The sequence below is a fragment of the Eumetopias jubatus genome, unplaced genomic scaffold (genome assembly GCF_037043125.1).
Source record: "Eumetopias jubatus isolate StellerSeaLion01/CBP00866 unplaced genomic scaffold, mEumJub1_p1.0 scaffold_5, whole genome shotgun sequence".
Lineage (NCBI taxonomy): Eukaryota > Metazoa > Chordata > Mammalia > Carnivora > Otariidae > Eumetopias > Eumetopias jubatus.
Window position 1 is genome coordinate 112251517 of NW_028274811.1, and position 59647 is coordinate 112311163.

At 54.7% G+C, this 59647-nt stretch overlaps 1 protein-coding gene and 1 long non-coding RNA gene across 6 annotated transcripts; one reads left to right on the forward strand and one right to left on the reverse strand.

Moving 5' to 3' along the window:
* Positions 1-2146: 2146 nt before the first annotated feature.
* Positions 2147-11551, reverse strand: LOC148164400 (uncharacterized). The gene is made up of 4 exons (XR_015768212.1): positions 11422-11551; positions 10092-10333; positions 5799-5905; positions 2147-2192 (listed from the first exon to the last, which is right to left on the reverse strand). It is a non-coding gene; the product is annotated as an uncharacterized LOC148164400 (long non-coding RNA).
* A 5241-nt stretch (positions 11552-16792) lies between these two features.
* CAMK2A (calcium/calmodulin dependent protein kinase II alpha) lies at positions 16793-57023 on the forward strand. 5 transcript variants are annotated; one of them, XM_088023503.1, is made up of 16 exons: positions 16793-16982; positions 22738-22792; positions 23643-23708; positions 23835-23907; positions 26909-27011; positions 28259-28342; positions 28473-28567; positions 29525-29647; positions 30027-30110; positions 31556-31598; positions 34038-34078; positions 38746-38778; positions 39760-39808; positions 46231-46306; positions 48829-48923; positions 53231-53463. In XM_088023503.1, exons 4-16 carry the CDS (start codon positions 23881-23883, stop codon positions 53461-53463), a joined length of 1086 nt encoding a protein of 361 aa, XP_087879629.1. In that variant the 5' UTR covers positions 16793-16982; positions 22738-22792; positions 23643-23708; positions 23835-23880. The 5 variants fall into 5 exon arrangements, with proteins under 5 accessions (XP_087879629.1, XP_087879630.1, XP_087879628.1 ...); XM_088023504.1 differs by lacking the exon at positions 38746-38778; XM_088023502.1 differs by lacking the exon at positions 53231-53463 and having other exon boundaries at positions 48829-52315.
* The last annotated feature ends 2624 nt before the right edge of the window (positions 57024-59647 follow it).

The window sequence follows — 59647 nt, forward strand, 5'->3', positions numbered from 1 at the left end:
GGGGACAGACTTTCCTTCCTCCCCCTCCAAGCCATCCGAGCGGCAGGCACGCACATGTTCTGGTGCATGCCGCAGCCCTCCGCCCCCGCACAGCCACCCCCACACAGGCTGAGACACACTGACACTCTGCCGAGCCTCCCTCCTGCCCGCCCGCCTCCCCACACAAGCACGCAGTGACACTGCTTCCAGCACCCCTGCAGTCTGGGTGCCCGGCCTTCTCCGGGCGGTGAGGGCCCAGAGCCTCGGAATGCAAAGCCTGCATCCCATTGCACACACGCGTGTGTGCACACTCCCGCGCACACACAGGCTCCAACAGAGCATCCAGCACAAAGGTACCTACCTCCCAGTGCAGGGAGAGCGAGATGATGCTGGCTGGGCTTCTGAGTGTCCCTCAGGGTGGGAACAGCACAGAACCTGCTCCCCAACCCTGCCCTTCCCCCTTTTTGCACAGGTCCCCGTGCCACAGTCCACCCTCTCGTGCACGCATGCTGCCCATGTTGCCTTCTCTACGGAGCTTCTCTGGGGCACAGTGGGAAGCCTGCACCCCAGGCCAGGCCGGCTCAGTCCCCAGAGCAGGTCCCCACTGGCTGAGGCCAGCCCGGGCCCTCCAGGTCCTTGCAGGGTTTGACTGCCCCCGAGGCGCCTGTGCTGGAGAAGGTGGGGGGCCTTGGGGTCACATAAAAGGAGGAGCATGTCTGTGCCTCTTGCATCCATGCAACAAGGATTTCCTGAGCACACGCTCTGTTCCCAGCCCTGGGCTGAACCCAGGAGGTACCACAGGCAAGACTTACGTAGTCTCCGCCCCTTAGGCCTCACAGCCTAGTGGGAAGTGGACATGAGCTGAGAGGAAGGGTCGGACGCTTAACTGACTGAGCCACCCAGGCACCTCCAGAAGTTATTATTTAAATGCAACTGGATAAGGACTATGAGCACAAGCATGGAGCTGTGAGATGTAGAGACCATAACTAGTTGGGATGAGGAAGGTATCAGGGAAGGCTACCCCGAGGAGGTGACACTGGGGAGCTGGAGGTTGAATCAGAGTTAATCAGAAGGAAGAGGATGGAACAGTGTGCCTCAGAGTGGGAACAGCACAGGCAAAGGCTCTGAGGTGTGTACTTTGGTGGAGCATGTCAGCCCCAGGGAAGATGGGGGTCTCACTCTTAGCCCTCTCAACCTGCCCGCAGCTTGTGGATGCTTAGGACCTAGAAGGACTTGTAAAAGCCTTTTCTAGATTATCTAGAAGAGGGAGCCGGGCAGGGCAGTGCTGTTCTGAAAGCCAAGTCAAGTGAGAGAAAGCTGAGGAGCTGGAGGACTTGAGCAGGAAGAAGGGACGCCTCGGAGTGAGGGTGGGTTGGTGTCCTCTCCTCTCCTCTCCTCTCAGCAAGGGCATCCTGAGCGGAGCCAAAGTATAGAGGAACACGGAGGTGGATTCAGCTCAGCATAGGCAGGACTTCTGAATTATCAGAACCGCTCCTCTCCCACCGCACCCCCCCCCTCGATGGACACAGCCTCAGGAGGTAGGGAGCCCTCTGGCCCCAGACATGTGCACACTCACAGCCCTCCTTCACCCCTTGCCTCCGTCTTCCTCCTGCCCTTGCTGGTGAGATGCCACAAGCATGAAGTGGGAGATGGTTTAGGGGCCAGAAGATCCTCACGCTCACTCAGACTACTGGAGCAAGGAGTGCTCCTTTGTTTGCAGATGGAGAACTCAGGCCCAGAGAGGGCCCGGGCCTGGGCCAAAGTCACACAAGCCAATGACACATAAGAGTAGGGATTCCAACCTCTTTCCAGTCTGGTGCTTGACACTCTTACCCCTTGGAACTTCTCTCTCTGAACCTCTGAAAGCCTTCAAGGTGTGCACGTGGATGGACCCGGGGAGAAAGCGGACCCTCCGCATCCCCCCTGCTCTGTCTGCTCTGGTCCTGTCTCCAAGGTCTGCGAATATTTTTTGATTTCCCTTTTTGTAACCCATTCAAGAAAACCCATGCACAGCCAAAACAAGAAATATGTTGGGACTTCTGTTGATTCAATGTTCCCTGCAGCAAACAGAATCTTCTGGTTCCCAGGCCTTCTGTGTCCCCCACGAGACTTCTGCTGGGTTGGCATTGGGGCAGACCTGTGCGGTGGGGAACAGCTCGAAGACACTGAGTCCCTGCCGCATTTTCTGGAGCCTGGCCGTGGGTGGCTGCAGCCTGGGATGTGAGGAGGGAGATGTATGGTTTCAGTAATAAGGTCCTAGAATTTTCTGGCTGTAAACTGCTATAGTTTGTGGAGTTCTGGGCAGAGCTGCCATGGTGAACTGGGGAGAAGAGAGAGAAAACCATACAAATGGGGTCTCCAGCCCTCACAGTCCCTATCTCCTCTGATCCATTTGCCATTTGGGGACCTGCATAGTTGTGTGTTGTTTGTTATTTTAAAAGGGCATCACTGCTTGAAAAGAAATAAATAAGAGAGAGCAGGTTTAAAAATGACCCATAGTTGATTTCACAGACAGGCAAACTGAGGCCCAAAAAGGTGAAGGGATTTGCCTAAAGCACTTGCAAGTTGGTGTTGTGGAAACAGTGTCTCCCTTTCATTTCTCAGCAAATCTGACCCCAGCTTTTTAACTCTTCTGGAAATCCAGGAGCCCTCAGAGAATCTCATATGGCCCATAGGCACTTTTCCTAGAAAAACGCATACTCATGACAACCTACAGAATGTGTGTATTATTTCCCACAGAGCCCTTTGCCCTAAAGCCCAGAGACCCCGGGTGAGGGCCCCCTCTGACCTGAGAGGATGGGGTATTGGAGAGAGCAATGGACGATGAGTCAGGAGTCCTGAGTTCAAGGTCCTGGCCTCAGTTTCTCCATCTGTGAAATGGGGAAAATTTGGACCTCACTGGGAAGTTATTACTGGGCATGGCAGCTCCTCAGGCAGCCACACGTGGCCCACACCCTGGCCCCTTGGGGGAGCTGCTCTGGCGGCCAGCCCCAGCTCTGTCCCTTCCCCCAGAAGTTCTGACTCCATCTGCTCTGGCTTCCACACCCCTAGGCCTTGCTCTCTGCTGAGCGATCAGATCAACTAACCTGGGCTCTGAGTTACTGACCACCAAGAGGTGCTAATCATCTCACGGATAATAGGTCTGACTGCATTGGACCAGGAACTTTCTGGAATCACCCCAGCTCATCTCAGAGAGACAGAATGCTTAGGTATCTTAATTGAGAGTGGGGAGACTTTCCCAGGGAGACCAGATTTTGATTATGAGCCTCCTGTCACATAGCATCCAGGCAAGATGCTGAGTGGCTAGAAATTCGGGACTGGACTTCTGGAGAGAGGAGGGGCTGTAGAGACGCGGGTTTCAATCCTGCATGATGGTCAGTGGCTTTTACCATCTGCAGGGGTGGTGGGGTCACAGAATGCTTTGTGAAGCTGATGGAAACTATGCATCTTCTGCCCAGAATAATGCACAGACACAGAATCATTTTATTGAAATTTTAGGTGCATTCATGACCACCCAGGGCCTCCCCAGGGCCTCCAAGCTAAGGCCCAGGTGGAGGGATGGAAGGAAGTGGTAAGAGGGCAGTGGAGAGAGAACAGGGGGTAGTGATTTGCGGGGAGAGGCCGGGGGCCAGGGAGAGTGCAGCCACCTAGAAACGAAAGGGAGGACGGGCCTCAAAGTCTGGGGTCAGCGGGGCCAGAAGCCGCCTGGCGGGGGGCAGGCAGAGCGGATCAGGACTGTTGGGGCTGTAGGGGCTGGGGGAGGGCATTGGGTGGGCGGGTCTGGCATGGCTTCCTTCCAGGGAGCCCGGGGGTGGGCACCAGATTGTGGTGGGTTCATGGAGTGTGGGAGGTGGAAAGAGGAGGCAGCGGATGTCGGACATTTGTTCTGGAAGTTTGGCAGCAAAGAGGGAGGAAGGAAGTGGCCCAAGCTGTTGGGTCGAGAGAAAGGTTCTTGGTTTTTAATTTTAAAAATTCGGGGGAGCAGGATGGTTATTTATTTTTCCAGTATAAGGGAGACCTGTGTGTGTTTGAGGAAGCAGCCAGTGAAGAGAAGACCCTAATAATGGTCAGGACGCCTGACCCTTAAGGAGTCCAGAGTGGGGAGAGGGTGGTTTTGGTTACTGTGCTGTCTCCAGAAGGCCCCCATAAACAGTCTTCTGCCTGCTGAGACCCAGGGGCCTGCCTTGGGCTCTGGGCAGCTCAGAGTAAAGGTGGGGAGGTTTACGTCAGAAGAAACGGGCAGGAAACAGTCTTGGGTAGTAGGAACCTCTTCCCATCCCCGTGTAGGAGAGACTTCTCACAAATGGCCCAGGAAGAAATGTGGCTGGGGGTCCTCATCCCCATCTTTCAAATGTGACCCCACCACCCCTGCAAGAGGATAAGCAAGCTAGTAGCCAAGCTGGGTGAGGACCCAGCCCTTTCAACTCCCCATCGAATGCTCCCATGGCTTCCATGTCAGCATTTTGGGCTGTATCAGGCCAGAGAGAGTGGTGAGGCCCCTGCGGGCTGACAGCCAGCAACTCCCAGGACACAGAGCCTGCCAGGCAGCCAGAAAGCAATTTCCCAGCGTGAATCTTGCTTTTCACGGCCCATTAGCACGTTCCCTATGTTCTCAGCCATGCTGGACCCAGTCGTACCGCGCCCTCTCCATCTGTGTGTTGGAGAACAGGGCGGGGCCTCCCTGCCTGCTTGTGCCCACACACATAGGGGCAGGGTGCTCTGCCCTGCGGAGCAGCCCCTTCGCCTCCTCACCGAGGCCCCCACAACCTCCTCTCTTGGATTTCCTCTTCCCCGAGCTTGGCAAACAAGGTCCATTTTGTTTCTGATGATGCTGGCTGTTCTCATCACTTTGTAGATAATGATGCCTATAAAAGGCGTTGTTTTCCTGAGCATTTACTAGACACCAGGGACTGTGCTAAACCCATCGCATATCTTATTATATCTCATTGAATCCTCGAAACAACTGCACAGGGCAGGTCCTATTCTGATCTACATTTTACAGGGGAGGAAACAGGCTTGCAGAGGTTAAGTAGCTTGTGAGTAAGTGGCTGCACCATGACTTGAACTCTGGTTGGCTTGGCTCAGGAGTTCTTATCCTCATAGAACTTCACTCTCCAGTGTGGTGGTCACTAGCCGCGTATAGCTGCTCAAATGAAATAAAATTAAAAGTTGAGTTCTTCAGTCCTACTAGCCATATTTCAAGTGCTCCATAACCATATGAAGCTAGTGGCCGCCACATTGGACAACACAGAATATTTCCACTATCACAGGATATTCTGGTATAGAATATTGCAGCTGGAAAGTGCTGTGTACTACTCAGCCTCATTCCCATCCGAACCCCCATGTTGCAGATGAAAGAAAGTGAAGCCTGTGTTGGGGCAGACCCCTGCCCAAGACCTCCCAGCAGGGCTGAGAGCTGAGATTCTGTCCCTCCAGTGTCTGTCTGTCTCACACACACGCTTCCCGGCCCACATTCTGTGCTTGCTGACGTGGATACGTTTTTCATACCCAGGGTGACGCACGCGTGCCTTTGTCATACCCAGAGCCTCATGGAAGCTCACGCACAGGGCACTGACTGGGCTGCCTGCACACAGCTGTGGGCAGACATGCCCCCTTGACCCTTTAACATCCAGGAACACCATTGCAGACCCTCCCAGGACCCGTCCATGGACACTCACACTGGGTTCTCACACGCGGGCTTCACCCCTTCCTCTCAGGACACCCGGTCACTCCCCTCCAGCCTGAGCTGCCCACCTTGGCCTCCTCCCCTCTCTGCCCCGTGCTATTTCCAGGCTCCTGCCCCTCCACCTGCTGCCCACCTGCTCGGTTCAGGGCCATGGGAGGACTGGGCTGGCTTTTTTGTTGTTTGCCAAGGCTGCTGGGCTGTAGCCACTTGCTCGTGCAGGACGGGAATGCAGAAATAGGCCTTTTGAAAGCAAAAGATACAAAAGAGAGGAAGTTAGTCTCATTTCTGCTGTAGATTCTCGTCTGCCCCTCGTCCCCTTGACCCCCAGCCCTGTGGTGAGCAGGGTGGATGGAAACCCGAGGCTGCATCGGTAGGAGTGAAGTGCCAAATTCAATATCACAGTTGAGGATAAGTCACGATCAGACCACAGAGCTTTGTGAGCCCAGAGCCCCTGCTCTTGAGGGTCACACTTTCCTGCCTTTGGTGGAGTCAGAAGAGCAAGTGCAGGTGACCTGGATCCTCTTCACAGACCCACTAGGAATATGCCTGGTCACTTGAGGCCTCAGTTTCTCCATCTGTTAAATGGGGATCATAATTCCAACTCCGCAGTGCTGCTGTGGTCAAGAAGGAGCTTAGCGGTGCACATGCATTTAAAAGGAGGATACCTTCTGGGCGCCTGAGAGGCTGGTACCCTCTGGATCAGTAGCTCTGAACTGGTTTTGATAAACTCCTCCCTCTGAGCAGCTGCTAAAAGCTATGCATCCTTGCCCCAGAAAAAAATGCACATACCTACTCTCAGAGGCACAGGATGTCCTTCAGTGGGTACATGGCCCCTGCGGCTGCCCTCCCCATGTTGGAACCTAGTTAGGACCCCCCCAGTTAGGGGCGCCTGGGTGGCTCAGTCGGTTAAGCGGCTGCCTTCTGCTTGGGTCATGATCTCGGGGTCCTGGGATCGAACCCAAATCGGGCTCCCCACTCAGCGGGGAGTCTGCTTCTCCCTTTCCTTCTGTGCTCTCTCTCAAGTAAATAAATAAATCTTAAAAAAAAAAAAGGACCCCTAGTTAGAAGCTGGGATTTACACAAAAGCTTGGCACTGTGTTCCGAGAAGGAAGTTTAACAAATGTACCTTCTCTTGTTTCATAGATGTGGCTCTTAGGTCCTCAGCTCCTAGGGCAGAGCCCAGGTTCACGGGGCTGCGAAGCTGCCCTGCAGAGTTGCATGTGACCGCCCCGTCAGGGCTGACGTGAGGGCATCTAGCAGGACTCCCCCAGAGGGCGGGCAGGAAACAATCCCCTGGACCGCATGTTAAATGAAAATACAGATCCCCTGTACCCCTGCCCAGAGGTTCTGGTTTGGTTAAGTCTGGATAAGGCCTTGGTATATGTATTTTTAAAATATCCCCAGGGCATTCCAGAGCAGCCCGTTTGATAACCATCGGTCTAAGATCTTTTTGGAATGGAATTTTTTACTTAGTTTTTTACTTAGAATTTGTTTCTTTAGTGGAGAAATTATATCCATCCCTCCTTCCCTGCCTCCCTCCCTCTACCCCTCCCTCCCTTCATCCCTCCATCCCTCCATCCCACATTAACTGAACTCTAGCTCTGGACCAAACACAGGCTAAATGCTGGTGAGTGAGGCAGGATCCAGCCCCTGCACTCAGGACCTTATAGCCCCTCTCCTTCCATGCCCCTGCTCTCGATGGAGCTCTCCAACTTTCCCAGAAGGGGCCACTTTAAACACTCTCCCCCAGGGCCTTTGGGAATTGTGGCCTCCAGCTGGGCAGGGACCTGAAGGTCTTTGGGTCCATCCCCCTGTCTGGGTAGGGTGGGCCCCTTTGAGAGACCAGTCGTGCCCTACCTTCTTCGGATGCCTGTTCCTATTCCTAACACCCTGACGTAAAAGCCACTCCCCTGTCTCATTCAATCTCCCTCACTGTGAATTCAATCCACTTCTCGTTTCTGCAAGTAACATTTATGGAGGCCCTAACTGGTAGCAGACATTGGATACTGGGGCACAGGGACGTGGAAAGGAAAGTTAAAGTCCTGGTCCTCAGGAACTCACCATCAGGTGGGAGGCACAAACAGGACGGGCAACCGAGCAAGAGTCACGGTGAGCTTGGGCTAGATGGGGAGGGGTGGAGTGCTCTGGGAGCACAGGTGAGGGAGCCCTTAACAGGGAGGCTTCTCTGGGAAGGAGACTCTGGTCTTGCTGCTTTCCTGGGGCGGGAGGGGTGGGGGAAGGGCAGCAAGGGTGCACACCCCAGGGAAGGTCCACTGCTGCGTGAGACGATCCACTTGCCCAGGAATTCCAGTGCAAGTGGATAGTCTAGTGCTTTCTAGTGCTTTCCTACAAGGTCACATTTCCTGGTCTCATGCCCCCTTCTGGCTCTTTCTTCTTCATCCCTCTCCAGTTTTCCACTCGCTCCATTCATGCGGCTCAGAAACCAGAGACACCGTGCCCAGGGTGTGTACAGAGAGGGCGTACGGAGAGGAGCCAGCGTGCAGGCTTCCTGGGCTTGGACCCGCCCTTATGCTGAGGATAGGGCATCAAAGTTTGGAGGATGTGATGAGGTGTGGCCTTGTCAGGAACCTGGGTGTGGCAGGCTCCCTTGGTGGTGGTGGGGGGTACGAAGACCTGAATTCTAGTCCCGGCCCTGCCTACAGCTAGCTATGTGAGCCATCTACACCGTCTACACTGGGGCTCAGAGTCTTCTGTTCCACTGCTGACGTGAGGAATCAGAATCTGCATTTTAACAAGACACGCTGGTGACTCATATGCACATTAGAATTGGGGAAACCTGCCCACAGACTTGCTTCTTGCCATTAGTCTGTGGTTGGGGTGCTAATGGCGGTAACTCCGGTCAGTGTCCAGCTGCTTAGGGGCCTCTCCTGGGATATGAAGGCGTTGCACCAGATGACTTTTGTGGTAGGGGTATGATATCATTCCCAGATCCGAGATCGAACCCTCACACTAGGTTTGTTGGGCCAGATACTCTGTTTACATTTTTTTTTTTTAGAATAAGGTGCCAGTATTTAAGAATTGGGAAATTTCACATAAATATCTAGACTTCAGGCTTTTATTGAAAAATTGAATAATTTGGGAAACGGGCCACATTCCACCTGGCAATAATCAGTGTCCCCATGCAAAGCACTGGCACAACCCTCGCTCCAAATGTTTCCCAACCACTGATACTCTGTGGATCAAGTCCCAGGCGCCTCTTAGAACATGAAAAGTGGGGCGCCTGGGTGGCTCAGTCGGTTAAGCAGCTGCCTTCTGCTCAGGTCATGATGTCAGGGTCCTGGGATCAAGTCCTGCATCAGGCTCTCTGCTCAGTCAGCGGCAAGTCTGCTTCTCCCTCTCTCTCTGTGATCTCTCTCGCTTTCTCTCTCTCAAATAAATAAATAGAATCTTTAAAAAAATAAAATAAAACATGAAAAGATGCTCAGCCTCACTCAATATGAGAATTACAAATCAAACCTACACTGAGTCGCCATTTCCCACTTGTCTCATTAGCAAAGATAAGAAAGTTTGATAACACACTGTGGACAAGGGTGGAGGGAAATGGTCCCCTCACATACTAGGGAAAGTAAATTGGTACGATCGCTAAAATGGATAATCTCCCATCATCCTTCAAAATTACCAATAACACCTACCCTTTGACCAAATAATACCAGTTCTTGAAGTTGATCCACAGACACTTGCACACATGGGAAACGTTAATTCTAATGCACACATAGAAGGTTAGTCATTGCAGTGCTGTTTGTAAAATGCATGGAACTATGGATTGAACTAACCTAATTGCCTACTGATAGGGCACTGGCTAGGTAAATTATAGGACAGCCATATGATTAAGTAATGAGGATCTCTTTATGTTACAATATGGAAGGAGTATTTCCAAAATATTAATTGAAAAAGGAAGGGTGCAGAACAGGATGTGAGGTCCAAAACCCTTGTATGGCAGAGAGTATTTGTGAAAAGATGCTCAAGGACCTGGTAACATTGGCTGTCCCTGGGGACGGGACCTTGGAGACTGGGGTACAGGGGTGGGAGGGAGTCTTCTTATTATCTACTCTTCCATATCATTTGAACTTTGAGCCATGTTGATGTGTTACCTACTCAAAGAATGAAAACTACAATCTTTCAGAGACCTAGATTCTGTGATTCTGACACTACATGATTCTAATGTTTTACAACTCGGTGAGTCCAACTTATTACAACTCTGGAAGGCTCATCTCTTATGAGGCCAAGGCCCTCATAATCTGCTGGCAGGGGTTCTCCTGGGTCGCCATCCCTGCCCTGTCCCTGAGTCAGGCCATGCAGCCCCCGTGAGCTTGAGCAGCCCTGCAGGAGGGCTCCCTAGCCAACACGGTACAGATGCATGAATTTTGGCATGTCCTAGCGATGCATCCCTTGGGCCCTTGCTTACCTCCTTCACCTTCTCTGTCCTCCTAGGGGAGCCTTCTCAGTGGTGCGCAGGTGTGTGAAGGTGCTGGCTGGCCAGGAGTATGCTGCTAAGATCATCAACACCAAGAAGCTCTCGGCCAGAGGTAGGTGGCAGATCCATGCCTTACCCGCCCTCTGGGGCTCTTCTTCCCTCAGCGCCTTGGGTTAGAAGCCAGACCTGGGTCTGTCCCCCTGGGTGATGTTGCAGGGGGGAGATTCTTCTTCCTGTGGGTATTATGAGAACAGATCCCCCCATTTTCCTTCCCTAGGGGATCTAGACTGGAGGCCACAGCCTCTCAGATAGGCCAGGCTCTCTGCCTCCCACCCAGGTGAAGGCTAAGGTACCAGGTGGGACTTCCTTTCCCTACCCTTCTGTCACTTGCTTCCTTTCTCATCTCCAGACCTTGCAACCACCCTTCCTTTACCTGGCTCCTTACAAGGCTGGCCCTTTTTCAAACTTCAGGCCTCAGCTCAATGCCACATCCTTTGAGAGACTTCCCTGACCCCTACATCTGAGGGTGTCTCCCCCATTTTATTTCTGTTGTTACTGTTTACCTTCTTTTCGGCTTTCCCCCAGTCTGCACTTATCCCATTTACTGGCTTGGTCCCTTATTAAGCATGCATCTTGACCATAAGCTCCAAGAGGACAGGGATGGCTTTCATTCCCTGCTATACCCAGTACCTGGGACAGCACCCAGCACATCCCAGCGCTCCACCAGTGTCCAGTAAACTCCAGGTGCATTCTACTTCAGCCACACCGGTCTGCTCTCTCAACCCTAAATATTCCCTAGAACAGTAGCTCCCAAACCTGTCCTCACCCTGGAACCCCTGGAGAGCCTCAAAAACTCCTGATGCCTGGGCCCTGCCTCCAGAGGTTGTGACTTTATTCATGTGGGGGTGTGACCTGGGTTTGGAAAAAAAAAAATCCCCAGGTAATTCTGGTTTGGAAGTGGTCCTAGACCAGCAGCGTCAACATCACCAGGAGATTGCTAGAAATGGACATTCTTGTTTCCAGACTTAAGGAATCAGGATCTGCATTTAAAAAAAAAGGATCTGCATTTTACCAAGATATCCCGGTGATCGTGTGGGTATTGGAACTTGGAAAGCCTGCCCAGGAGCCTTGCTTCTTGCCCTTAGCATGTGGTTAGAATGGTAGTGGTAGTAACCGTGGTCAGTGTGTTGGGGAAGGTTATCTTCAAAAATCCAATGCCTGCTCTGAATGCTGTCTAAGCTGCCCTGGGGACCTCCGGGTGAGGCGGGTACAGGTGCAGCATGGGAGATGTCATGGGGTGGTCAGGTGGTCAGGTGTTTACCTGGCATAGCGGCAGCTGTGTTGGGGCCAGGGCCCAGCAGGGGTGGGGTTCACGGAGGCTGGTACAGGATGTTCACATGGTCCCCCGAAGGCCTCCCTGCAGGCCCTGTGTTGGACCACGTGTTGCTGCCTTTCATCTCTCTGGCTCAGTGCTGCTGGGAGCCCAGCACCTTCTCCCAGTTACTGAACTCCCCCGTAGGCAGCCAGTGTCCTGCGGTGAGAAGAGGCTGGGCGTGTGGAGGGTGGTTCTCTGAGGGCCGGGGCCCAAGACGGCACACATTCAGCATGGAAGCTGGTGTGGAAGGACGACACCCGCGGAAAGTCTGGGGCCGGAGCCAGGGGAGGGGAGCCAGGGCGGCTGGGGCAGCCGCGTGTCCAGAGGGTGGGATCTGCCTTGCTTCCCGTGGCACGAGTGGCAGTCCGGCGCCCTTTCTGTGCTTTGATCAAAGGAGATGTCCCAATCCCTGAGATACAGTGGGGGCAAGATTAGGGCCACAACTTGGTGACAGGTTGAGGTTGCTTCAAAATGAGGGAGGGTCAGGAGTCAGGATCCTCCCTGGATGCTGGAGCGCTTGGGTCAGTTCACTCAGAGCGACACCTCTCCCCGCCGTCTGGTTCTCGCTCTCTCTCTCTCTCCCTCCCTCCCTCCCTCCCTCTCTCTCTCTCTCTCTCTCTCTCTCTCTCACACACACACACACACACACACACACACTCTGACAGGAAGAGACAGATGTGTATGAGGGACAATGGAAGGGGCACTGCCTCTTTTCTGGAAGGTAGTGACTAAGCATTCCTTGGGCAGTGTGGACTCTGGGCTGTGCCAGGACGAAATCAGCAAGTCCCCTGTTTTTGGCAATTTTTTGAGGCTTTGCCATCCTTACAGGAAGGTGGCCCGGGGCCTAGGTGAGTGTGGAGGGTGGAGTGGGGAGGTTCTCAGGGGAGCCTTCTCAAACAAGTCCGCCAACTGCCAACTCTTCGGAAGAGCGGAGCTGCTTCTAGCAGGTTCCTTTGTTTTCCACCCATGGTGCCTGGGGAGAGGAGCAGTTTGATGCTGACTATTTGGCAACATATCCTAAACCGCTCCTGCTGGCACTCCCTGGGGACTTTGGCAGCTCCCGGCAGGGGCCTGGCCCACCCGGGGCGTCCATCCTCCCCGCCCCCCCCTCCCCGCCCCAGCTGCAGCTCCCCCTTCCCCACCAGGGTCCTCCTCTTCTTCTGTTGAGTGGCTGCCCAACCCAGGAGATATTTTTTCCTATGTATTTTAAAGCTACTCATTTAAGATAAAATGCTCAAAGTGTCAACAATTTCAAGAAGTCATAAAGACATGGAATGGGAAGTGAAAATTTTGCCTGTCTCAGGCCCTGCCAGGTCCCCTCGGGGGCCTTTAAAAAAACGCGGCTGCCTTAGTTCTACCCTGGAGGGCTGAAGTCAGTAGGTGAGGCTCAAGCTCCTGCACTGAAAAACTCCCATCCACAGTGACGATAGCCAGTATGCTCAGGGATAACTCCCTGCCAGGGCCTCCAGAGGCTTCCCAGCCCCAGCCTCACCCAGCGCACAGAAGACACTCATTAGCATTTTAGGGGACGCTGGGCACATGGATGTGGCTGGTGCAGCCAGGGGTGACTGACAGGGGTACAGAGACCTCCACAGTAACCACTGTCCACCCAAGTGCTGAGGGCTCACTTCCTCAGCTCCCTGGCAACCAGTCCCAGGACATGGGGTGAGAAGCACGGCGTGAGCTCATTCAGGCTGCCCCTGAGCCTCAGGCCCATGCTGTGAAGGAGGCAGTGAGACAGATCCTTCCCGTTTTCCTTATCTTACTCCCCACTCCTGCCTGGCATTCTTGGCCCTTGGAATTATTCCTCTAACCTCCCAGGATCAGGAGCCCTGTTGAGGCCCTCTAGAGGGTGGGGGCATTTCCTCTTCCAAGACTTGGAAGCCTATTTTCTTCCCTGGTTCCTGTGCCTCTGGCGGGAGTCCCACCCCTACCCCCTACCCCTGCCCACTTTGCAGGCAGAGCCTTCCAGGCTGCCTGATTGTACTTCCCCCATGCTCTGCTCTGTCTTGCCCTGCCCTGCTGGCACTATCTGGCCCCAGGAACCTTACCCTGAACTTTACTTGCACTCGTCCCTGCCTGCCAAGCTCTTGGGCAGGGCAGGGGCCCTCAACCCCAATGCCCTGGAGGCCTGCCCCTAGGGAGGGAGGGAGAAGGTTCACAAGGTATCATAGTGAGCATTAGGGGGCAATCCTTCCAGGTACCTGGACAGGAGGCTTCCCTCAGGCCTTTCACCATGTGGGACTGTATCAAGCTGAAAGGATTGATTTAGCAATTAATTGTTTATAAGAATGGGAGGCAATGTAGTATAGTAATTTTGAACATGGGTTGAAATCCCAGCTCTGCCATTTCTTAGCTATGGAACCTTGGACAAGCTGCTTAGTGACTCTGGGCCCCTTAGTGACTCTGGGGCATGGCCATGACTGACAGACAAGGTCTTGCTCTCATTGCACCTGTTCTCTAGTGAGGAAGACTGGAAAGAACATTAAACACACAAATAAGCTTTAGGTAAACTTTAGGTAGCAACGAGTTATAAAGAAAATGAGACAGGATAGTGGGGAAGTGATGGGGGTCAGGAGGGACCCTCAGAAAAGGCAGCCAGGGAAGCTCTCTGAGGAGGTGATACTGTGCTGGACCTGCCTGAGGAGGAGGAGGCAGCCATGAGAAGACCCAGGGGAAGAGCATTCTAGGCAAAAGGCCCAGCAAGTGCAAAGGCCCTGAGGTGGGAAGGTGCATGGAATGCCTGAGGCCAGAAAGGTGGCCACTGTGGCTGAAGCTCCAAGGCCAAGGTGAGGCAGGACCAGTGGTGTCTGGATGGCCGTGGTGAGGAGTTTGGATTGCAAGTACAATGCAGAGTTTGAAGAGTTGTTGGAGAGTTTGAAGCCAGGGAGAGACAGCATCTAATTCATGTTTTAATAAGAGGTCCTTGGCTGAAAAAGATGATTGGCTGGAGTGGGGAGAACATCCAGGAGTGGTTCCTCAGAGCTGTGGGTTCTAAGGAGGCTTGACTACCTTATTAAGTGACTTTGATAACGGGACTGCTCCTTATCACTGGGCCTCAGTTTCCTTACCTACAGAACAGAGCAAGGCCTCAGAGGTCAAGAGAAACACAATCCCTACTTTCTCTGAGGAATGTTAGAAAATAAAAACATGTCAGAGTTACAAAAACTGTTGGATAACATATATGTTTACATAAATTCGACAAATTAATGCTTTTAGCCCAGAAATTTGCAATGCGGTGTGGTTGGACTTTGCACAAGATGATAGCCAGATTTATAAAAACAGTCAGCTCCTGGCATTTCTGGCTGTGAGGGCTGGACATCAGGTCCAAGTGTGAGGCTGTGTGACCTGCCTGTCCTTTCAGTGCTGCTCACGTGGTGGAGAAACATCAGAATTCTGCATTTGGGTCCCTCGTCCCCTGAATGTATAGGCTGGACCAGCCTTGTCCTCTGAATGTATAGCCTCCAGCCCCCTCTGATAGGCCCCACTTGACCAGCCTGCTCTCTGGTTCTTCTGCTGGGGATGGGTGGAGTGGGGGACAGGGTTGTAGGGCTAGGGGAGCGTTCAGCCGTCCTCAGTCCACTGAGGGCCCTCAGCAGCTCTGGATGCAGATGCCCCTCCTTTGTGTGGGAATTGGCCTCCTGCTATCCTGGAGGATGTGGAAGGAGGATGTGCCAGGGGGAGTGTCCTCCAGTGTAGACAACCTCCCCTCCCCTAGCCCGTGGTCCACCTTCTGCTGGGGAGTTGAGCTTACCCTCTGTGGAAAGGGGAGTGGACTCAATTGCTTTGCTGACGAAAAGGCCCCATTTCAGTATTGTTCTTGGCTTCTGCAGCCCCTGGAGGAAGGCCAGTGATTGCTCTACTAAAGGGGCAGGGGAAAGGGGAGCTGGCTGCCTGGGGACAAGGGCTGGGACTTTCTCCCTCCTTATTGCCCTCCTTGGTGGCTGCCTGCTCTGAAGGCGCTAGACAGAGACTGGAATTCTAACCTGGGCTTCTGCCACTGAGAGTCTGCGTGAGGTCCCTCCTATGTGCCCCGATTTTCCCATTCAGAAATTGGGGGCAGATGGAGGCGGTGGCGCTGAGTCAGGGCGTGGAGAGCAATATAGCATGGTAAAGCTCACCCTGGATTCTGACTGCCTGGTACAAAGTGTGGCGCCACTCATCACCGCGGGTGCAACTCTGAGCCGGGTACTTGGCTTCTACGCACCTCTGTAAGGTCGGATGTGATATGACCTCCCTCAAAGCGTTGTTGTGAGAACTTGAGATGGATAGAAAGGTGCTCTGCACAGTGCCTGGCACATGGTAAATATTCTGCTGGCTCCCTTTGTATTGTTCTGGTTTTTTAAATTAAGGCATTAACTATGGAATTGTGAGAAAAGCACCGGAAAGGAAATTGAGAAGTGCATAAAATGGGGACAGTGATGCCCACAGCACAGGGTGGTTGGGAGGATTGAAAAGAGTCATGGGAAGGATTGTTCCCAGCAGCCTCAGAGCGGGAGACCACGGGGGCAGATCCTGAACAAGGCCTCTCTCCCCGGGGGTCTGGACGAAAGTCCTGGAAAGCAGGTACGAGAGCTCCGGGTAAAGCCCCTGCAGATTATTTGGGGCTGTCTGTGTCCCTGGCCCGGGGTCCCCTGTAAGGGAGGCGGCCTCTGTGAATGAATACAGCTCTTTTCCTGCAGAGAAATATATACTCCCTTAGAAAGGTTCATCATTCAATGGTTTATTCTTTAATTCAATTATTTCTTGAGCACCTACTATGTGCCAGGCATTTGGGTAGATGCCAGGCCAGGGGTACAACAGAGACCAAGCTCTTGCCCTTAAGGGTAAAGGTATCCATGAGACAAAGTGAGATGTGTTGTCCCGGGACACTGACCACACAGAGGAGGGGCCCCTACCAGGCTGCCAGGAGAGGGTATATCTAAGGATAGGTGGCAGTGAAGGAGTGGTGGCCAGTGAAGGACAGGTGGGAGGTTGAGAGGGAAAGTTCCAAGCTGAGAGAACCACATGGGTGGTTCTGAGAGGACTGAGCAGGGTGGGTCTGGAGAAGTGCCATTTAGCAGTTCAGTCTGGCTGGAGTGCCGTGCGTGCAAGGGGCAAGGCTGGAGGCGGGGCAGCAGAAGCCTGCTGGGTGGGCGTCGCAGGCTCTGCAGATGGGGCTCAGGGATGCACCTCATTTGAGAGCCCCGGAAACCAAGGCCCAGAGAGAGGAAGGAACTTCTGAGGCCCTGCAACCCTGCCCCCCACCACCCCGCCTCTGCTGCATCCCACCGCCTTCCTGGAGAACCCAGGGGCCCTGCCAGAAAGGCCAGCTTAATTGGGAGGTGGGACGGGGGCCCAGGGGCTGCCCTGGGAGGTGCAGAGCATAAGAGGCCATGAAGAGGCAGAGACGGAGTGGGTGAAGTTTCCTCCCTCATGTGGGACTCACCTGGGCATCTGGGTTTCAGACCATCAGAAGCTGGAGCGCGAAGCCCGCATCTGCCGCCTGCTGAAGCACCCCAACATCGGTGAGCTGTGGGGGGTGCATGAGGGGCGTGGGTGGAGCCTGGCCCTGCGCCCCTGCCTGAGCTGGTGGGCCTTCTGGGCAGGTGGGGGGGTAGCTGCTCTCTTCTCTGGGGATGGTGGCAGTAGTGATGGGAAAGGGGGTGCCTTTAATGGTCTCCACATTTCTCAGAGACCAGCTTGGTTGGGGAGAAGGTGAAGAAGGGGCCCTTCCTCCTATAGCCCACGCTGCCAGCAGCCTCCTTCAGAAAAGCTGTTTCAGGAAAACTCCCGAAGCTCTGAGAGAGACAAAAATAGGCCAGGCGTGGCCTTGACCATAACAGCCCACTCCCCAAACCTACCCCAGGCTGAGTCAGCCTGGCACTGTGGCCTGCCCACCTACCTAGACCAGCAGCCTGCCTGCCCCTCAGAGGCAGGCTCCGACGTGGCCCCTGCCCCAGGGGTAGACTGAGCACCCGCTGCCGGGGAGAGGCTGGGCCTAGACCACACATCACTGCCTGACCTCCCCTCCTCCCCCATGCATGACTGGGGGTCTGCAGCCCCGCCCATCAGGGTTCTGAGTTGGGGCGGTGTGGCCAGGGGCGGGTGGGGGGAGGGGCGGAAGAGCAGATTCTAGATATAGTTCTGTCAGGGAATGGCTGTGTGACCTTGGGTGGGAGCCCTGCCCTCTCTGAGCCACTTTCCCCCATCTGCAAAAGGAGACACCCTCTGCATCATCTGGGCATCCTGTTAAAAGGTAGTTTCTGGTTCAGTGGGTTTGGGTGGTTTCCAAGATTTTGCATTTCTGACATGCTCCAAGGCGATGCCAAGGCTGCAGGTTCGGACCCCACTTTGAGGAACAAGGCCTAGGTGCTCTTCTAAGGAATATTCCAACTCTGACAGCCACCAAGGCTTTGCCCTTGGGAAGGAAGCATCTCTCTGTGCCCAGAGACCCAAGGGTTAACTTTCCTGCTGGAGAGAAGCATCTCCATCCGCTATTTATACCCAAAAGGCACCTCCCCTTCCCTGGGCCCCAGGAAGGGGAGCAGAACTGTGCAGACAGCAGCCAGAGTCTCCAGGATCAGAATCAGAGGGGGGGCAGCAAGGCGGCAGGGGGCGGGGAGCAGCCCTGCTTGTACCCTGGTCCCTGGCCTGCTGGCAGGCTCACTGTGTGGCCTTGGGCGGCTCCTGCCCTCTCGGGGCCTCTAGCTGCCCAGCCCTGTGAAGGAGGGGTTGGGAGGGAGCTCCGACCACGAAGTCCCATGGTCCTTAGAAAGCCTGGCGGCCACAGAGGAAGGAAACAGGGAGAGAGAGAGAGAGAGAGAGAGAGAGAGAGAGAGAGAGAGTGTGTGTGTGTGTGTGTGTGTGTGTGTGTGTGTGTGTCTGTGCGTGTGTTGCTGCCCCCTGCGGCGGTCTCAGGTCAACTCTGCGTCCTCCACCCTCCCCCGCCCCCCATACATGGGGAGCAGTACCTTATGGGCTCTGGGGCTGACAGACTGCAGCTCAAATCCTGGGTTTGCTGCTTAATTGCTGTGTGACCATGGACATGTTGCTGAACCACTCTGAAGCCCAGTTTTCTCCTCTGGAAAATGGCAATGATACCCTCCTCATAGGGTTGTGATGATTAATTAAAGCATAGCACCATGACAGTCCCGAGGTAAGTGCCACTCCCCTTTTTCCTCAGTCCACCCCTTCCCACAAAACAACCTTACCTGAAAACGTAACCTCCATACACTTCTCATTCCTCCGAGCCCTCACCTTGTTTGGTCACCAGTTTGGGGCGCTGTATTTAACGGGTGGTTAAGAGAATGGGGTTTGCACCTGGGGTCCAATCCCAGCTCTGCAGTTCACAGGTGTTGGAGCATGCGCGGGCTATGAGGGTAATCATGGTGGCCACCCTTTACAATTGGGCGGGCTAAATGAGAAATTGCAAGGGAAGCACTTAGCACAAGCCTGGCCCGTGGTAAAGTCTCAGAAATGGCACTTCATCATCATCATCATCATTGAGGCCTTTACTCCTTCCTTCCTTCCTTCCTTCCTTCCTTCCTTCCTTCCTTCCTTCCTTCCTGCACCTGACGGCAAGGGTATCTGGGGCCCCACCATGCACCAAGACCTCTGCTGGGGGCTGAGGATGTGCAGAAGAAGTGGGGATGGGGTTGGGGTGGGAGTGGCTGATGTACAGAGATGTGGAGAGCAGAGCTGAGCCCCAGACCAGGAGGATTTGGGGAAGAACCCTGAAGCTATCTCAGGGCTGGAAAGGCCCTGGAGGGTGCTGCTTCCTGAGCCTCTAAGCATCTCACTTCTCAGTCGATTATAATCTGCCCGAAGAAGTGCAGAGAGGTGCAGCTGTGGATGTAGAACCCAAGAGGCGAATCTGGGCCTGGAGGTGCTAGACTGAGTCCTAGTCATGCGGCTCGGTGACTCTAGCCAGGCTTACTCCCTGCTCCCCATGTGTGGCTGGTGTGCAGCCCCGGCGGGACCAGGTCAGGGAGGCCCTGGCTCAGCACAGGGGCGTCCAACTGTGCTGTGCACTCGGGACAGGGACAGTGCCCCACACCTGCTGATGGGGCCGACTCCGAAGGCCACCCCAGGGAGTTTAGCAGGGGATTTGGGGTGGGCAAGAGAAGTGAGGCTGGTCAATGAGGAAGATGACAGTGTCTTCATTTGTCAAGTTCTTGCCGGTGCCGGGCACTGTGTTTAAGGCTTTGTAAGCATCATCGATTAACCCCCCGCAGCAGGCCAGTGGTGTTACCACTATGGGTAGGAAAGGAGGCTCAGAGAGGCTACCTGATTTGCCCAAAGTTAACACAGCTTATAGGAGGCAGATCTGGGAGGTGAGCCCAGCAAGACTGACTACAGAGCCCATCTTCCCAGCCATTCCACTGAGCTTCCTAAGTGGACGTCAGGAGTGTGCTGTCAGGGGGCAGAGGGTAGGGCAGCAAGCACTACCTTTCAATTTCCAAGAAAAAAACCTAATCACTGTTGGAAATATGAAAGGAAGGTCAGAAATTCATGAGCCCAGCTATATAAATGAAAACTAGGTTACAGATCTGTTGGATCTCTGGCAATATTTTAAAAAGTCACAAACTGGCAGCTTAGCTCAATGACCACAGATGTGTCAAGCTCTACGAGGTGGTGAGACCCTTTCATACCCTGTGGTGGCTCTTGAATCTTTCTTTTCCTCTTCGGCTTTGGACTGTTCTTTCTCAGGGCAGCCTTCACTGATGGGAGGGGAGGTTTTATGTGTCCTGTCTCCTGGGTTCTGAGCTGTGATGGTGCCACCTCTCAGGGACTAAAGCCCACCCCAGTGCCCTTATGCAGGTGGGGGCTGGAATCCAGCCTGTGCTCCCCTTGTCTGGCCGTTTAGAGGGGCAGCCCTTTTTTTTTTTTTTTAAGATTTATTTATTTATTTATTTGAGAGAGAGAGAGAGAGAGAGAGAGAGATCACGAGCAGGGGGGAGGAGTAGAGGGAGAGGGAGAAATGGGCTCCCTGCTCAGCAGGGAGCCGGATGTGGGACTTGATCCCCTTAAGGACCCTGGGATCATGACCTGAGTGAAAGGCAGATGCTTAACCGACTGAGCCACCCAGGCGCCCAGAAAGGGTTTGTTTTTTTTTTTTAAACTTTATCTTGATAGACTAATAATGCAAGCTTATGGTAGATCAATGAGAAGACCATTTTTAAAGTTTTGGGGTTGTCCCTCCCTAAGACAAGGAGAGTGGCCCTTTGCACTGACCCTGACTTCCTGAGTTAGTCCGTCATTGGCTGCAGGCTGCAGGTAACCTTGTACACAAGGTGGCTCCACCAGTAGTGGGCAATTCTCCAGCGAAGGGCAGTAAATGTGAGCTGTTAGCAGCCACCTCTCCCAGAGGCTGCAGGATGGCTGTCCCATCTTACAGAAGGAGAGCCGGCCAGGGCACCGATCCGGGGTTGTCAGATTCGGCATACAGAATATACAGGATGCTCATTTCAGTACACATGTACACGTCAAAAACCAAGCATACCTTTGCTTTGAAATGCATTAAAAAACTGAAATAGATGAATAGATAGAGGGATGATTAGAAATGTAGTAAAACAAGTATAAGAAAGGATTAATGATAGAATCTAAGTGGTAGGTATATGGGTGTTCACTTGAGTGTACGTGTGAATTTTTTTATAATGAAATGTTGTTTAAAAAATTAAAGCAGGATTATATAATATGTACTCTGATTTTTAGTTTTGCTTTGCAATATATTAAAACAGGGGTGCCCGGCTGGCTCAGCGGGTAGAGCATGTGACTTTTGGTCTCAGGGTCAAAAGTTCCAGCCCCACACTGAGTGTAGAGCTTACTTAAGAATAAAATAAAACATATTTAAAATATCAGTCATTTAGAAATACATATCATCATTCCAGAATCAAAAACATTTTAATTTAAATTTGTGTTCTCGAGGTGCCTGGTTGTTTCAGTCGGTGAAGCGTGTGACTCTTGATCTCAGGGTTGTGAGTTCTAGGCCTGTGTTCAGTGTAGAGATCACTTAAATAAATAAATCTTTTAAAAAACTTTATGTTCCTGTCCTCCTCCATCTCTGGCTCTCTCTCCTCTGTCCAGTAGCAGATATACTCTGGTACATTTAACGCCTGCCTCTCCAAACTTTATGTGCAGATAGGAGAGCCATAAGCCACTGAAGGGACTCAATACTGAGTCAGAAATATATGCACATGGCCAGGATTCAAATGGCACCAGGGCTCGCAGTGAAAACATCGTCTCACCCACCCACCACCCCTGCTCTCTCGATTCCTCTCCCCAAGGTCCCCCAATGCCCACTTTTTGTACCCTTCCAGAGAGGCTTATGCCATAAACAGGCTTAAATACATCTTTTTTAAGAAGTACCATGCACACTGTTTTGCACTTGCTTTTTTGCCAAACAACATAATTCAGAGACGATTCTGAACCAGGGGCTACGTAACTGCCGTATTATTTTAACAGCTGTGTGATCTTCCGTTGTACGACGTATCCTGACTCTCCGAGCATGCACCCCACTCTGTGGCCATTTTTAGGCTGCGGCTCAGGGAAGGATGTGAAGCTGTCCGGGGAGAAAATGTCGTTGGCTGGCAGGGTACAGCCCCCCAGAGGCAGCCCCGGGCCTTGGGCCCTTCCTTCCAGAATCTCAGGGGGGTAATTTTGGGAGCTCTGGGCTCCTGGGAGTCTTGCCCCTGTTCTCGGTAAGTGAGGTAGGAAGAGATGACGGTTTCCCAGCATGCCTAACTCAGGGACCGCGCACCGACCCCGGCTCTCTTATCCACACCTGGGTGCACAGCAGGGTTCTTCCCCAGGGCCAGCACTGGGTGAACACCGACCGTGTGCCTCATGGAATTCTCACAACGAGCCTGCAGGTGCAGGAGTTTCATTCTCATTGTCCGGGCCAGAAAAGAGAGGCCCCGAAAGGTGTAGCACCCAACTTGCCTGAAATCACACAGCTAGCATGTGGTGGAGATCCGAGCCACGGGTTATTTCCGCGAGGCCAGCCTACCCAGCAAGGAAGCTGAGGGTTGGAGAAAGGAGGAGGTCAAACTTTGACCAAAGCAGGGAGGGGTCTTCCATCTTTAAACCTGGGCCTCTTTTGATGATGCCCGAGGTCAGTGAGCCATTGTTCACTTGCGTTTGTCAAAGCACCTGTTACCTGGCTTGTGCTCAGTGCCTGAGAAATTGGCATGTTGGCCGTTGGAGGGGTGAGGTGAGAGGGCAGGAGGGGGTGGGAGACAGTGCTTCCGGGTTAACTGGCTGCCTGGGCCCCTCCCACAGTCCGGCTCCACGACAGCATCTCTGAGGAGGGACACCATTACCTGATCTTCGACCTGTGAGTTTGGGCCCACCCCGGGACGTACAAGGGCTCTAGGGGCAGCCTGAGCAGGGATGACCTAGCTGGGTCCCTTGGCCTGATTCCCAAATGCCCCCAGGCTGGGCTGAATTCCCTTGTTCGAGATAGAAGTTTCCTGAATGTTGTAGGCCTGCCACCCAAACAGTGCAGGTGGGTCTCCCTGAAACGCCAACACACACTTGTTACTTTCGTTGTCTTACTGTTTTGTTTCTATTTGTGGCCAGCGATGCTGGCTTTCCACGTCTAGTGGCAATATAAAGTTTCCTTTTGGAGTAATTTTAAAGTTTTGAAAGCCAGTCAATTGAATGAAAAACAATAATGCAATGATAAGTTCTTGGGTTGGCAAAGAAACTCAGTGAAGACCCTGGTCCCATCTGCAAAAGACAGTTAATCATGGGGAGGACTCTGCCTGTGTGGGTACATGGGAAATCTCTGTGCCTTCTGCTCAGTTTTGCCATGTGCCTCGAGTTACTCTAAAATATAAAGTTTATGAAACAAGCAAACAACAACAACAACAAAAACCCCAGCCCTTGGGCTTCCTAATGAACCTCAGTGATATGCTCTGAGTGTCCCACCCTGTGTCCTAACTCCAGCCTGGACCCAGTGGGAGAGAAGGGCAAATGATGGAGGGAGGGAAGTCAGGGGAAGGGCGGGCTGGAAGCCAGGAAGAGGGCTGTGGCAGGAGGCACCCTCGGGGCCCCTGGTGTTCCTCCCTTTGGGCTGAGATGATGAGGTCCCTGGGTCCTGCCCTTAGCTTCCTGGAGACTCTTCCAGAAGAGGTAACACTGGGGGCCTCTGTAGGAGGGTGACTCTGTGCCCGTCTCGCCAGGGTTACCGGTGGGGAGCTGTTTGAGGACATCGTGGCCCGGGAGTATTACAGTGAGGCCGATGCCAGGTGAGTGCCAGGTGCAGCCTGCCAATGGTGCCTGGGGAGGGGGGGCAGGGCGTCTCCCCCACTGGCTTCCCAGCACCCCAGGGGACGCCCGCCTTCACACGGGGACCCTCTCCTCTCTCTCCCCAGTCACTGTATCCAGCAGATCCTGGAAGCCGTGCTGCACTGCCATCAGATGGGTGTGGTGCACCGGGACCTGAAGGTGAGTGACCCATCCCAGGGTGCGGCTCCCCCGGGAGCCAGGGGGGTTATCAGAATCCCTCTAATTCCCCTGAGTTGGGCTGGGTGGGTGGGGAATAATCACCCCACTGTTCAGATGAGGAAACTGGGCACATGGAGAAGTATCTAGGCTTAGGATCCAGTCTCCTGATACCCAGGCCCATGTGCTTTGGGCCAGACCAGGTAAGCTGTCGTTAGGCCACCCAGGCTGGCCCTGGCGGGGTCCAGGTCCCGGCCAGGCCACTCTCTAGCTGCAGGGCCTCAGCTTCCTCACGGTGGGTTGCCATGGCAACCTCTGCTCGGGGTTGCTGATTCTGTCAAAGGAGACAGCACAGCACCTGGTGCACAGAAACATTGTGTTTCTTGTTTCTGGGTCCCTGGCAGATGCGGGGAGAAGAAACACAGGCCTTGGGGCTCCTGGAGTCCCTCCTCTTCAGGTCTAGGCAGATGTGTGATCTAGGGTTGGTGCCAGCCACGTAGCCTGATCAGCACAGACTCCTAGCTCCCCTCTGCCGAGCCTCAAGGCATCGAGGCCAGTAGCTCATAACATTACCCCCGATTTTCAGAGCAGCAAACAGAGGCCTACAGAGTCCAAGGGACTCGCCCAAGACTATGCCGTTCAGTTGTACCTGAGCTAGGATGGAACCCTGGCTTCTGACCCCAGCCCCTGGGCCTGCGGGGATCTGGGCCAAAAAGCCACTCGGCGCAGTTCCTGCTCTTGCAGGAGCCCCTCTTAGGTGCCTTTGAACCTCTGCTTTTTGGCCTTCAGTGACTCTGAACTCACCTCTTACGGGGAAGCCCCTTGAACCACTGGGAAAGTCTCCTTCCATCTTTCCTGCTGTGGTTGTGAGCCCCAGTTCTGCCCTTTGGGGCCACATAGATCAAGCCTCCAGCCCTAGGCCCCAGAGGCACTTGTGGTACCTCCCTAGGCTTCCGCAGGCTGTTCCCCTCCATCCGCACCTGGGACAGACCCTCTAAGCCCTCCTCAGCCTGGACAGCCTCTCTCTGGGCATGCTCCCTGGGCATCGTCCAGGAGGTCCGGGTCCCTCTCTGGGATGCAGTGCTCTGCCCAGAAGCCCTGTCTACCTCCGACTCTCACAGGGGAGCTCCCTAAGGCTCAGTCTAGACCCACAGGCAAGTGTGCACTCGCAGAGGGTCCTGGCCAGACGGCAGGGCAGTTCTCCCAGAGGGCCTGTTCCTATTACAGCTACGGCCCCTGCATTCGAGGGGACAGGAAGACAGGCAGCACAAATTTAGGCCACTCTGGATAGATTAATTAGCGGCACATTCGTCAAATCAGGGCAGGACGGCTACCAAGACCCAGGACACGTTGGGAACGCAGTCCCCAGAGGATAAAAGAGGCCTTCGAGAGGGGCAGAAGAAGCTATATTTGTTTGGGTCCCGCCTAGCTTTGGGCAGTGAAAGGTCAGAGGTAGGACCCTCTCAGAAGTCCCGGTGGGGAAGGGGGTCAGAGGAAACCAGCCCTCTCCAGGGACACAGAGCTCATGCCCCCACCCCACCCCAAGCAGAGAATGTGAGTGCTAACCCTCATCACGCATGTGCCGTGGGCCACTGCCAAGTGCTCTACATGGATTATCACGACTGATCCATATGCTACCCCATGAGGTGGGCTCTATCCATTTTTCTGAGAGGAGACTAAAGCTCGGAGAAGTGAAATGGCTTGGGGCGCCTGGGTGGCTCAGTCATTCAACGTCTGCCTTTGGCTCGGGTCATGATCCCAAGGTCCTGGGATCGAGCCCCACATCTGGCTCCCTGCTCAGCGGGAAGCCTGCTTCTTCCTCTCCCACTCCCCCTGCTTGTGTTCCCTCTCTCGCTGTCTCTCTCTCTGTCAAATAAATAAGTAAAATCTTCAAAAAAAAAAAAAAGAAGTAAAATGGCTTGCCCAAGTTCCATAGCATAGAAGTGGCAGAGCTGGGTCAGAGGAGAGGGCTATCCAATTGCAGAATTCATTTCAACCCTCCTCTGGCCTGTGTGGGGGGATTTCCTGTTCTCCACACCCAGCAAAAGACAGCAGCCTCGGGGAGCCAGAGAGAGATTCTGGTTCTGTGTCTCATCAGCTGTGTGACCTTGGTCAAGTCACTTAACTTCTCTGAGCCTTGGTTTCCTCAACTTTATCTGTATGACAAATACTTACGAAGTGCCTGCTATGTGCTGCCCCCTGCCTTAGGTGCTGGCAATATAGTGGTGGACAGACAGCTAAGGAGCTCACTGTCTATAGAGGGAACAGATAATGAACAAGCACATAGACAGATGGGGGAAAAATGACAAATTATGGTGATATCTATGAAGGTAACAACAAGTTGCTAAGACAGAGGATACCTGGGGGCCCCTCCTTTAGATAGTCATGGAGGGATTCTTTGAGGGGGCGACATGAAGGTGAGAGCAGATGAAGAGAAGAGGCCAGCTCTGTGAAGCTTGGAGAAGGAGCAAATCAGACAAGGGGAACAGGGAGTGCAAAGGCCCTGAGGTACAAACAAGCGTGACTGTTTCAGGGAACGTAAGAAGGCCGCTGTGGAGAAAGGGAATAATAATGCCTGCCCCAAAGGTTGTTGAGGTGATAAGCGAGATGACATTTGCACAACACTCAGCCCGGTGGCTGGCACATAGTAGGGGCACAATGAATATCTCTCCTTTTTCCTTATGTGGTGGTGGCTGTCTCCCCAACTCCCTGCGCTCACGTCAGCCTCAGCCCCAAACCCTGAGGAGAAGCAAAGGAGGGGACGGGTGGTGGAGAAAGGGTCTTTCTGTTGCCAAAGACAGAGGTCTTGCCCTAGGGTAGTCCCCTCTCTGGGGGCTGGAACTGAGGGTCCTATGGCTGGGACTGGAAGTGGGGACAGGCACCTCTGGATTGCCCAGCTGCTCCTTGTGTAGGCTCAGGCTCCCCAGAGGTGAGGCTCTGAATCTGCTCACTGTCCCCTGGCTCTTTCTTCCTCCATTTCACTCTTCCCTCTGGTCCTGGGAAGCCGGAGAATCTGTTGTTGGCCTCCAAGCTCAAGGGCGCCGCGGTGAAGCTGGCGGACTTTGGTCTGGCCATAGAGGTGGAAGGGGAGCAGCAAGCATGGTTCGGTGAGTGGGGGCAGGGGGTGGCAGGGGTGTGGAGGGCCAGCCTTGTGTGGACACACTGGCCTCTAGGAGCCCCCTGCCCAAGCAGGGGCAGGCGGGAGATTGCCGTTGCACCAGCCGGAGCTCCGGGAGCAGAGGTCCCACCACACAGCCTCTGATCAGTGGGTGTTGCCCATCCTGTCCCCATAGAAGTCAGGTGCAGGGACGTAGTTATCCTTAAAACAGTACATGGCTTCTCCACATGCACACACACCGCCACTGTTGGCTGGGGGCTTCCGTGGCTTCCAGAGCTGATTATCCTGACTTTATGAACGAGGAACAGAGACCGAGAAACTGAAAGAGTTCATGGGGAGGTAAAAGGGGCAGAGTCTGGATTTAAGCTCAGATGATCCAGCGTGCTCAGAGGTTTTGGCATAATTGAGTGCTTTCAGCTAGCTGGGGAACCTTTTCAGTGGGCACTATTGGTCAGTGGTTAAGAGTCAGAGCTCTGAGTTCAAGTTCCGACTCTGACACTTAGGAGGTGTGTGACATTTCAGCTTGCTGAGCCTCCGTTTCCTCATCTGTAAAATGGGGGTGATGACAGCATGGTGCTCAGCACTGTGTGAGGAGTCAGTGAGAGCAGGCATGGAGCACACACACTCAATAAATAGTAACTGTTCTTATGATTCCTTGTTCAAGTACTTGGGGTGCCTGTTTATTTTAAGCGATTCTCCCCACGCTGCTGGGAGGTGGTAGAGGGAGGAATCCCTAATCTCTCATTTGACGGATGAGGGAACTGAGGCCTCGAAGGAAGAGAGACCCACCAGGGGACTTAGGGCAAAACCAGAGTTGGGGACAGGCCTCCTACTTAGCCCAGGACCAGCTCCCAGAAGGGTGGGGAGTGGGCAAGGGTTCGGCTCCGCCTTCAGCTGACATGGCGAGGACATTTTGTCTAGAGTGCCACCAGCACGCGATAGTGGCTGCAGGAGGGCTGTTAGTGTGTGACGCTGAGGCAGGACCCCACGGGAGGGACTCTGGAATTGACCAAAGACTTCTGCCATAGGCTCTGGAGTGGGGGTGGTGACAGGTGCCCTGTGCACTTGTCCACCCTGGTCTAGAGGCTTTGCTGCCCTCGACCCACTCTTGGGGGCGGGGAGTGTGTTCCCCATCTCCAGGGCAACCTCATCCCACTTCCAGCAGGACCTTGCCCTGGGTTGCTTACGTGCCAACCTCTGTGTGTGTGTCTGCCTGTCTGTGTGTCTGGGGAGCAGGGTTCGCAGGGACGCCGGGATACCTCTCCCCGGAAGTGCTGCGGAAGGACCCGTATGGGAAGCCTGTGGACCTGTGGGCCTGTGGTGAGTCCATCCCAAAGCCCTCTCATCTCCCTGGGCGCCTACCCCTCAGGTGCCTTCTCCTTTCCCATGCCTCCCCTCTTCATCGCTCCTCCTCACAGGGGGGTGAGGCTTCTCCTGGTCCTCTCCCCAGGGGTCATCCTCTACATCCTGCTGGTTGGGTACCCCCCATTCTGGGATGAGGACCAGCACCGCCTGTACCAGCAGATCAAAGCCGGCGCCTATGATGTGAGTGTCCCTCCTCTCTCCAGCCTCCCTGCCATCCCCTGCGTCCCTTCCAGTGAAAGCCAACACCCAGCGAGGTCAGAGACGTGAGGTGCCTCCCTCCCGCCCTCCCAACCCACTTAGGCCCCCTGCCACTCTTTAGCTGTGGGCGGGTGGAGCTTGAGGACTGACCACGCACGGCCCCGGAGATCAGGAAAGTAGGCCCCAGAAGCTACAACTCTCACCCTCTCTCTCTCTCTCTTGAAAATAATAATGCACACACAAATAATAATAATAGCTAACACAGCACTCTTCTAAATGCTTTATATATTTTTAGAGCTCATGCTCATACCCATCTATGACATAGGTATGATTATTATCCCCATTTTAGAGATAGGGAAGCTGAGGCACAGAGAGGTTAAATAACTGCCCGCACCGCATAGCTAAGAAATGGTAGAGCTGGGATTTGAACCCAGGCAGTTTGGCTCTTAGAGTCTGTGCTTCTAATGACCAAGCTCTACTGCTTTTCAATAAGGCTGATTCTATCATGCCACGTGCTATGTGTTTTGCATCATATTTAATCCTCACAACATCTCTAGACGCAGCTAGAGGGTCACATGTCTTGTCCAAAGTCACACAGCCCAGGAGGCAGAGCCAGGACTTGGACCCAGCCTTCTGATTCTGAAGTCTGGCCCTAACCACTGGCCTCCTGCTCCCCAGATAAGGCACAGCCTCAGAAAAACAGAGGAAGGCCTCCTTTCCCTCTGGCCCCTGCTCTGACTTGTCCTGGGGACCAAGGACCCTGCCCCTGCTCTGGTTCCAGAGGGGTCCCTGTATTGAGGATCCCAGCTCCTCCTGGTTGTGGATGCCCAGTGGATGGACAGTAGGACCCCTGCCTGCTCCCCTGCCAGTCAGGGGCTGGGGGATCGCAGGGGTGGCCTGGGGTAGGCTGGGCAAACCTGGCCCCTCTGCCCCTTCCAGTTCCCGTCACCAGAATGGGACACTGTTACCCCAGAAGCCAAGGATCTGATCAATAAGATGCTGACCATCAACCCATCCAAACGCATCACGGCCGCTGAGGCCCTCAAGCACCCCTGGATTTCGGTGAGCCTTCCCCCGCAGGGCCCTTTCCAGGAGCCCCTCCCGACTTCAGGGTCCAGACCCCCATGGGGTGCTGGCCCTGCCCCTGGCCCCTCAGGCCCAGCATAGGATCAAGGGGGCTTCATCCAGAGATGCTGCCCTGCCGCAGTTCTCAAGGGAAAGTGGAAATGGGAGGTGTTCTATGTTGGCATCATGACAAGGGGTACTACTGGCATGGGATATCTGGTGCCAGGGATGCTAAGCACCTACAGCATTTACAACATCCCCTAGAACAAAGCTTTGTTCCCCGAAAGATGCCAACCACATCTCCACAAGATGCCCCGCTGAGGGGCCTTTGGGCGGGCCTGCCTCCTACTCACAGACGTCTCCCTCCTTCCTCCAGCACCGATCCACTGTGGCCTCCTGCATGCACAGACAGGAGACCGTGGACTGCCTGAAGAAGTTCAACGCCAGGAGAAAACTGAAGGTAACAGGTCCTCACCCTCCGTAGCCCCCGGACATGGAGTAGCTTGGTTGGGTCTCTGCAGAGGCCAAGAGCCTCACTCAAGAGTTCTCTCCTTCACTGAGTCAACAAACATGTGTTGAGCACCTACAGTTTGGGCTGGGGAGTGAGCAGGTGGAAAGGACAGACAAGGACCTGGGACAGTAAGGGGGAGCGGTGAGTGCTGGGACGGGGCACGCCCCAAGGCCGGGGGTGACCATAGCAGGGCCTTGAACCAGGTCTGGAAGGACCAGCGAAGCAGTCCAGGAAGCCTTGCTGGGCAAGTGGCATTTAGGCGAACGCCGCAACGGATAAGTAGGTATTATCTATGTAGAGTGGACAGATGTTCCAGAGAGAAAGCTCATGCCTAAGTCTGGAAGCGTGAGCGTGACCCTGTAGGGGGACTGTGAGTGTTTCGGCATGGCTGGCGAGAGGGTCTAGGGGCTGAGACGGAACTGGGCAGGAGACCAGTGTTGGTGAGAGAGGCCCTGCTGCCAAGCGCTGGGGAGGACAAGCCAAGAGACGTGGACAGGGGTCGTGGCCCAGAGGAAGCCACGGTGGGACCCAGGTGGGCCAGGAGCTGCCAGCCTCGTGAGCAAGGGGTGTGTGCTCCCAGGCTGTAATAGCTGCTGACCTAGACCTTGCCAGGGACCCCATGAACAGGTAGGAAGAGTAACTGAGGAGTCCCCAGCCTGCTGGAAAAGAGAAGTCATCAGAACGCTGAGTGACAGCTGCTGAGGCCCCAGCTCCTTCGGAAACTCCTCACCAACTGCTCCCAGGCCTGACGGGGTGGCCCAGGAAGGGGACATGGGCCAAGGGGGTGGCCAGGCCAGCATGATGCCAGGAGAACTAAGTCCCACCCCACCCCCCACTGGGAGTGGTCACAGAGGAAATCTCAGAGAGTGTCCAGGTCAGAGAGCGTCAGAACCAGGAGAGCCATCCTCTAGGCCCCTTGTTGAGACAGGAGAGTTTCTCTAGGTCAACCCTCCACGGCTGTGAGCCCGGGAGCCCCGGGAAAGATGAACTAGTGATGAAGCACGGTACTGAGTGCCCTGGTGGAGGGTGAAGGGGGCCCAAGAGGGCAGGGTCTATTGTCCTTGGCCTTCAGGAGTCCCCACTGACAGGTGTCCCCGAACCCTTCCACCACCTCTGGCCAGGACAGTGGAACCTATTAATATCTGCTTCTAGGATGGCCCTGTTCTAGGAGCTGTGCCAGCTAAGGCCCAGCTCGCCCCGACTTCCCCAGGGAGGCAGGGATGGTCTCCTGGCTGTGGGGTGAGGGCAAATGGAGGGGCAAGGCAGAAAGCTTTGGCTTTGTGTCTGAAGGCAGCACCTGCCTCCCCTCCCCCCTCCCGTCCCATTTCTCTGTCTCTCCTCTCCCCCCTCACCTCCAACCTCCTGTCTCCCACACCCCCTCCTTATCTTTGCAGGGAGCCATCCTCACCACTATGCTGGCTACCAGGAACTTCTCTGGTAGGTGGTGGGACCGCAAAGTCCCAAATACACCCTGCACAGGTCTGTTGGGAGCCTCGTCCTGTCGCATATCCGTGGGGCCTCAGGCCAGGGGCCTGCGGAGAGTGAGGGCTACGGAGGACCCTAAGACTGGGGGCTTAAGTCACCTGCACCCAGAAGTGGCTGGAGCCGAAAGGCCAGCAAGCGAAAGGCCTACGAGGAAGGGTTCGAGGTTGAGTCTGGCCCCCCAGCCTCACAGCAGTGCTGGGGTTCTCAGGTTGGGCCAGCCCGAGGGGGAGGCCTCCCGAATATTGGGGTATAGGTCCAGGCAGGACTGAACCAGGCCCAGGGAATCGCAACAATCCCGTTCCCTGCCGGTACTGAGCCCCGTGCTAAGCAGGCCCCATGCTTTCGCTCGCGTGGCCTTTGTGACAAGGCAGTGGGGGCCGTGGCTAGGCAGAGAGAGGCAAAGCCTGCTTTTAGTGCAGCTTTGAAGCCGCCCCAGAGCAAGTGCCCTTAACCAAGATGGGTCAGCAGGGAGCCAGCCTTTGGCCTGGGCCGGAGCCGTTGGTTAAGGCAGGGAGTACCCAACGACCTGCAGCATGTAGCCCCAAAGAGAAGAGGAAAGGATTAGTGTCAGGGCTTAGCAAGAGGCTCCCCTTGGCACACTGGAGAGCACCAGGGCCAGCGCCTGCCAGGGGCTCCTCTCTGGGGAGACCGGGCAGCTGACAGGGCCGCTGAGCAGATACAGCGAAGCTCACCCGAGGGGCCCTCTGACCGGGGCCGGCCAGACGGGCCTGCTGCGGACACGTGGCCGGCTCCACGGCAAGGGGTCAGCTCTGGCAAGCTATAGCTCTGACTTTGCCGAGAGTCCACCTGCCCATTTAACCAGCTGGAAGAAGGAGACCCAGAGGTGGGAAAACTCGGGAACTTCCGATGTGGGCTCGCCCCAGCGCACAGAACTGCCTTCCCACTCTCTCCCTAGACAAGGATCCTGCAGTTCCTCAAACTGAAAGATGAGCCACCCGGACAGTCAGAGTCTTTTTTTAACCTCTGCAGTGCCCTAGAAACTCTAGTCCAGAGCTCACAAAATGGTGCCCGTGAGTCAGTTCCCATCTCTTGACGGGCTTGTGGGACCAGTGGTGTTTTAAAACATAAAACAGTGGGGTTTTTGAAAAGAGTTTCCAGCAATTAAAAATGAGGAGATTTCACAGAACAACCCAGATTTCTGTCTTTTATTGAAAATCAGAACATGTGACCTCCTGGGACCCTCAGTCCTGTGGTCATGGGCTGGAGCTGAGAGGGCCCCCTGAAGCTGGAGGGGGGACCATTCCCCTGTTCCACTGCACAGCCCAGCCCAGCCCATGAAGCTCATAGAGGATGGACAGCCACTCCTCTCAGCTTCGGGATCCAGTGGCACTCACCCCTGCATTTACTCTGCAAGAGGGAAACTTGCCTGGAAGGGGTCGCAGGTGGACTTGTGAGAGGGACTGGGAGGCTGGGCCAGCATGAGCCTGTCCCTCTGAGCCTCTGGGGTGTCCATGTCCCGAGCCGCCCCTCTTCCCAGGTTCGCCATCCCCAGGCACCTCGAGAAGGATTTACAGCGGCTACCATTTACTGAGCATCTATCGCATACAGGTCAAGTGCTGCGCTAAGTGCTTTAGCGATCTCCTGTCTCTAACGTAAGGCATCTGTTTGAGGTCGGAAGCAGCCAGATGCCAGGCCGGGCAGGGCTGGGCATTCATGCCAATTCCTGGCTGCGTCCTCACCAAGGGCTCTGGCCAGGAGGCAAGGAGGGAGGGAAGGAGGAATGGCAGAGGTGGGGCCTCCCTAAGAGCCGTTGCTCTGCTTTTCCCAGCCACCACGGACACCACCAGCCCTAGCATGGGGCTCCGGAGTTGGAGGGTAGGGAGGCCTCTGTAGGGGATGGGCACTCTGGCAGGGGTGGGCCCCCAGAGTGGGGCATCTGCTTCTTCTCACCGGCAAAACAAGGCTTGCAGCTGTCCAGAGTGAGTAGGCAGGGCTGACACATGACCTCGGCAGCAGCATGGGGCTAAAATTAGAGCGGGCCGGGGCGGGGAGGGAGCGGCCAGCCCCGGGCCAGGCAGCCAGGCCTCCAGGTTGGCCACCACCAGCACGGGTGGTGACCGGGATCCAGAGGGAATCCCCGGGCTGAAACAGCAACCCCACGGGCCTGGGACGCGTTGGTCACCTCCTGCAACCCATGGGGCCAGAGGGGCACACTCGAGATTGCTGAGGACGGGGGAGCCCAGGCCCTCCTCACGGGCCCCCGGCAGTCCAGACCCCAAGGAGGAAGGAGGAGCAGAAGGAGGAGGTGTCCCCCAGATCACTGAGCCAGCTCCGTGCCCTCCACCTTCCCACGGATGTTGCTGTTCCTCACCCTGTGGGCCTTGGTGCCCTGCCTGGTGTTGGTAACCCTCTACTTTTTCTCCTCCGCAGGAGGGAAGAGTGGAGGAAACAAGAAGAATGATGGTGTGAAGGTAAGCCCCCGGGAGCCTGGCAGGGCCTGCATCTGGCAGCCTTTCCGCCGACAGGGCCTGGCTTTCAGGGCTGGGGCGAGACCCAGGCCTTGCTGACGGTGTTCTGGGCAGATGTGGTCACTCGTGCAGTTGGGCTGTCCCCAGGATTGGTGGGGGCAGGTGGGGGAGGGGGAGAGGTAGGTGGCCTGGAGTTGGGGGGTGGGGGGTGGCCACAAGGAAAGGAGCAGGTCTGAAGGAGATTTCTGTGGTTCTCTGAGATGGGAGGACTGGAAAGTGAGAGGGTACAAAGAAGAGACAGAGCTGATCATGAGGGGTGACCTCTTCCTTCCCGAGTGTGGGCTGGCTGAGATGGGCCCCTGACCCAGTGTGCACCCCAGTCCAACCCACAAAGCCCATGAAGGATGGATAGCCACCCCTCTTGGCTTTGGGATCCAGAGGCACCCACCCCTGTCAAGGCCGGCCAGTTCAGTGCCAAGAATCTCCTCCCCTAACCCAGGCCTATCCTCCGTCCCCACCCCTGATGCCCGAGCTACTTCTTTCCACAACCCGCTGACCACTCCTTCCCTCCTCTCTCTTCTCCCTCTGCTCTCTGGGGCCTGGCCCCCCTCTCTGCAGCTCCCTTCTCCCCTGCCACTGGCTTGCCTTGTGGGTTCTCCTCTCTTGAGACCCTGCCTTTTTCTGGGCTCAGAGCCCTGCCTGGCCAGGACCCCAGGGCTGGGCTGTGCCCAGGACCCTGGATGGTGTGGGATGCAGTCCAAACACAGCCACCCAGGTGGGCCGGTGGCTTCATGGCTTCACTGTAGCAGTATTTATGGTCTCAGGCCACTGGCTTTGGTTTGAGGGTTGCATGGGAAGAGATCTGGGCTGGCTGGGTGAGGCCAGGATTTGGGCCTCTCTGCTGCGTTGAGCCCTCCGGGGGCTTGGATTTCCTCACAGGTACAATGGGTGGGGTGGGAGGAGTGTGGACTCCATGATTTCCAAGATTTGAGCTTTAAAAACAGAAAAGAAAAGAAAAAGGCAACAAAACCCTATCTAATCACTTTTCCTTCTCATCTTGAGTCCTTGAGGAATACATAATTATTTGGTTATCAGCCAAAGTCAGTGGTTTTCAAACTGAACTTCTTGGAGCCTGAAGGTTTTGGGGAGCCACCCTTAGCAGCAGATGGGGTAGAGCGGGATAGTAAGGGGGAGGCTGAGCAGAGAAGGTTCTGGGCTTCTCGTGCCCACTACAGCCAGAACAGCTCCATGTAACAGACATCGCAGTGGTTAAGGGAGCCAGGCTGGACTTAGCAGCTGGAAACCTCGTCTGATCATCTGAATCCCTTGAGCTTGTGTTTCCTCAACCGGGCAATGAGGGTAAAAGGGATTCCCACCTCCCAGGGCTGCTTGTGAGGATGAAGGAAGACAATGGGTGTTGAGGATTTAGTAGGGGTACTGGCATGGGGTACATGCTCATGAGATGCTATCCAGTATTGTGTTTTCTAGATTAGACTTTCAAGTAAGATCTCTCTTGAAAACAAAGTTTGATCAAGGAAGTATTTGGAAACACAGATCTAAAGCCAAACCAATTTATAAAGTTAATACCCGCTTATCCCAAATCCTATGATGGCATCCAGAATTGAGTTCTGGCTTACTTGCTGTTTTGGGTTACCCATGAATCAAACTCTCTCCCCTCTCTAATTGGAAAGGGTAATGGGGGGATGTGCAATTTGGGGGTGGCCCAGTTTGGAGCGGCTGGGGCCCTCTCGGCCATAGCGTGTAGACCCTGGGGATGCTGGATTCCCTGGGAAAAATCATAATTGGGAGATATAGGGCAGAGGCCACCGGGGCCAGTGAGCTGTGGCCCAGGTCAGTGGAGGAGAAGGGGGCAGACAGAGGGCTACCCCATCGGCTTGGCTCTTAGGTTGGCCCTGGCAAAGGGCTGACACAGAGCCACGGGTGTGAGGTCAGGGCCTCCCTCAGGCCGGGTCTCAGGACGAAGCTTTCTTCTGGCTCCTCTTCAGGCAAGGCCAGGAGGCAGAGGCTGTCTGAGGGCAAGGACATCGCAGAGCATGGTGGCCAGTCACTGCAGGGCTTACCAGTGGGCATGGCTGAAGAAAAAGCCACTCCTTCCTGTAGCAGCAGGACGGACCCTGAGTGACTTCTCAGGGTGGCTGGGGTGTGGATGAAGAGAGACCCAAAGGCTATTTCTGGCCAGACTGTCTCTTTGTAACTCAGCTTCCTGCCCCTTTTGGAGGTGGAGAAGGAGAAAAGTCCAGCTGGAAGATGAGAGTAACCAGGGGATCTCCCCGGGGTTTGGGGAGCCCGGCCTGCAATATGTTGGAGGTCCAGTCATGTGTTTCCCTACAAGGGGTGCTGGACCTCAAGTCCAGAAGCTATGGTTTTGCCGGGCCCCATCGTCCCCCACTTTGGAGACCTGTATCATCAGTTCTGCCGTCCGTGCAAGGAGGGGGGAAGGGCAGGTGGGGCCAGCGAGAGGCTTGCTCCGGAGTGGGCCTTGGGGAGTCACACCGTGAGCTCCTTTAAGCAACACATGTTCAGCCCCAGTGGGGAAGTACGTATTCTTCTTACAACATGGTCCCTGGAGAAACCACCACCTTCATCAGAGGCTTAGCTGGAGGAAAGATGGGCTGGCTGGAGAACAGAGATACTGTATTTTATGGGCTTGTAGGGGCTTCTCGAGGCTAATGTTGACCCTACTTTATTTCTACCATCTTTGCTAACCCTAGAACCATGCTTCAACACGTGGTTCTGACAGATGTGAGTCTACTTGTGGTGAAAGATCCTGGTCAGTATGGGGTTATTATTAGTACCGTCATCATTTGTGATCCAGGAAAATCGAGTCTTTCTGTTCCCGAGGAGTGCTGACCCCCCTACCCCCAGCCACCTCGAAGCCTCTACTTCTGTGAGGAGCGGCCGACCGCTCCCACCCCTCAACCCCACTCACTGCCCCCTGTTGGTGTCCCATCCGTGCCATCATGACTCCTCTCCCCCATGTCCCATCCTGTCACTGTATGTCCGACTCTGATGCAGTCTCTGCTCTGTGTTCCCTCCTCGTGTCCCGCCTGGAACCCTGGCCCCTGTGTTCTTCAGGTTTCTGCTGACGGCGAGCTGAGAGGGCCTGTCCCCTCCCATGTACACCGTGCCTGGCCGGGCTCCGGCCAGAAGTGAGGCCCACCCTAGGGCCTGGCTGCAGGCTGCTGGCTGTGGGAATCCCACTATCTACCCAGCTGGGGCGGAGGCAGGGACCATGAGCCTTTACGCCGGGCAATGCCCAGCAAGCCACTTCTGCCACGTCTGTGGGGGCCCTGGAAGGACAGCACAGGATCCCGGGCTCTGGGCCCTCAGAGGCTCCTGGATCTTGGAGTCAGAAAACCCACAATTAGACCTAAGGATCCTCAGAGAATAGCCAGTGCCTCCCACAGGGCAAAGGCCCACCCTGAGGGCGTCTCAAGTCCTTCCCTCCACACACCGCCCCCCCCCCCCCCCCCCCCCCCCCCCCCCCCGCCCCATAGCACAGCAAGGAGAACAGCCTCCGGGCCTCTCAGATGGAAGCGCGTCTGGGAAGGACGAGCCGAGGCAGAGCAGTCAGGCCGCAGGGTCTGGAGACCTGGACAGAGGAGAAAGCCTACATTCAGGGGCTCTAGCATCCGCTCTGCTACCAGCCAGCTGAGAGACCTCGGGCGGGTCACTGTCCGTCTCTGGGCCCCAGCTTCCCATCCATGCAATGCAAGTGTTAGGCCTGCAGCCTTCCCCGAATGCGAGTCTTTATGACTCCTGGCTTAGAGTGAGAGAACGAGAGGACAACGTGTCCTCCTCTCTCTCTCTCTCCCCTTTCCTTGCTTCCACGGCCAGTAATACGAGTGAAGCTGCAAATCCTCCAAAAGCTGGACTAGGAGGGATGGCAGGGCTCAGCTATGCATCTGGCTCTGCCTCAGTTTCTCTGTCAACATAAGGGAGCTGAACAGGCCTGTCGCTGGGAAGCTGCGACCACAAGCAGGATTTCAAAGGCCACTTAGAGGACTGGTTTCCATAGCCGGGCCTGCTTTGAAGTCAGCTGGGGATACTGTTCAAAATGCAGTTGCCCAGGCCCCTCCCCAGACCCAGTTATTGAACTCCTTGAGGGGGCCTGGTTATGTTTCTTTTGGACAGGTTTCCCAAGTGACTCTGCCACTCGACCAAACCAGGGGTGGGGTTCTTTTAGTAGAGACACACGGGGAGGCTAGGAGGAGGCACTGGGCCTCATCTCCAGACCCGAGCACCCTGTTGTCCTGCAAGAGCTTTGGCTTCCAGCGGCCTCAGGCAATTGGCGTCCAAGGCCCAGGGTTTGTTGCCCCCTTCAGAGCTTGGTGTAGAGGGAGGCCTGGTCCAAGGGAGGCTTGGGCCGGAGCTTGCTGGTTGGATGGTGAGCCCCAGGTGGCTGTGCATGAGGCGCCCAAGAGCTTCAGGCTGACAGTGGACTGGCCCTGCTGGGCAGTTCTTGCTCGTGGCCCTGACTTCTCGCCCCAGTGCCATGCTGGCAAGGGACCGTAGAGGATGACCCTGAGGCCCATCATCCTTCCAAACCTCCCCTGTCGTTCGTTTCTTTGCTCCCTGCTGTTTCTCTGCTCCCTGCTGTTTTCACGCCGTGTCTTTTCCTGTCCCATCTCTTCTCCTTGTTTTTCCAGAAAAGAAAGTCCAGTTCCAGCGTTCAGTTAATGGTGAGTGTCTGCCGTCTCCCAAACGCCGGTAAATGCTGGGCCTCGAACCCTCGCTCCTGCCTCCCTCCTGCAGGCTGCACTGGGAACCCGGGGCGGGGAGAGGGTGCTCAGGGCGTGCTTGGTACGTGTGCCTTGTGTGACAATCTGTGTGTTGCGTGTGCGTGTTGTTTGCGTGTTTCTGTTGACACCTCCAACTCCATGGCCCAGACCAGCCGCCTGGCCGTAGACCTGAGAACCCCCTCAGGTATGAAGGGTGATTTGAACCCCATCCCACGTCCAGCCCTTGGCTTCTTGCTTCTCCCCGCCCTCTGCTCTAGATCTCATCTCAGGGCTTGGTTTGTGCCGGTTGCGGCATGGGGGGGCTTGGTTTGGCCAAAGGAGTGGGCGCCAGAGAGGCCCTTCTTGAGCTTCTCGATGCTCCCCAGGGCCCGCCGGTGGCAGAGGGGCCACGAGCCCCTGCCTCTGTCTAGGGGTTCCAGCGGCGGCATGGTGGCCCACATCCCTCTTCTTCTGATTCCATGGCTATCTCCTGCAGTTGTGTGGTTTTTCTCCCCCTGAAAAGCCCAGCCTCTCTCACACTGGGCCTTCCCACCTCTCTCTCTTCCTCTCCTGCCAGTGTGTGTATTCCTTCCCCATTCTGTGGCCACCACGAGCCTCTCTGCTCTTCCACACCCCCTCTTTGCTCCCTCAAGCAGACAGGGCCGGGGAGCCCTCCCAGCCCTTCCAGAAAGGCCAGGGTTCTCCTCGCATCCACCCCTTCATCCACGCCCCCTGCCACCAGCCACCTGCTTAGCTGGGCCCTTCCCTTCCGCAGGCTCGGGAGTCCGGCAGGGTTTTCAGGGCAGCATCTGGATGGCAGAGCCAGGGGGGCTTACGGAAACCTGGCCACAGCATCAGGCAGCTGGGGGGCAGCCCCCAACGGGCCGAGCCTCTTCCTGCTCGCCGGCTGGGCCTCACCGCCTCCCGTGTTCTCTTTGGCAGGAATCTTCAGAGAGTACCAACACCACCATTGAGGATGAAGACACCAAAGGTAGGGGGGGCCTTGCCTTCAGCATCTGGGCCCCCCGGGCCTCCCGGCAGGCCCCCTTCACTAACAGCCCCGGCCTGAAAGGGCCCCAGGGCCAACCTTGTGTTCTGCTCCTCCACAGACAACCTGGCCGTAGCCCCTTGCAGACTGGGCAGTGCCACTGCAAGGCACTGTGTCCTGCGCGAGGTACTCGGTCCCCAGTCCCCTGGCAGTACGCAGATGGACTTTGCTTCCTGCAGGGGTTATGTGCGTAGTTTAGTACGTTTTAGGGGGAAAAATTACCCTATTCAGGTCACAAATGTATCATGGTGGCATACTTTTTCTTTTTGAATTTTTTTAAAAAAATGAGTTGATTTCAGGGGCGCCTGGCTGGCTCCGTCGGTGAGCTTGCGACTCTTGATCTTAAGGTTGTGAGTTCAAGCCCCACGATGGGCATAGAGCTTACTTTAAAAATAAATAAATAATAAACATGAGTTGATTCTAAAAACATGAAGTGACAAGAGGAAGGGAAGGGAAAGCAAAAATTCAGAAAATTCAGGTGACAAGAAACCTTGCCTAAGACCAACCCCCAAAGGGCAGGGGCTACTGTAGCCAGTGGCTAACAGTCCCCACAAGCCTTCAGATGGAGGAAGGAGCAAAACCCCAGAGAACTGTGACCGGCTTAGTAAGAGGGGAGATAATAAGGACGATAATCGTGGCCACCCTGCGAGGGGCACTTGCTGTGCGCTAGACCCCGTCCAAGTGCTTTACATTTACCTGAGCTGTGAGCTGGGCACTGTGGTCAAAACCGTTCTACAGCTTGGGAAACAGAGGTTGGGTAAATTGGCCCAAGGTCCCCTAGCTCCTAAGGGTGGAATTAGGATTTGAACCCCGTAACCGCGGCTCAAAGGCTTCGGTGCGTGGCAAGCGTGCTTGGAGTTGGAGGAGGAAGGATGAGTGTCACCTTCTGCTCAGAGGACCCCACATCCTTGGATGAGTTAGCGAAGTCCTGCTGTCCTGCCCGCACCCAGTGTCCCACGGGACCGGGAGACTAGCCAGGGCTGGGGTTCTCACACTCAGCGCATGTCAGAGACCCCTGGGAGTCCTGCAACTTAGAAGAGCACGGCTAACCTGGAGAGATGGCAGCTGTACCAGCGTAGACATTTTTCCATTTAGATATTGGCCCCTAGAGGAGTACAGCGAAGGGGCAAAGAGCATTTTATGACGTAATAAACATTTTTGCATAGTTGTGTTTCCGCCTGTAAAGGCAGTTTGGCACACACTGAACACCATGACTACCTCCTGACTCCGCCCGGGTGCCTTGGAAGACCCGCCCCACCCTGTGGGTCCCTGTGTGGTCATTCCCAGCCGGGCCGTGGGGGCGGTCACTTCATCACCACAGCCTGGCACTGGAGCAGATCAGTCTTCCCCCATGGCACTAGGGACGACCTTTAAAAACCAATGATCTTGTAGAAAAATTCCCCATCGGGGGCAAGTGTACATTCTAAGTCCCTCAGGTGTGTTTCCAATCACATTCCCAGCCCTGGCCCTGTGGACTCTGATTCCATAGGTTTGTGGAGGGCCAAGACATGGCATTTCCAAGACTGTCCCCACATTTGAGGCTCGTTGTCCTAATGATAAGAGGCACTGGGATTTTGAAAAACCCATGTGGCCTCATAGTGCTGGTCTTGGAGCAGACAGGGATCATAGAGGTGAACTGGCTCTGTGCTTCTTCACGGCAGTCCGTTTGCTGGGTGACTTTGGACAACTTACTCAACCTCTCTGAGCCTCAGTTTTCCTTCAGTAAAGGGTTGAAGATAATATGATCAATCTCAGAGGATTGCTGTGCGGATGAAATGAGAGGCTGTGTATAAAGTGATTTCGCAGTGTTGGGCACTGGTAATGGTTTAATAAATTTTAATTTCTTTTTTTTCCAAACTGGAGCTTATGGCTGAATGACAGGAAGCCACGTGAAATTTTCTTGGAGCATCAGTTTTACTCAGATTATTTTAAGACAGATATTTATATGTTAGACAGAAATATTTGTAAAGGAATGCAAAATTTGTATGTGTTATAAATGTAAATGTGACCCATTGAAGACATTTTCCACCTGGGGTAATGGCTCTGGGTGGCATCCCTGAGGCCCCACATTTGCTGTCATTAGACTCTGCTCTAGAGAGATCGGGATGGGAAAATTTGTGGAGTCTTAAATTTTAGTTCACCCTTTTACAGAGGGGCATCTGAGGCCCAGAGAGAAAGGGCACATCCAGGTTATTAATGGCAGAACTGGGGCCCCATTCTCTGTCTCAGTTTCCCACATGTAAAAGGCCATGTCTGATAGAAGAGACACTGGCTCAGCCAGGAGTTTCTCCCTGTGTTTGGCAGGAGAGAGGAGCCCTGTGCCTCCCCCAGCTTCTTCAGGCCTCAGAGAAAGTTTAAAAAAAAAAACAAACCATTTTCTGGTGTTAATTTGTTAAGTCTTCTCACTAAGTGAGAATAGCAGCTGGTGGGGTAGATTCTGACCTAACATTAAAGTTAATTAGAAATGTCATCCTCCAGGGAACATTTTCCCCTGAGCAAAGAAAGAGACATTAATATTTCAGAGCACCTCAGGCTTAATGCACAGGCCTCTGGCCCCCTGAGCTGCGCGGACGGGGCTCTGCCAGGCTTCCTTCCCACTTCCCTACCTCCTACTGGTCAGTTGCATGAAAAATTAATTTCCTCCCCAACCCAAAGAGCTGCCTCAGAATCTAGGCAGAGACCTTCTGGGAAATACCAGCCAGGAGTGCTGATCCCATCTGAGCCTCAGCATGCTGTGTGACCTTCGGAGAGTGCCATAACCTCTCTGGGGCCTCAGCTTTCCCATCTGAACGAGAGCACTCCTGGATGGCAGATGAGAAATGCCAGAGGTTGCTGCTGAGAAGCTGCTGAATGAATCTCTCACAGCAACAGGACTGCTGAGGACATGGAAGGGACCCAAAACCAAAGTGAGTTTCTCCAGATCTAAGAAGCACCAGATTCCCAGATCTTCTGTCCTAGAGATGAAGCTACTAGGGAGATTTCTGCCCACTAGCCTTCCACTGTTGGCAAACTTGATGTTCTGAGTGGCTAGAGGCACAGCCAAGTCAGGCATTGTCTCTGGATGCATTAATAGAGGTATAGTGTCCAGAATTGGGGAGAGGATAGAGAGTTCTGCCCCAGACCTGATATTCTGCAATATTCAAGCCACATTGAGGATTGTGTGCTAACACTCAGGGAAGCATTTAAGCAGCTCAAGCACCCTCAAAGAGTAGATGGCCAGCTTAACTCAGATCCTGCAAACCCTATCCTGGAGGCTTTCAGCCCTAGAAAGAGAAGACTAGTAGAGGGGGAGGGCATTGGGTCTGGGGAAGCAGGTGCACCCTTTGGGGCCCCAGAAAGCAAGGGGCTTTCAGAGGGGAGAGTCTGACTTTAAAGAAGAAGGAGGTGGGTGCAAAGGGAGAGATGCCCGACAGTGTGTCAGGCTTCCTGGCAGGCTGCAAGCCCCAAAGTTCCAACCAAGATGGAAGCATCCATCACATCTCAGGCTGCTGGGAAGCATCCATGCCCTGGCTAGAGACCAGAGGCTGTCCTCAGGGAGAACTTCCAATTCAGAGATTTCCAGATGATAATAATCATAGCTCTTATTCACGGACTGCCAGGCACTCCTCTAAATGCTTTATATTATGCATCATTATTGACATAAATGAGTTGATAGAAAGGGCTTGGAACAGTAGCCGGTTCTTAGAACCATATATGTGTTAGTTATTTCTACTGATGCATCCTTAACTCAGTCCTTAGAACCACCCTGTGAGGTAAGTACCATTAGAAGCTCTGTTATACATACGGGAAAACTGAGGCATGGAGAAGTACTTTGCCCAAGGTCACAGTTACTGAGTAGCAGAGTCAGGATCCAAACCCAGGGAGTCTGGCACCAGAATCCAGGCCCCTGACCATTTTCCTAGTGTCTCTGGGATGGCAGTGAGAAGGAGCCCACGGGAGGTAGGGCATTAATTAAGCACAGGCTCATGGAATGTCAGGCTGGAAGGAATCTTAACGTCTGTGTAGAGAAAGCTAGGAGGTGGCACAGGTCCTATGGCCTGCCGGGAGCACATGGATCCGCTCTGGATCATCACCCGGATCATGAGTGGGAGTGGAATGAGGAGTCTCCTGGCAGGGATGGGTGTCTTCTTGCCCTTGGTCTCCATGAAGGAAGGCAGAGTTGGGCAGCAGGCCAGTCTCTTGGGCTCCAAGGGACAGAGACCCCCCTGGCAACTTGGTAGATTCCAGCACACAGGGCAAAGACAGCAGCCCCAGGCCCTGGTTTGGTCCCCCCACTGATTCATTCATTCCTGCCTCCTCTGCCCCCGCCCCAGGCAAGGCCTCAGTCTCATGGCCCAAGACCGGCTTAGCCCCAGCCCTGGTAAATCTTAGCAGAGCCAGGAGATAAAGGATTAGCCCCTCACTGTGCTACTGACATTGAAGATAGTGACCATTATGTCTACAGAGCACCCACCGTGTGCCAAGAGCCATGCTGGGCACAGGGCCCCTGCCCTGAGGAGAGTGTGACGGGCTTTGGGACCGCGAACTCTGGTGGGGGCGGTCGGCCCCCCACAGCAGGCTAGTCAACCTCTCTCACCTCCGGCTTGTCCAACTCTGACGTGGAAGTGATAGCCACATGAAGCCATGCCATGAAACTTCCAGATGCTGCAGGCTGAGCACACAGCGTAATGCCTAGTGCGCTTGTTCGTGCAGTGCGGAATGCCTGTGGGGCCGGGTCCATTCCAGGTCCAGGCGTCCAGTGTGACAAGGGCAGCCATAGCCCAGCTTCCATGAAGCACGTCTCTGAGTTGGGAAATAGACAAGTGTGCGGGCCTAACCCGTCAGGGAGCACGGGGTGGAGGGGCGTGGGGGGTCCTGTGGAAAACGCCCTGGGCTGGGAGCCAGACTCTGCACCAAGGTGTTCTATGTCCTTGGGCAAGTCAACCCCTTCCTGGGCCTCCATTTCCCCCACAGTTTGAAAAGGAGGCTGAGTCCCTGGTCCCCACAGGTTCTTTCAGCCTGGATGTTGTAGGATTCTGTGTCCTCTGGGCCTGAGGTGAGCTCCCCGGCCGCAGATGGGGTAGGGTGGCACGGGCAGTGGTGAGGAAAGGGGCAGGGACAGGGCCTCAGCCAGGCGTGCTCCCCTCCCTCCGTCTCAGACTAAGACATGGCAACGTGCCCACGTACCTCACCGGAGGCTGCTCCGTAGGCCAGCCAGCTGACAGGGTTGCAAGTGAAGCTTGGACCTGTGGTGGGGAGAGCCTGCCCCAGGGAACTGCGCCAGGCTTCCGGTGGGACAATCCTGCTGGGAGCCAGGACACCCAGCTCCAAATTCCTCCGTCACCGAGGCTCAGTCTCCGCGTGCATCAGATCGGGGGGTGCTGGCCTTGCTGACCTCCCGGGGTGTCTGTGAAGAGCGGGTGTGGCCACCTGTGTAGGAGGAGGCAGGAAGTGGCAGCGCTTAAAAGTGTGTACCTACTGTGTGCCAGGCGCTTGGTGCGCAGCGCCTCATGCCACCTCGTTACCTCATCACCGGGAGGGGGCGCTGTTGTCTCGGTCGGACAGCGCAGGAACCCTGTGGCCGCGTCACACAGCTTGTGAGGACCTGCGCCGGGACTGACGTGAAGTCTGTCTGGTACTCAAGTCTGGGTTTGGCACTGGAGGGACGAGAGGTGGTGCTGTTTCCATTTCACAGCTGGGAAAACTGGGGCTCAGAACAGCACACATCTAATGTGAAAGCGGATGCCTAAGCCTCTACCAGAAAGACCAGCGATTCGTCGTTTCAGGGTGGACAGCGGAGGCCAGGTCTCAGCAACCGGGATTCATTATGGCTAGAAAGTGCGGAACCCCTCAGTGCCTGATTCCTATCGGCCCCCAAATGGAACAAAAAGCTCACCCAGACCTAAGGGATGAGTAAGCCCTAAGACCTTCCTTAAGGGCCCCAGTTTGGGCCCAGGGAGAGCCCCTGGTTCGTGGCTGCTAGTGACAACCACCGCTGTTGACCCAGTTTTTGATTCAGGTGGCAAAGCAAGGGGCAGAGAAGCGTATTTTGGAGTCAGCCTGGCTTCCCATCAGGCCTAACGTCAGAACATCCACCATGCATGCTTCACCGAGGTAAAGGCTGCAAACCGGGACACTGGCTCTGCCCTTTGCAGCTGAGGGAAATTTCCCAGCTTTCTCCACCTTTCTGGGCCTCAGTTTCTGCTTCTGTGAAATGGGAGTAATGATACCGACCTCCCAGGGATAATGTGAGGCTAACAGAGACTGTCTCTACGAGGTCCTCAGATCCTAGCGCAGGGCCTGGCCTATGATAGGGACTCAGAAAATGGTAGTTGGTGCTTCATTATTATTACTATCATTTCTCTGTGTCTCCTCCTGCCTTACAGTGCGGAAACAGGAGATTATTAAAGTGACAGAGCAGCTGATTGAAGCCATAAGCAATGGAGATTTTGAGTCCTACACGTGAGTCGGCTGGGTCCATTCTGCATGTCCTGCCTGGATCGTTGTTCAGGGGGCGCTGATGGCTAACTTTGGGGGTCCTCGTCTCTGACCCTCAGTCACTCACTCTGCATGTGCCGTGAACCAGACTGAACTCATACTTCTGTTTTGCATTTAGACCTTATGCTTTAATGAAGCTTTCTGTTCACAATACTCTATCTCGGTCCTCCTCATCTCTTGTTCCCCAGGAGGAACTCCAACCAAACTCCTTTGCTTCCCCACCACAGCACGGGCACCCGCAGGAGATGAGCGGGGAAGGAGGGGAGGGAGGCGGGCCTCTCCTCAGACCTGCTGCATGGGCCTGCTCCTCACCCTGCACCTCCTCAGGCCTCTGACCTCAGGTGGGCAGGAGTAGGCAGGAACCCATAGGGTGCGTCCTCCAGTGAGCAGAGGCGAGCAAAAGAACCTCAAACAGAACCTTAAATCCTCTGAGGAATAAGGCCAAGTGTCCAAAAATAACATAAAATGAAACAGATGGTAGGAGATGTCCCCTACCCACCTGGACCAGCCTGTCAAGGGGCAGCTGTGTGCAAAGGCTGGGCTGGAGCGCCCCTTAGTGGCCACCCCCCCCCCCCCGGCCTGGTTTGGCCCAGAAGCAGGCCCACGCCAGGGAGCGGGAGGATTCTGGGCTAAGGCCTCAACATCTCAGCTAGGGCTGACAAGACCCCACACATGCTTTTTGGTGGACAAAAGCTGCCAACTGAGGCAGAATGACCCGTGCCTGTTGGGTTTAGGTGAGGTAAGAATAACCTAACTGGGATTTGGGTCTTGGGCAGCTGGTTCCCAGTTTCCACTGGGCCCAGGAGCTTAAGTTTGTCTTCCAAAGGCAGGCAAGGTGCGTTTTAATTGTGGGAGGGTTTCAGCAGCAGCGGGTGGCAAAGCCCCAGCAATCTACTGCTTCTCTCGGAGGAACCAGGACTCTAGAAGGTACAGGTGTGAGACTGAGGCCGCATGGATGCGTGTGTGCATGCACTTGTCCACACGTGCACGTTTGTGACTTTACCTGGGTAAAGCCTAAAAAGCACAGAAACATGACGTTAAACAGGTCTTGCCGCCAGCCCTCAAGAGAGCTAAATCAGCCACGGGAAGAGCCTGAGACTATCTCTGGAAAGATACAGCCAGGGAGGGAGGGAAAGAGAGGCGGTTTCTGTGGACCCCAGCCCCCTCCCCGCAGTGCCATTTCTGGGGACCCCCCTCCCACCTCTGTGATGTCACTTTCCCTGGCATGTGCAGCCTACTCTAGGTTCTGACCCCGTGCCATGACCTCTGGAGCCTGTGGTATCCCGAGTCTGGCCCTGTGTAACCCTCACTCGCCGAGCCTCAGTATCCCTAGATATATAATGGACTTGGAGCAAGTGGTCTCTGAGTTGCTTCAGAGTCAGGGGCACCAGAGACCTCCTGGAGAAGGGCTTCTCCAGTGAGGGTGCTCAGTCTCCCCAACACTCGGAGCTCAGGCCCGCAACCTTGAAGGCTTCTGGAACTGAAGGGTCTCAAGCATCTCATTTGGTCTGAGCAGGGCCCCCAGCCCCTCCCAATCCACTTGGAGAATCTGAGGTGCTGAGTGGAGACGCGAGTCGTCTGGGGTCACACAGACAGGACCATCAGGGAAGAGCAGGGATAGAGTGCCCTGCAGTCACCACAGTGTCCAACTCAGACAACACAGGGCCCGATACCTGTCCTCCCGGTGGCTCCGGTCCCTTCCCAGCTTGGGATCTTTGCTTGTCCTGAGGTACTTCCTGTGCTTGGCTGCACTGTCACTGTAACGGGGGTCTGTGTTGCGCCACAGATTCCAGAGGCCTGGGGGGTGGGGGAGACAGTTTTTTTCCTTCCTCAACCTGGTTGTCAGGGTTCCCCAGAAGGCTGAGACCTGGAAGGGAGCTCTGAGCTGAAAATACACGCCTTCCTCCCAAGCATGACTTCATGGAAGGCTATTTTCCTAACGTTACAGAAGAGGAAACTGAGGATCACACTGAGGGCAAAACGGGCACCTTTAAGGAAGCAAAACGCACCCCCTCCAGGGACGTACCTGCTCTGCGAGCAGAAGTCACTTTCACGTGAAGGAAAAAGTCCTCCCCCCCCCCCCCCCCCGGAAGGCAAATTGGGAAAAGCCCCTCTGGGCCCTGCTGCCCTGGGCGGGGAGATGCGATGTGGAGAGGAGCCTACAGGCTGAGTTACCGCGGCCAGCGCCTGAGTGCTGCGCACGACGCTTCGCGGCCCCTCGTGGTGCTCTTGCTTGGTGCTGGGGGTCTTATGACCAGCGAGAACCCAGGCTTCTGAGTTCTAAGTGGCACCCCCTGGTGGGCGGTGGGTGCCTCACGGTACAGTTCGCAAGCCCGGTCCCACCCACTGACCCCACTGATCCTGTGACATGGGCGCAATCCCTCCAATGTCACAGGCCCACCCTCCTCCAGTCCAGGCCCCTGGAGTGAGAGGGTGGCCCCAAGAGGCCACCCCAACCCCTCTTTCCTCTGACTTCCTCCCCCTAGGAAGATGTGTGACCCCGGGATGACGGCTTTCGAACCTGAGGCCCTGGGGAACCTGGTCGAGGGCCTGGACTTCCATCGATTCTATTTTGAAAACTGTGAGCAATCCCTTCTCTCTGGGGTGCCTGTTGTCTGCTCTCGTTCCATGTCCTGCCGGATGGCACAGCAGGGTGACGGGCAGGGCCCCCGGGGCAGCTCAGGAGCCAACGAAGAGGAAGATCCCGTGTGGACAGGGGTTGGTACCATCTTGGTTCCCTCTCGTAACCTGGGCCTGTCTGACTGCCAGCCATCCCTCCTGTGGCTGAGGATGGGGACCTGGGACAAGTGTGACAAGCCCTTCCAGCCCTCTCCTGCCCCTGCCCCGGGGAGGGCGTGGGCAGGGCCTTTATTCTCAGTTTACAGATAAGGGAGGCTTCCTGCCTGGGCATGCATCCACGTTACAACCATCTAGAGGCCTGGGGCCACCCCAGCTGCCCAACTGGTCACAAGCTGGCTGGTGGGCTGTTATGCCTGTGGGTGGGCAGTCCACGGAAGAGGAGGGGACCCGAGCTCACACTGCTGTGCCCCTGCCTGTATGTCTAGGTCTCTGTCCGCCTGTCTGTCCTTCCTGGGTCTCTCCTCTGCAGGAGAGACCCTGGCAGCTTTGCAACCAGGGGCTGTCAGGGGGCTGAGGCTGGGCCTGACCTAGGGCGCTTTCTGCCTGTGTCCATGTCTCACCTTGGCCAGGGGTCAGACGGGGACGAACCAAAGCAAGTGCAGGTTAGACTCATCTAGCTCAGGACCTAGAGGAAGGCCCTGAGAAGTGGCATACCCAGGGTACCCCAAAAGGAAGGCATATACCATTGAGGCTACGCAAGATGATTTCCGGTGCATGTGGGCACCACTTAAAATAGCACTGGTTCGCACAGTGAGCAAGCTGGTCCCTTTCTAAATCCTCTTTCAATATGTCCGGCTTCATCAGGGGGAAAGGCTCGGCTGGGCGCTAAACCCCTCTCTCACACTGCCTCATTTACTTCTCCAGCAAAGAAAGAACAGTCTCAGATTCAGATCCCTTGTAGGCAAGAGGATTACATAGCTTTATTTCATTTACACTGGATTTATGATTAAAGTTGTACTCTGTGATACCGGTTGTTCATTATTGATTGTGCTAGAAAGTTTTCTTTTAAAATACATTTACATCAATTAATAAAGTGTATTGATTCAAGAAAATATTTTAATGAAGTAAGTACAAGTCGATAGCAAAAACAAAGGCGGTATTTAAGTGACTGAAATAGGATCTAGTCCAGCTATAACTCACCCAGAAGGGGAAACTGAGGCCCAGAGAGGGTAAGTGACTCATCCGAAGGAACCCAGAAAGTCAGTGGCAGAACCCAGTCCTGACTCGTTCCTCCCCATCCCTGCCCCGGGCTGCCCCCTCTCATCTGCGTGTTAGCAGCCCCCAGCCAGACAGTCCTCTCCTGCCTGCACCCAGTTAGACTGACCTTATAGACTAGAGTGGTCCAAGAACACCCCCAACAAGCTGTGAAGAAAGAAGTTGCCTTTTTCCTTGATTAATAAAACTCTGATACTCCAAGCCTAGCAGTGGAGGTTAGATTTTCATGTGAAGAGAGGTGGCTGGACCCAAGTTTTCCCCCATCACCCTGGAGCTCCCTGGCTGATCACCATGGCCACCTCTATACAGGTCTGTCTTCTGGAGGTGCTGGTTTCCCAGAGTGAACTCCCCAATCCCCACTGAGCGGAGCGGAAACCAGGCTGAGCCGGCTCTAAGGGCCCAGGGATAATAAACACAAAGAGAAGGCTGACCTAGCTCTGGGCCTGCATCCAGGCAGTGGGCACCCCTCACAACACCGGCCCCTGGGATTCTCGGTTTGAATGCCAAAGGGCCCATGAGTGCGAGACCCAGAGCAACTTCTGGCCCCAGGGCCGAGTCCCACCATCCTGCCTGTTTTTCCCTGGGGACGACCTGGCCCTTTGTCCCATGCGACCTATAAGGGTGGATGTTAGAAGGCCATAGTGTTTTCAGAGAACACACATTAAGGTGGTCATTTCTTTACAAATGTCCCCCAGAACCCCAGCCCTTGCCAACAACAGCGAGGCACCCTCAACAATGCTGACCTTGTTTGTTTGTCTCTTCTGAGATCATTCGAGATTGTCCTAATTCAATCCCATCTGGACACTGACTTCTTTTAGGTTCTATTGCATTTCTTTTAGGAAGTGGCCCAGCTTGGGGCAAGTCAGATTGCCTCTCTGCACCTCAGTTTCCAGATGTGTTGAATGGATGCATTGAACTAGATGCTCCTGAGTGCCTCCAGCCCTGTTTGCTGTCGAGGATGCTTACAGAGGCCTCCTTGCATTTTGTAGGAAGGCCACTCGGTGACCTCTGACCTCTGAGGTCACTCCTAAGCCTATAATGCAAAAACTCTACATTCTCTCTGAGAACGCCAAGTGGTAACAGTCTGTTAGTCTATATATGTAAGACTGAGTGATTTGTTGTTCTGTAGCCAAAGCCTGGGTATAGTGTGATTATAACGTTAGGGATGCTTTCAGTAGTCCTAAAAAAAAAAAAAAGAAGTTTTACATTTTCCAGGAAACCCATGGCTCACAAACCTGGCTGGGCATCAGAATCAGAGGGTGGGGAAGGGCAAAGAGCCTTTTGAATAGCATAGATTTTTGAATTGTCATCTTCAAGAGAGGAGATGGGCAGTGTATATTTTAAACTGGTTCTCTGTGGGATTTGGACCTACATTTGGGCTACACTAAGAGAAGGCATGAGGGTTCCTCTGAAGCCTGGGACCCTGGTGAGCCCTGTCCAGCCTCGCCCTGGGTCATTGTCTTTCTGTGCTTTTGTTTTCTATCTTGCTGAAAAAAAATGGAAAGTTCCTAGAACCAAAAAAATAATGATTAATAATAATAATAATAACAGTGGCTCATATTTTGCATAGAGAAAGCTGGCTTCAGGTACTTTTCTCGGTTCTGTCATGATTAGAAGAGTTATGCCTTTCTGCCTGACTCTGGAAAGCTCCATGACCTCACCCCATGACCACCAATTCCATCTTACAATTCCAAGATCCTAGAATTCTACAATTTTAATATGACTCAGGTTTCCATAATTCCATATATCTGGAACAGGAGTGGCAAATCAGAGGTCCACAGGCCATATCTGGACTGCATATATGCTTCACGTGGCCTGCATGAGGTTTTAAATTTGAATTAGAGACCAATAATAAAAATGATGCCTTTTCACATAAAAATCCAGATTTCCACATTCTCCTGAAAAATCAGGTGTGGCAAATGTGGGTTCCACTTAGAGCTGACACTTGAACAACTTAGAGCTGACACTTGAACAACACAGGTTGGAACTGTGCAGGTCCACTTATACACACATTTTCCCCAATAAATACAGAGAAAATAAATATATTTTCTCTTCCTTGTGATTTTCTTTTTTTTCTTTTTTAAAGATTTTATTTATTTATTTGACAGAGAGAGACACAGTGAGAGAGGGAACACAAGCAGGGGGAGCGGGAGAAGGAGAAGCAGGCTTCTCGCTGAGCAGGGAGCCCGATGCGGGGCTCGATCCCAGGACCCTGGGATCATGACCTGAGCTGAAGGCAGACGCTTAACAACTGAGCCACCCAGGCACCCCATCCTTGTGATTTTCTTAATAACGTTTTCTTTCCTCTAGCTTACCGTATTGTAAGAATATAACATAATAATACAAATAACATACAAAATGTGGGTTGACTGTTGATGTTACCGATAAGGCTTCCAGTCAACAGAAAGTTATTAGCAGTTAAGTATTGGGGAAGTCAAGTTATATGTGGATTTTCAAGTGGGGGGTGGGGGTGGGGCTAACTCCCCCCCCTCCCCCCATCGTTCAAGGGTCAACTACTCACAGAGCAGCCACCAGGGAAGTTGTGGACAGGGCGCCCCCTGCAGGTGGGACAGGGTGCGCTCTTCACCACAGTCTCTGCCACTCCCTATCACTCGCTCCCTGACCCAGAGGCAAAGGGTCTGTTGCCATTTAGCATCTTATACCCCACTCACCCCCCTCGTTTATGTACTTGCCTGGCCTCTGTAGGGAACCTGGGGTTGAGACTCTGGTCTAAGTTCATCTGATTCTATAATCATAGCCCTATACTTCTGTGCGTCTGAGATACTGTGATTTTAAAATCCCATTCCCCTGTGTTTAAAGAATTGGCATGTCTGAAATCTGGGATCTGCTCTAGCCATCTAGAAGTTCTGCCTTGACTCCTAGCTGAGCCCTGTCACAGAGACCCCTCCTGTGGAAATGAGGCAGGCGGGGGTGCCTCTGCTGAGAGGGTCATTGGGAGATGGGGAAGTGAAGGAAGGGACACAGGAGGCCCCCAGTTGCATCTCCTCTGCCCCCTCCCATCCCCACCTCCAGTGTGGTCTCGGAACAGCAAGCCCGTGCACACCACCATCCTGAACCCCCATATCCATCTGATGGGCGACGAGTCGGCCTGCATCGCCTACATCCGCATCACGCAGTACCTGGATGCGGGCGGCATCCCCCGCACGGCCCAGTCGGAGGAGACCCGCGTCTGGCACCGCCGGGACGGCAAATGGCAGATCGTCCACTTCCACAGATCTGGGGCGCCCTCCGTCCTGCCCCAGTAAGAGCCCCTCCTTCCTGCCATCTGTCATCTGAGACAGTTTAAAGGAATGGGGTGGTGTCAGTCTGGAGGGGGACATGCTGGGGAACTTGGCTGCTGGAAGGCCACGGGGTGGGGGCTGGAGGACCACAGGGAGGAGACCAGACCTGCAGGTTCCCTGGGGGAGGGGGGAAGCTGGGTGGGACCGGCAGGAAGCAGCGTCAGCCCCATGTAAGGATGGGGGGTGCAGGGTGGTTGCCCAAGGAAAACAGGCCGCCCTCAGAAGCACCTGCATTACCCACCACACATACCATTTCTTACAGCTGAAGGACCAGGCCGGGGGCCCTGTACTGCAGAGATTTATTCTTCGTTCATGGAATGTGGCTGTTGGTTCTCCCACTTGGATTTTGCTGGAACTCCCCCAATCACATCACCCCACTACCACTATCATCACCATCACCATCACACCTACGTCAAGAGAATCTGCCTGCTCACAAAAGCTATCACGACTTCCGAGCAAGTGGCACGTCTCCCTGCCACCACCTGTCACGCTGGCTCTGTGTCCCCTGCCAGGGCGGGGCTTCCTCAGGCCTGGGTGCCCTGGGTGCCCTGGGTGCTGGCTCTGAGGACTTCCCCTCCTGGCTGTTGTCCGCCTGGTCTTGCCTTGGCTGTAGGCTAGAATGCCCAGCTGTGTGTCCCCCCAGGGGCTGAGGAGAAAGAGGGGCAGAATCAGGAAGAATGTGGCATCCGCCCCCCATCTCCCTGTCTCTCCCTTCCAGGGTCCCCCCAGCCCTGTGAGCCAGCCTCCCCTGTGGGAGAGGGTGAGAGAGGAGCAGACACCAGGAGCCCCCACCTCACACTGCCTCCCTAGCTCTTCCCCCATCCCGCCCCGTCCTCTGTCCGTGCGGACCCTTCTCCTTCAGTGTGTGGAGCACGATCCTCTCAGGGTGCCCCCCACTCTTTCCTTCTGCCTTCGGCTGATGTTTACCTCCGACAGTAACGCCCATTCCACCCTTCCATCAGTCCGGGAGAATTCCAGCTTCGTCACATCGGAGGGAGAGAATCTGATTGCTTTTTGGGGGCAAAGAAGGCAACGATTAGGTATCACTTCTACTCGGACCGCATGCCTTTTTATAGCCAAACTTCTGTGTGTTTCGTAAATGGATTTTGCGTTCATGGATATTTATGTAATAACTAAACCTCTCAAATTATAGCGAGGAGGGTCGGGTTGAGTTGGGAAGGGAGGTGGGAAGAGGGGTGAGGGCTAGTTTTTTTCTGTTCTAGGTCTTTTTTTTTTTTTTTCATGTCATCTCTGAGATGCACTCTGTCACCTGTGGTTATCTGGGGCCGAGGTGGACTCAGCCCTGGGGACGGGGCGGGGGCGGGGGGAGGGCCTCGCTGACATTTTGGTCCCAAGGTTCCTTTCAGGACTGTAGAAACACCAGATGTTAGTGCTAAGAAACAGCAAATCAGGGCAGAGAGAGTGGGGAGGTTGTCAGGACAGAAATATCTTTTTTTTTTTTTTTTTTTTGCTTGCCTCCCAAACTGAGGTTCCCAGGATTTCATCCCACCGCATCCATGTGTGCCCCCCCAGCCCCTCCCCCAGTCTTTGGGGGTTCACGAGCATGTGTCTTCATTGCCTTTCCCCTCTGCATCTGCTGGTCCAAGCAGAGCACTGGAATTTTTCCTCTTCACGCCTCGTCCTGCAGCCGTGGGTTCGAATCTCTTTCTTTTCCCTTCTTTCCCTCTTCCCCGGGATTGACTCTGATGTGGAATGCCTTGGCACATCCACTAGGATCTACTGTCTGCACTGTTTTCTTTGCATGACTTTATATGCAGTAAGTATGTTAAAAAAAAAAAAAAGGAAAAGAAGAAAAACACTCAGCAAAACCAATCTACATGTTTTGGACAAAAAAAAAAAAAAATAGAGGTTGTATTCTCAGTGTCCAACTCGGAATTATGTTGCCGCCTCTCTGTGCTTTTTGGCCTCTGTGTGGCCGTGTTTTGCCAGCATGAGATACTGTCCCCTCTGGAGGATTTTAGGGGAGGAAGAGCTACAGCCCCAGGGATTTGGAGGAGGCCCTGGTTCCCCCGAACCTCTGGGGAGTCCTGGGTGTTGGCTGGAGGACTGGTGGGGATGTTCGATCCAGGACTTTCTGAGTTTCCCCTGATCATGAAATGTCTGCTGGGCCCTTTTCTCTACAAGCTGCCCCCGGGGACAGGGGAGGCAGGCTGGACTGGGGCTGCAGGCCAGGAAAGAGGCTGCCTGGGCTTCCTGCTCTCCAAATTGGTTGGTCACTGGCCTCCATCCTTGGCAGACACCCTGCTGCCGAGGCCCAGGGGGCAGGCACTTGGCCCGCCCCGGGTCCGGAGGGCTTCCCAGTAAGGCCCAGTGACCCCAGCGTCCCAGCGGTAAGACCACCTGCCTCCCTGTGGAGCTGCCAGCTTCCACAGCAATCCCCAAGCCCAAGATGAGGGTGTGGCCTTCACAGGGGATGCTGCAATTACCAAGACCAAGTCCGGTCCCTTTCTCAGCCTCAGTTTCCCCATCAGTGAAAGGTTAAATATTCCTGCCCAGCCTCTGCTGCAGGGCTGATGGTGGATCCAACGGGACGGTCAAGCGAAGCCCAATATACCTGTGAGAACTGACAGGGTTAGTCACTGGCTAGACTCCTGCTTTGTTCTGGGCCTGGCCAGCCCCCCTGCATGCCCCCACCTGGCCCTCATTCCCCTCTTTGGTGCCTGTTGACTGCTTATTAGCAGTGGACTGCAGGAAAAGAGCCATGCTTTGGGGGTTAATAGATTCCATTCCCAGTTCTGACCAGACTTGCTGTGTGACCTTGGGCAAGTCCTTTTCCTGCTCTGGCCCTGGGTTTTTCCACCAGAGGGAACTGAGCTGGAGGACGCCAATGTCCCGATTCCTATTTGCTGACATGTCTCGTGCCTCCTATCCACTGTGTCCCATTCCAAGTGCCAGCAAAATGGAGGCAGGTCCCTACCCCGGGAGGAAACGGCCTCCACGAGGAAGGCCACTCTGATGGGTGGGTAGTCAGCCAGTGTGGACCACAGGGCACCAGCGTGATCCCGAGGCGGCACGCAGGGGAGGTGGGCAGACAAAGCGGCCCAGAGCCCACCGCCACCAGACAGTGAAACGCTGCTCCTCTAAAACATCCTGTAGATGCAAAAAAAAAAAAAAAAAAAAAAAAATCCAGGCCTAAGACCAGACCTAGGCTCCAGCATGCAAACACCTCCATAGGAAAGTATTCTCCCAGGATTGTGCACACTGTGGCGCTAATCCTGGCCTCCTGTCTCCCAAGGGGAGATCCTTGGGGGTGGGGTGGGGAAATGTGTTTGCCAGACTCCCCGTGCTGGTTTCTTTGTTATTATTGGTTTGGGGATTTGTTTCAGTTCTTTCTTTCCTTTTCTTTCTTCCTTTTTCTTTTCTTTCTTTCTTTTTTTTTTTTTAAATATGTGGCTGTGAACTTGAATGACCACTGCTCAAAACTTCTGCTATTGGGTGGGAGGGGGGAAGAAGGGGTGTCTGTTTTACTGGTGTTTTCAGTGCAATAAATAGCTACCAACTTCTGTGCACTTTGCTGTCTCCCCGTCAATCACCAGCACTGGGTGGGTTTTGTTTATTTGTTTGTTTCCTGTTCAAGAACTCGCCATTTGCAAAATAAAAGTCAAGGTCTCCATTCTGATTGGGCCAACTTGGTCTCATGCTCAAGGCTGAGCCAATTACAGTGGGATTATGCCTGGACCCTGGGCCCCAGCCTTAGAACCCGGGGAGGAGGCTGGCTTTCTCTCAGGCACTTGAGGAGCCCTTATCTAGAGCGGGGGGGCGGGGGGGGAATGGGGGAGGAGCAATGGGCGGCTGGACAGCGGTTGCCACAAACAGCCAGCCAGCAGCAAAGTCTCCCTCAGGGGCCTGGGATAAGGCTCTTCTCCTCTAGGCCTCAGTTTCCTTGTAAAATGAGAACTTGTTCCAGAAGAAGTCCCTCCACACCTATTCACACCGCACAGACAAGCTGCCAGGCCTCAGAACTCCTGGAGACTGGTTCGGAGAAAGGGGTAAGGGGAGAAATCCCTCAATACCCACACACTATCTGTGGACTGAGTGCCTGGGACAGGGGCCTTGGGGCCAGAGAGAGGGATGGTATGAGAGGCTCCAATGGCCGAGGGGAGGCCCCTGCCACAGGAGAGGCCAGTTTGGTTCCCTGCGTCCAGACTGCAGGCAGAGCCAACACGGTGATGCAGAGGCTTTGGCCCTCGGGCCACGACAGGGTGACCACCTGTCCTGGTTTGCTGACACAGGCCAGTCCCAGGCAAACCGGGTGAGTTGGCCACTCTGCCACGCAGCCACCTAAATTACCTGGATTCCACAGCACCAGGGGGGGATGTGCCTTTTGGAGCCCACAGTCCCCTCTAGACCATGCTCGGGGTGTCTGGAACTCCAGAATTCCTGCACCAGCCACTTCCAGAGTCCATCCTCACTGTTGGTGTGCAGAGGGGCTGCGAGGGGGGTGCCCCTTGCACACACATGAGGATCTTCGCAGTGAGAGTAGAGGCCAAGGCTGCGAAGGGCCAGGCGGTGGCTTGCAAAGGGATGTGGGGCCTTCCATTTGCACTCCTGCACTCTTGCACGGGAGTCTACTAGCGTTAGTGCCTGGACTTCTCCGGGCTCCGCCTTGCTGCCGCCTCAGGATCTCGGGCCTGGGCAGGAGGAAGGGCCTGAGGGCTCATGCTGCCATTGCAGATACCCGCCAGCAGGTGGCAGCGCAGGAACAGGTTACAGGCAGCCCCCGGGCCCTGAACCTCCAGCTCTCAGTTAACCTCAAGAGGTACCCTTTAACTCTCTGAAAGTGCCAACTCCGCCCAAAACACTACTGTTGTCTGACAGGAACATGAGCCTTTAGAGTTCACAGAGTGCTTTCACAATACCTCTTGTTTCAGAACAGCCCTATCCTGAAAAGGAAGACAATGAGGCTCAGAGGCAAAGACGCTTCCTGCCAGAGAGAACCGGGGGTCCCTCCAGGGCCTCCTGGGTCCCGGTCCATGTTTTCCTGTCTCTGAACAGCCAGCAAACCGTGACTGGGGTTCTTAGGAATCTCCTCTCTTTGACCCTCCATCCCTTCCAGTGACTGCCCACAGTCCCTACCTCACCACGGCCTATTTACCCATTGGGAAACCCACTGGCTCCCCTCCTTCTCCTGCTCAGTGCACAGCAATGCCCCCTCACCCTTCAGGACACAGCTCTAGTGTCTTCTCCTTGGGGAAGCCTCCCCCACACTCTCCCAGCACATGCTGGGTTACGGCCCTCTGTGGGCTTACCCAGTTCCTGTCCCCACCTCACCATAGCGCTCTGGGCTGAAGGCACCTAAGCGGGAGTCTGCAAAACTCAGCGCTCCTTGAAGGCAGAACAGCATCTCGCCCCTGCTCCCCCCGTGTGCAGGGGGTATCAGTGTGCTGGCATGGGGTAAACTTACGGCCAGTGTGTGCTGCAGGAATGGAGGAGGGGTGGATAGCGCAGGGGCTTGAGCATCCCAGCCACTCACCCACTTCTGCAATAACAGCAGCTCACTCCTCCTCCACACCAAGGACCAGGCACGCCCTACTCCTCTGCGTGTGCTCGCAGGATCCTCAGTTTGCCCCTCTGCCGGTCACTACATTTCTCTTCTTTTCATTCCGTGAGCAAAGATGTTGTAGTGCAGAGGGAGGGAACCTGACTGGGATGGCCCAGGATGTGGGGGAGGGGGGTGGGTTTCGGAATTTTAGCCCCTCCAAACACCTGCTGGGCACTGCTGCAGCCAGCTGGGCTCTGAGTAGGGCCCAGTGATGAGCTGGACCTGTCTCCTGTCCCCAAAGAGGCCACCCCAGAGGGTGAGAGTCATGCGGCAAACCAGAATGCAGGGTGGGCTGGGGCTGGGGGCTGGACCTGGAGGTGCGAAGTGTACCGGAGCCAGAGGAAGGAGCAGCAGAAGCATGGCAGTGACCGGGGGTGCTGGGGAGGGTTTGTGCACATGCTCAAAGGGGTGAAATGGAGGGAGGGGTGTGTGGGTGGAGGCAAGGCAAAGGCTGAGAGCCCAGAACAGTGGATTAGGTGGGGGTGGGGAGAGACGACGCTAGGGAGGAGGCTGTGGGAGGCCAGAGTGTCAGAGGGTGTCCCAAATCTCCTTTGTTGTGGATGTGCTTTTCCAGGGCACAGGTAG

What these genes read in the sequence shown, in the direction of transcription:
- CAMK2A (XM_088023502.1), top strand. Translation starts at nt 23,881, where the DNA reads ATGGGTGTGGTGCACCGGGACCTGAAG. An exon ending in TGGTGCACCGGGACCTGAAG is followed by an intron (nt 23,908 to 26,908) that starts GTGAGTGACCCA and finishes GGTCCTGGGAAG; the next exon opens with CCGGAGAATCTGTTGTTGGC. An exon ending in AGAAGAATGATGGTGTGAAG is followed by an intron (nt 34,079 to 38,745) that starts GTAAGCCCCCGG and finishes TTGTTTTTCCAG; the next exon opens with AAAAGAAAGTCCAGTTCCAG.